Source organism: Loxodonta africana, chromosome 2 (genome assembly GCF_030014295.1).
Source record: "Loxodonta africana isolate mLoxAfr1 chromosome 2, mLoxAfr1.hap2, whole genome shotgun sequence".
Taxonomy (NCBI): domain Eukaryota; kingdom Metazoa; phylum Chordata; class Mammalia; order Proboscidea; family Elephantidae; genus Loxodonta; species Loxodonta africana.
In genome coordinates, this window is record NC_087343.1 from 222,219,167 (window position 1) to 222,290,684 (window position 71,518).

Below are 71,518 nucleotides of genomic sequence, written 5' to 3' on the forward strand. Positions count from 1 at the left end.
CAGCAGTCGGTTTCGGTTTCGGTTTCTTTTCTCCTCCAGGGCTCAGAGAAAGGGAAGTCTAGGTGCGCAGACTGGATTCCGGAGCCCGAGGGCGGGGAGGAGGCAGCGGTGCGGTGAGGGGCGGGCACTGCCGGAAAGGGACGAGAGAGGGCGGTGCAGGGACAGAGGGGCGGTGGGTGCCGGGGGAGGGGACACTGACTGGGGGAGGGGCGCTGCTCGGAGGAGGGGCCGAGAGGGGGCGGTGCGAGAGGAGGGACCGGTGTCCGGAGAGGTGGGCAGTGCCAGGAGACGGGTGGTGGGGGAGGAGGGGACGGTGTCCGAAGGGGTGGACTGTGTCCGGAGAGGGGGACATTGCCACGAGAGGGGACGGTGCCGGGGGAGGGTTAGGTGCTTGGAGGGGGGCGGTGTCCGGCGGGGTGGGCGGGGTCCGGCGGGGTGGGCGGTACCCTGAGCAGGGGGCGGGGTCCTGCGGGGTGGGCGGGGTCCTGCGGGGTGGGCGAGGTCCGGTGGGGTGGGCGGTGCACTGAGCAGGGGGCGGTGTCCGGCCGGATTCGGCGATGTCCGGCGAGATGGGCGGTGTCCGGCGTGGGGGACGGTGCCCGGAGCAGGTGGCGGTGCCCGGCGGGGTGGGCGGTGTCCGGCGGGGAGGGCGGTGCCCGAAGGGGGCGGTGCCCTGAGCAGGGGGCGGTGCCCGGGGTGGGCGGTGCCCGGGGTCCGGGGTGAGCGGTGCCCGGGGTGGGCGGGGTCCGGGGTGGGCGGGGTCCCGAGCCTCGGCAAACCGGGAGGAGGAGGGTCAGGCGGTGTTTAGAAGAGGCCCAGGATCCCGCCCTACTGGCGCTGCGCTCTGCTGTCGCGCTGTTTCGGATGTCGGTCCGTCCGGATACGATTCCTGCCGGTGACCAGCGGGCTCCCGGGAGGCGGCGGGGCCAGCAGCACCTCCTAGGAACGCGCTCAGGCTGTCGCTGTGCGGCCAGAGCAGCGGGCCGTGCGCCCCGCTCGGGCGCCTTGTATCTGTCGCGGACCCCAAGCTGGCCAGGTGCGAGTCCACGCTCTTGTTGCTTTTGCCTGGTGTTGTGCGTGTGACTTATGGACCTGTGCTTCTCAAAGGGTGGTCCCGGACCAGGAACATTGGCATCCCCTGGGAGTTTGTCAGAAATTCAGATTTGGGGCCACCCCAGACCACGGAATCGGAATCTGCATTTGAAGAGGACACCCCAGGAGACTGGTTTTCAATTAAAGTGCAAAGAGGCTGGCGCGTGGCGTGCGTGCCAGTTCCTCTTCTCAGTGGCAGGCCCTGCTCTGCCTGCTTCTCGCCCCAGGGCCCCGCAGAGAGCCCTGCCCCAGGACTCAGATGCTGAAAGCCAAAAGCGGAGGAGCGCGGGGAGCCGAGCCAGGCTGGCCGGAGGCTCCGCCGCGGGCCCTGGCTTTGTGCACCCGGGGTCTAGTACATGGTCACCGGGGAAGGTGGTGGCCTTTGCAAATCACTTTTCCTGACAGCGCCAGCCGTCCCTTGCCATTTGCCTGGTGATGTACTGGGAAATCAATACTTTGTGAAAGTTAATTTTTTCAAATGGTGCAGACGGTACACCTGTCAACTGCCTTCCCAGGACTTCTCCCCTGGGGTTTATGGGAATTGACCCAGCTGGCTCTTCTCTTTCCAGCTACTCTTCAAAATTCTCCCAGTCCTCACTTCCAAATTCTATTCTAGGTTGCCTCATTCCTCCTGTGGCCTGTAAGGAGAAGCCCAAAGACCCCAGCATAATAGCACTAGATTAAAAATGTCATCTCTTGGTTATGGAGTTGTTACCTGTGGTGGAGTCAGGCTGTCACTCATGGCGACCCCATGTACAACTGAACAAAACACTTCCTGGTCCTGCACCATCCCCACCATGATCCTTTTTAAGATGGGACTGTTGTGACCCATCGGTTTTCACTGGCTGATTTTCTGAAGTAGATTGCCAGGCCTTTCTTCCTAGTCTTAGTCTGGAAGCTCTCCTGAAATTTGTTGAGCTTCATAGCCACAGACAAGCCTCCATGTACAGACGGGTGCATTGATTTGGAATGGAACTCAAGTCTCCCACATGGGAGGCAAGAATTCTACCACTGAACCAACAGTGACCTCAATACAGATATTAATCGCTTTAAGAATATGTATTGTATTGCCTTTTTATTAAGTAATTCATACTCATTGCTTGGAAAATACAGAAAAGCATGAAGAAAATAAAATCACCTACAACCCTCCAGTCTAGAGATGATCACTGGTGAGAAGCTCTCTCTCTCTTTATTATTATTGTTTACTGTGGCGAAAATATACATAAGAAAACACACTCCAATCCAGCAGTTTCTACACGGACAGTTCAGTGACACTGATTACATTCTTCAAGTTGTGCAACCATTCTTGCTATCTTTTTCCAAACCATTCCACCACCATTGACACAAACTCCTTCCTCTTTCTCCCTCCCTCCCACTCCTGATAAACCAACTCAAACTCATTGCCATAGAGGTGATTCGGACTCACAGCAACCCCAAAGGACAGAGTAGAACTGCCCCAAGGATATTTCTAAGGAGTGGCTGGTAGATTCAAACCACTGACCTTTTTTGAACAACCAAAGTCAGGGTCGAAGCGACAGCCTTGGGTCACCTCCATCACTCAGCAACACTCACTCTTTCTAGGTATAGCATTGATTAAGAAGTTACACGTGCTAGGTGAAAGGTTGGTGGTTTGGATTCAGCCAGAGGCACCTCAGAAAAAAGGCCTGGCAATCTGCTTCCAAAAGGTCACAGCCATGAAAACTCTGTGGAGCACAGTTTTACTCTGACACACATGAGATTGCCATGAGTCGGCGTCGACTCCAAGGGAATCCTTTTTTTTTTTTTTTTAATGTGCCAGGTGCCTCTTAGAGTCTGGAAATACAAAAGAGGAATATATTATCCTTGCCCTCTGCAGGGTCTCATTATCCGATGGGGGAAAAAGACAAAGAATTACTGTTGTACTCGAGAATGCCATAATTGAGTGCTATGGGGGCCCAAGGTCAGGACCACCCACCTCTTCATGGTGGTCAGGGAAGACTTCCTGGAGGAGGTGACAGCTGAGTACATGGGTCTCCTGCCAGGGTGAACTCAGAGAAGCGTTCTGATGTGTGTAGAGCACAGAGAAGATGGATGCAGCCGGCACCAGAAGAGTCTGGCCCTCAGCGTAAAGCAGCTTCTGGCACCAGCTCTGCTTGCAAGGGACGCGCACAGAAGGATAGCACCCAAGAGCACCATCGCCCTCCAGCGGGCTGTCTCCTCTAAGTGGAGAACTGACGGAGCGTGCACCGCGCCTGCGTCAGCCGGTAGATCCGCTCCTTAAGGAGCCTCCTCTTGGCGGCCGTCTCCGTTTGCTCCTGCAGCAGCCAGGAGTAGCCCTCTTTTTCCTGTAATACGTGCATCATGGACTTCTGCAGGCAGTCGCTATTCTCTTGGAGCAGGAAGAACTGAATTATGAGCGGGATCTGGTTGGCAAGACGCCTGCTGGTTTCCTGGAGGAAGGGGGTTAAGCAGGGTTAGTGGGAAGGGTCTTGGCCCAGAGCCTGGGGTTGCTGGGAGAAGACCTGGCCTTGGGTGTATGTGTGGGCGCCTTGTTAAGACCGGAACTTGACGTCTGTGGACGCCCTGGCAAGTCCCACTCTATTGTGCAGTGTTGTTATGGGTTGAATTGTGTCTCCTCAAAAGATACTTTGAAGTCCTAACCTGCTGGTATCTGTGAATGTAACCTTGTTTGGAAATAGGGTCTTTGAAGATGTTATCAGTTAACATAGGTACCTGGGTGGTGCAAATGCTCTCGACTATGAACCTAAAGTTTGGCATTTTGAACTCACCAGCAGCACTGCGGAAGAAAGGCCTGGCTCTCTGCTTCTGTAAAGATTACAGCTAAGAAAGCTCTGTGGAGCTCAGTTCTACTCTGTGATACACGGGGTCCCCCTGAGTCAGTTTTTATCAGTTACCCTGAGTTCATACTGGAGTAGGGGGGCTCTAATCAAATCTGAGGAGTGTCCTATAAAAGATGAGAAGGGACACAGAAAGAGGAAGGGCAATTGTGTGAAGACACATCTACAGCCAAGGAAGTCCTGGAGCTCCCAGAAGCTGCGAGAAAAGAAAGGATCTTCTCCTAGAGCCTTTGGAGGGCGCAGGGCCTGGCCGACATGTTGATTTGGACTTCTGGTGTCCGGAGCTGTGAGAGGGTACATTTCTGTTCTTATAAACCACCTCACCAACAAACAAACAAACAAACCTTGTTGCTGTCAAGTCTATTACAACTGACAGCGACCCCATATGTTACAGAGTGGAACTGCTTCATAGGGTTTTCATAAGGTTTTTTGTGCAGTAGCCTGGGTGGGTTTGAACTGCCAGCCTTTAGGTGAGTAGCCGAATGCAAAGCGTTTGCATCACCCAGGGGCCTTTATAATCCACCGTGTTGGTGGTATTTAGTTACAGCAGCCCTAGGAGACCAGTACAAGTACCAGACACATGGCGCTTCTGTCTGGGCTGCCACTCTTACTACCCCGGCACCCCCTCTGGCACCAAGAACCCACTGATAGGTTAGCAGACCCCACCCTGCCAACTGCCCTTCACACTTTGGACATCCCAGGGGGGCCCCTGCCACTCTCCCCCTCCCCCGAGTTCTGGGGGCCCCATGATTCCTGTCTGCATTCTGGGAGGCAAATGGGGCCTAGCACCAATGTCTGCCTCATTCCCTTTCTGCAGACTGATGTCTGCTTTCCCTGGCAGCCTGACGCCCACGCCTGGGTAACTCTGCTTCTTGGGAAAGGGCTTTAGGAGTTGAGCATCTTCAAAGCTTAAAGGGTATTTTCCTTTCTCTGTGCTCTAATCCTTTAGCCAGCCGCTAGATCAGAAACCACAAAAATCACAAAATGTACAGAAAGAAATTTTAGCCTCTGTTTTGTGAAACTGGTGAGTTTGAGGTACTTTACAAGTTGAAGGCCTTCTGAACCTCAAGAAAGTGAAATTATAGCCAGTATAGCTATTGTGTGTTAGATTTTGCTGTATTCTGATTTTATTAATTTTGTATTTCCTACATAAACCAATCAATTGCCCTCGAGTCGATTCTGACTCACAGTGACCCTAGAGGACAGGGTAGAACTGCCCCATAGAGTTTCCAAGGAGCGCCTGGTGTATTTGAACTGCCAGCCTTTTGGTTACCGGGGTTTCCACATTTTCTGCATAGCATATAAAATATGAAGAAATTTGGAACTGGAATTAATTTTGAGTTCATGCTCTGCCACGGTAAAAATAAATAAATAAATAAAATCCACAACTGATTTTGGGGAAGTTAGTTAAAAGCTCTCTTGGCTTGTGATTATAATTTCCCCTTCTTTAGAGTTAATAGAGTAGGTGTTATCACAGTACGAAAGGGCTTGATAAAGACTGGTGGTCCTTTCTTTCTTCCCTCAGTTAAGCAACTCTCAACAGGAAGACCCAACCTGCCAAATACCGGCCTGCACTGATTCCGTGCCTCTAAGAGCTCACCGTGAAATACGCATTCAGGTGTACACCGATTTCAGTAATAGAGGAAGTTGAAGGATCCGTTACGCTGGCACCAAAAACATTCAACTGATTCCTCTGAAAAAGCTGTGGATTATTTTCCAGTGGGTTAGACGTCTGTTTTCGGACTTCCTTCAGAATCGCACAGTAAAGCTCATCTTGACAAAAAACCAGCTGCTCCATTCTGAACTGAAGCTGGACCAGATTTTCTGCTGCCTCTACTTGTCTCATTTTTATGTTTTCGATCATCTCCTGATGAGATAAGAAAGGCAAACACATACTTTCCTTCCCCTTCTTAGGCTGAAACAATTTAGAAGTACATCAAATTAAAAATAAGCTAGGGTCAAAAAAGGCCCGAGACTTTAGTGATTTTAAGACAGTCCCCGCCCCACCCTTCACTGCCGTCCTCAGCCCTATTGTGCTCACACCCCTTGCTCCCTGTCCAACCCGCCTCCCTCCCACCCTTTCCTTCTCTCTGCCCTGGCCTCCCCGCCCCCACTGCACGGCCTTCCTCCTCCTTCAGTCATGGTTTAGTCAACGTTTTTACAAACGTGTCCTTCTGTCCTTATTAGCTGCCATAGAGTCAGCCGCCAACTCCTGGTGACCCCACGACAACCAAATGAACGCTGCCTAGTCCTGCACCAGCCCCATGATCGGTTGAGGGTTGAACCATTGTGATCCACAGGGATTTCTCTGGCTAATTTTGGGAAGTAGGTCACCAGGCTTTTCTTCCTAGCCCATCTTAATCTGGAAGCTCTGCTGAAATCTGCTCAGCATCCCAACAACACGCAAGCCTCTATGGATACACAGTGGTGACTACGCCCGGGGTGAATTGGCTGAGAGTCAGTCCTAGGTCTCCCGCGGGGAAGGTGCACTTGAGTCTCTCTAAACCAAGCTGCTTGAATCCACGCTCCAGAATGACTCTGAATCTAATGACACGGTGGGATAATAGTTTGGTACGTTTACTTCCCAGAAATTCTGCTTCTCCTGGGAAAGAAAGGATGGCAAGGGAGAGAAGAGTCACGTCTTTGCTTTTGACTTTCAGACAGACTTCTGTAAATTGAAGGTAGGTTTGTAAAGTGAACGTTTGGCAGACAGAGGGCCTGTGAGTTTCACAAGTGTTGCTTTGTCTTCTCTTTTTGGAGTGTATGTAGCAATAACGGACAATAGATCCTGTTATGGATTGAATCGCGTCCCCCAAGAGATACGTTGAAGTCCTAGCCTGTGGTACCTGTGAACAAGGCCTTGTTTGGAAATAGGGTCTCTGAGGGCGTTCTCAGTTAATACAAGGACATACTGGAGTCGGGTGGGTCCTATTCCAATATGACCAATGTTCTTATAAAAGAAGAAACAGAGGCAGTTAAAGGAAGGGTGGCCATATGAGATGCATCTAGAGGCCAAGGGACACCTGGGGCTACCAGAAGCTGAGAGAAACTGGATGGTTCTTCCCCTAGAGCCTCTGGAGAAAACATGGTCCTGCTGACACCTTGATTTGGGATTCTGGCCTCCAGAGGTGGGAGACCATAAATGTGTGTTGTTACAATTCTCTCAATTGACGATATTCTGTCACAGCAGCCCTGGGAAGCTCATACAGACCCCTCGTGGACTGTAGAATGAGATTTTAACCCACCAGCCTCTGCCTGGGTGGAAGAGAAGTGCTGAGTGGAAAGCTACAGAGCTGTGGTAAGATTTTTAAGCCAAACTTTCAAAAAATTTTGGACTAGGGCTAGTAGATAATGCTGCCCTTTATGTGTGAAGAAGATTCATGGCGACCTCCTGGTGCGTCAGAGTAGAACTCTGCCCCCCAGGGTTTTCAATGGCTGATTTTTTCAGAAGAGGATCACCAGGTCTTTCTTCCAAGGCACCTCTGGGAGGACGTCAATCTTTCAGTTAGCAGCTGAGCGTGTTAACCATTTGCACCACCCAGGGATCCCAACCAGTCATTAGGTACCGTCACATTTTAGGCCATCACTGCCGAGCCTCCATCCTGTGCTGCTGCATAAAGGCGTGTGGAAAAGATGACTAGGACATGCACCCACTTTCATTTCTCGCAGGAAGGGAAGACTAACTCCTGAGGCAGATAGGTGAGGCTCCTGGAGTTGCCAGCCCAGCAAATCTACAAGTAGAGCCCTGGCCTCATATTGCCAAACTCCAGTAAATATCTCACTTCATTCAAAGGTCGGTGCTGTTTAAAACAGTCGGTAGTACCTGTGACTATCAAGCAACCTGTGAACGCTTACCTGGGCTGTTTGATTCAGGTTGGGAAATTCTCTGAAATTGGTTTTGGCCTGAGCAATGAAAGCCTGCTGGACAATTTCTGGCCAAAGAAAGAACAAAACCAAGCAGGAGTCAAAGGGGTTAAAGACACAGGGAGGATGAATCGTGCCACCTCAACCCCATCCCAGGGCAGAGTTCCCCAGATCCAGACCAAGAGAGAAGTGGGGGGAAACAGTACATAATCCTAGGGAGAAAGACTGCCACAATCACTACCCACCCTGAGCTTGTGCTATTGCTGCCTGCCCTTCCCAGGGTCTGCCTCTGCCCTTTCCTCACACAGCTGCTTTGAGGGTTATGTATGATACAGATGAAGCTCAAGTGCCCGCTAGTATCCCCACCCCAAGACCGGAGAACCCATCGCTGCATTCTGTTCCTGTAGGATGTATTTAAAGGACCCTAAAAAAAAAAAAAAAAATGGAAGCTTCTACAATACTCCAGCACAGAGCTACCCAGCCTTCTATGTGCATTCGTGTCACCCGAAGCCCTTCTTACAATGAGGTTCTGATTCAGTAGGTCAGAGTCAGTATTTCTGACCGCCACCCAGGTGAGGCTGATGTTGCAGGTCCACGGACCATATGGAGTCGCCACCTAGCTGTGCTTGATAACTGAATTCCCAGCTGTTCCCCCAAGGCACTGAGGTTTATGGAAGGTAGGGGATGGTCACTTGAAGGGTCCTTACCAGTAACTTTCTGGAGCATGTTCAGGGCTGGGCCTACCAGCTGTTGGGTATACTGTCGCACAATGGCCACAAACGTCTGGTAGCTGATAAATCCAGGAAGCTCTTTGCCCCGGTACTGATTCTCATATTTTGAGACTTCTTCATGAACTATATTTTTCACTAGAACATAAAACAAGCCACCTGGTGAAGTTTAATAATTCCACAGATATTGAAAAGATTAGTTTGTTTGTTGTTTTGCCGTTGAGTAGACCCTGACTCATGGTGACCCCATGTGTGTTACAGTAGAACTGTACTCCATTGGGCTTTTCATGGCTAGTTTTTTGAAAGCAGATGGCCAGCCCTTTCTTCTGAGGTGCCTCTGGGTGGACTTGGAGTTCCAATCTTTCAGTTAGCAGCTGAGCTCACTAACCATTGCGTCACCCAGGGACTGGACTCTATCGAAAAGATAGGAACTTATTTTTTTTAAAGCCTTACTTGTCCATTGTACCTAAGACAATATTTCCAAATAGTTTCCTTTTTAGTGGAAAAAAAAAAAATTGTACTCTGATAATGCCATGTAAGAAAAAATGATTTTTAAGAAGCAAAGTTCTTCTTCTATGGAAATTTATTTCAATCGAGAATTATCACCCCAAGGAAGAAGTTTAGTATTTATAATTGATAGGAGAAAAATTCTAATTAGGTAAAAATAGGAATTCAAAGAGTTTTGCAGCACTTGCAGGCTTCCCGACAAGACATCCACAGAGTACACGTGAAGGACTCCCCCGCCCCAAACCTAGTTTTCATGGAAGTAGGTAAAGCTGCTTTTATCGAGTGCACAACAAACAAACATAGAATAGCTCCGGCACACGTGCACGCGCGCGCACACACAGGCACACGCACGCACGCACGCACGCATCCTACTGACATCCGACCTGGAGCAGAGTGGAAGCTAGAGCGGCGCCGGGGAAGCAGGAGGTGCTCCTGAAACCACCCGCTCACCTCTGTGGTCCTGGCTGGGGACAAAGAGAAAGGGACGAACGTGTTCAGGAGAATTGTCTGGCTGCCCTGGGTACGTCTCGGTGGCTGACCAACGGCACCACCACTTCCTCTACATTTTTGCTTTGTTTTGATCAAACCCGATCATCCCCACAGCCTGGACCTTCCAGAAGGGGTGGTGGTGATTGACTTCGTGTGGATCTCCCTCCGAGGCAGCTGGGCGGCTCTCTGCCTCAGTCTCACCAAATGACAAACATCCCAGGTCCCCTTTTCTACCAGGGAAAACTCAGAAGCAGTTTTCCAGCCACTACTAATTCAGCAGTGGTGCCATGTGGCCAAAGCAAGCTCAACAGTGACCGCCGTGGGCATCATGTGGGCACTGAACACGTGCGGCCAGAGAAGCTTAGTGTGGGTGGGCTTCCAAGACAGACGCCTCTCCAAGGCACCCACGGTCCTGGGCCTGGAGCCCCGGGGATGCTCTGCACATCTCTCAGATGGGAACTGAGTGCCCCTGAGGAGGTCGGGGGCAGTGGCGTTGCCCTGGGCAGGGTTGGTGAGGGCAGGGCTCCACGGTGAGGGGTCTCCATGGCTGGCAAGCCGTTGAGTCCTCAGGGGAGCAGGCCATGGAGGGGTGGGCTTAGCTCCTTGTGCACATTTCATATGTGCCAGAGGTAGCTTCCCGTGTTGGTAAGTGGGACGCCACTTTGAGGGAGCCCTGCCCAGGACTGACCTTTTTGGGTATTGGCTGCCAGTACATGATTCCAGGTTTTAAACTCCATTCTGATTTTGTTATATAATCGTGTCTCATTCTCCTTGACAGCTTCTTCTCCTTCTACTAGTTTTTCGACATCTCGATTGAACACCTTGACTTTCTGCAAACGAGATAAAGGCATCCATCTCTCTGTGTTCACAGGTCCTCAGGCAGCTGTGTGTGGTGATGGTGGCCGGGGCTGCAAGGGGCCCACACCCACCTCTCCTTACAGATGGGGCACCTGAAGGGCGGCTAGGGCCCAAGGTGGCTCCTGGCACCTCCATGGGGTGGGGACTGTGCGGGGCCACCTCAGGACATACTAGGCCACCAGGCACGAATGCGGCCACCCAAAGGCCTTTGGTGATGGAGAAGCCAGGTCGTGTGTCTGAGTGTCACGCGGGAATTCTTACCTCAATCAGAAAGAACATTTTATCTGTTTCCTTGTCTGGGACCTCGGTGCCATAATGACGCAGCTCCTCTGTCGCCCTCTGGTGGCTCTCCTGGATTTGCTGTCCTAATAATGGGAGTGATTTCTGAAGGAAACAATAGCAATGAATTAGACTCTGCAGCCTGATGAAATGAATGGACAGATTTCCTAGGTATGTAGGTAGACACTCGTTTTAAAGCATTTAAGGGGATCCAGAATCTCTATTACGGGATGAAACTCGCTAAGGCCGTACACTTAATGGGGACGTTTGGGGATTTTGCAGCAAACAGATTAACCAGTTGCGCTCAAGCTGACCCAGCCCCCTGGTGACCCCACGTGTGTCAGAGCAGCACTGTGCTCCGCAGGGCTTCAATGGGTGAGGGTTCAGAGGTAGGTCACGAGGCCTTTCTTCCCATGCACCCCTGGGGGGACTCAAACCTCCAACCTTACTTTTAGCAGCCAAGTGCAGCAATTACTTGTTACCTACAGTTAGCCCCTGACTTACAATGGGCTTCTGTTTCAAAGACTCCTTTGTAAGGCGGTTTTGACATAAGTTGAATATGTTGGGTTTTTTTTTTTTTTTCATTTCAAATCACGGCAGTGTTTCAAACAGGAAGTCATGAAAGTGAATATCTGTGAGTGAACATCTGAGAATGATGACATCAGCAAATTACACGCCACCACATTGTACGTAGTACAGACTACTAATGATAGGATGTGTGAAAAAAAGTAGATGGTAGCAAGTGTGGTTTGTCGTGACTCGAACATGCCGCAAGTCAGAAACTACCTGTATTGTATATAATAAGGCAAATTTCTTATGCAATTGGAGTCGTGTGGAATCGGGTGGTGACTAGTTTGGTTTTGGGCTTTTTATTTGATTTGATTTGATTTGGTGCTTTGCTGTTTGAGAACAAGTCCATTGGAACACGATGTAAGATCTCTTTAGCAAAGCATCTCTTGGAAGTGACTGGGTTTTATAAGCTGATAAAGGGTGCTTCAGTGGAAGGTGCGTCTTGGGCGTTGGTGTCAGCCCGGGTATAGTCCTACCCTACCAATGATGCTGTTGATAATAAGGAGACGGAAGGAAAGGTGCATAGGGGCACACTGGAAGGTCTTCTGAGGGCCAAGCCTTATTCCAAACACTCCACATCTCCTTTGATCCCCACACTACACTGTAGAGCAGGTGGTCGGATGGCCTCCTTTTTACAAGAGAGGAAACTAAGGCTCTGAGAGGGCAATTTACTTGCCATCCTCACTTACCTAGCAAGTGGCAGGGTTCAGGTTTTCACTCTGCCCACCACCCCAGAGCCTGTGCAGGTGAACACTGTGGCAGAACAAGCAAAGTCACCTAGGAGATCAGCGGCTCCATTTCCTGCTCAGGGATGAGGTCACTGCCCATGCTGGGCAGGATGAGCTCACTAGAACTTGGGGAGCGAAGACCAAGTGGTTTGAGGATGGATTAGCACACCAAGGCTGTGTGAGATATGGGTAATGTAGGGTCACCTCAAGAAAGTGTTAAGATTTTACAGGCCCTTTTTGGAGGGGATAGTTTGTGTCTCTAGACAGAAATGCATTAAATTTTTTTTGGAAATTTCAAATATCATTATCATAATTAAATCTTGGTATATATATTTAAAAAGTTAATTTAAAATGACATTTTAAACTCAAATTTCAATGTAAAACATTGAAATGTTCAAAACAAGTTATGGAAAAATAAGCTATGAAAATGCAACTTTCATTTTTTCCCTAAAAGAAAACCCATTGTCGTTGAGTAAATTCTAACTCATAGTGACCCTATAGGACAGGGAAGAACTACCCCATAGGATGTCTTAGGCTGTAATCTTTATGGGAGCAGATCACCACATCTTTCTCCTGCAGAGCAGCTGGTGGGTTCAAATTGCCGACCTTTTGGTTAGCAGTTGACCTGTTAACCACAGCACCACCAGGGCTCCTTTTTTCTAAAAGAGAGGTATGTAAATCAGACAGGGATATGCTTTACAGAGGAGTTCCTGGGTGGTGCAAATGGGTAAGCACTTGAGTACTGACTGAAAGGTTGGTGGTTCAAAGCCACCCAGAGACACCTTGTAAGAAAGGCTTGGCGATCTGTTTCCAAAAGGTCACAGCCTTGAAAACCCTATAGAGCACAGTTCTACTCTGCCACATGGGGTCGTCATGAGTCAGAATCGACTCAATGACAATGGGTAAAAAAAAATGGGTAGTAGGTAGGAATTTTCAGAGCCCTCTTCTGCAAAATGAGGGATTCAACTAGAATCAGCGCTACTCAGAGGGTGTTCCGGGATCGCTCACCTGCTGAATCAGAAAGTCTGGGAGTGGGAGCCAGGAATATGGGTCTTAACAGACTCTCCAGGTGACTCTTGTGCGCACTAAAGTTTGAGAGCCACTGGCCCCTTCCAAATCCCTCACGCTGGGAGTGTGGTTCCTGGCTTAAAAGACACCATTGCTTTGGTCCTACAAACACATTAGCAGTCACTGAGAACCAGGACCTTGGTCACCTGCCGGTGTAGAACTCTGCTCTCAGGGTTAAGACAAAATGTTCACACACTGTTCTACCTCTTTGCAGAGGTCCAGGCAGCACTAAAATACTGGATTTCTAACAAGCACTCTCAGTTCTCCCATATTGGAAAATATCATGAGAACTTTGGATGTGGTTGTCCATTTTTGAGGACCAGTAAGAACTGAACACTTATTTCTTACAATTTAGGAGAATGTTTTTTGTACTGGGAAGTGTTAACAACGTATGGAAAAACGCAGATTTTCTACCTCCGTGGCCGTTCCTCTTCCCACGCCTGAGCTGCTGTTAGAGGTTGGCCTCCCCCCTAGTTTCTTCTCCCGGGTTGACTGACCCACCTGTGTTTCTACACTGCGACTGGTTGCGGCCCCACTTCAGGAGCTCTCTTGTGGGCCTCTGGCCACGAGAAACGCGGCTTTTAGAATTTGCTTGTCTGTTGGCTTCCTTGGGTGGCGCAGTGGGTGTCTTGGCTGACACATAGCCGAGGGAGTGACGTGGCAGCTGCCATTTTGGCCAGTACCCCCCCCCCAACACCAAATGGCTCACTTTGATGTGCACCATGAGCTCCGTGGTCAGTCTCTCGGCCAGACAGGGCACCGTGGCCCTTCCTTCCTCCAGGAGGACTCTGAAACAGGACAGAGCACACATGAGCTCCAGAACCCTGTTCCGCCATTTTCCAGTACTGGGCTTTGTAAGTGGACGGGAGGGCTTAGCTTTGTTTTGTATTCTCATCAGCAGCTGATCAGTGCCCGAGAAACCAAAACCCAAAACTCACTGCCATGGAGTCAATTCCGACTCACAGTGACTCTGTAGGACAGAGCAGAACTGCTCCACAGGGTTTCCAAGGCTGTCATCTTTACGGAAGATGACTCTCACTTCTTTCTCCTGCAAGTGACTGGTGACTTTGAACCTCCGACCTTTTAGTCAGCAGCTGAGTGCCTAACCACTGCACCACAAGGGCTCCTGTGCATGAGAAAGCCAGCTGCTAATTACTGAGCTAGCCCATCCCTAGCTAGCACAGGGCTGGGAAGGTTGCATTCCTTGTCTCCTTAATCATCAGAACCAGCCTCTGAGGTAGGTAGTCCTTCTACTGACAGGAAAACAGAAGAAACCTAAGGGAGACTCCTAGAGGTTAAGTACTCACACTTGTCTTTTACTGATTGTAACAAACCTTTCCATGAAGCTCACTAAGTGCCAGGTACCATCCTAAGGACTTTACGCATGTCAACTTATTCCGCCCTTTGTTATGGATTGAACTGTGTCCTCCAAAACGATATGTTGGAGTCCTAACCACTGTGCCTGTGAACGTGGCTTTGTTTGGAAATAGGGTCTTTGAAGGTGTTATCAGGTAACATGAGGTTGCACTGGAGCAGGCTGGGTCCTAATGCCATCTGAGTGGTGTCCTTATGAGAGAGGAGAGACACAGAGACGAAGGACAGCCACCTGAAGATGCACCTGCAAGCTAAGGGATGCCTAGAAGCTGAGAGAGACAGGGCGGATCTTCCCCTAGAGCCTTCTGGGAGAGAACATGGTCCTGCCGACGCCCTGCATTCTGACTACTGGTCTCCAGGAGTGTCACACGATAACGTGCTGTTGTTTAAAGCCTCCTACTTGGTGGTATTTTGTGGCAGCAGCCCTAGGAGACCCAGAAGGCAGGCTTTAATGTGCACCATCTGGAATAGGAGACCCAGGTTTCAGGAAGTTGGGAGATCTCTTTCTTCTAGTCTTGCTTGCACTCGCTAGTTGTTTGTCTTTATTGTCCTTATCTGTAAAATGAGAAGAATCCCACCTGCACTACATATCCCTTAAAATTGTGTGGCACGCCAATGACAAAGCAAGAGAAGACATTTGGGGAGAGCAAAGGGCTCTCTAGGTGTGGAATGATGTGATACGATTTTAATCATCAGCGGCATTAAAGCCCAATAAACACTAACGTGTTTAAATTTCTCTAAATTAGCCAATACATTGAATTAAAAATTAAAGACAAGGGTAGACCATGCTACACCTTATCATTTTTTACAGACGAATTGGTTGTACTCTTGGCCAATTCTAGCTGGGGGGACAGGTTCCCGGGAGTCCAACTCCAGGCTCCTCCTAGAGCCTCACCTGAAATTCGGATGTGTTTGGAAGAAGTTTATTTCCCTCTTAGTGGCCTCTGCCAAGCTCAGCTTGTCGGTGATCTCCTGCTGGCCCCGGCACCTCACAATCATGTAGCCCTTCTTGAGGTGGTACGTGAGGTTCCGCACCACGTTCAGGATACCTGTTTCCGCTCCCTTGTCCACTAGATCTGGTTTGGTCAGGATCCCTGTGAGATGGGTGGAGAAGGACAGTGCACAGTCAGTTCTCCCCTTTCTTCCAGACGCACCTGGAACATGCTGGGCTTTGAACGCTTCTCCAGGACCACCCAGGCCTCCTGCAGCCTTGATTCCCAGTGCCTGGCAGCCCTTCGTTTTATTCCACTGTCACTCCTCTTAGGTGGATTTTATCTATCACCTATTCACCCATTGTCACGGACTGAATTGTGTCCCCAAAATATGTGTCCACTGGGCTAGGCCGTGATTCCCAGTATTGTGTGATTGTCCACCATTTTGTCATCTGATGTGATTTTCCTATGTGTTATAAATCCTACCTTTGTGATGCTAATGAGGCAGGACTCAATCTACAAGATTAAGTTTGTCTTAAGTCAATCTTTTTTGAAATATAAAAGAGAGAAGCGAGCACGGAGACATGGGGACCTCATACCACCCAGGGTCTCTGTGCTGAGAAGCTCCTAGACCAGGGGAAGACTGATGATAAGGACCTTCCTCCAGAGCCAACACAGAGAGAAAGCCTTCCTCGGGAGCTGGCTCCCTGAATTTGGACTTCTAGCCTCCTAGACTGTGAGAGAATAAACTTCTCTTTGTTACAGGCCTCTACTTGTGGTATTTCTGTTACAGCAGCCCTAGATAACTAAGACACCCCTATTCTCTCAGTGTTCACCCACTGTATAATTCAGCAAATGTTTCTTGGGTGTCTCTGTGTGCCAGGACATAGGGTATCATCCTCAAAACAGACTGGGTCTACCCTCCACGTTCTTGAGAACAACTTGTTTCTCACTGTAAGGGGGTCTGTACCCCCTGTTACACACTGTCTTGTGTCCCCTGAAAATGTGTTGAATCCTAATCCCTGTACCTGTAAATATGACCTTTTTTGGAAATAGGGCTTTTCTTTTCTTACATTATAGAGGTCAAACCAGAGTAGGGTGGGCCTTAAACCTCATCCCTTCTGAGTTATACAAAGAGCAGAATAGGCTCAGAGATATACAGAAGAGGACAAATACCACGTGAGAACCCGTCCAGAGGCAAAGGAACACCAAGGATTGCCGGCAACAACTAGATACTGAAGAGCCCTGCTGGTGCAGTGGTTAAAAGCTTGGCTGTTAACCAAAAGCTGGCAGTTCGAATCCACCAGATGCTCTTTGGAAACTCTATGGGGGAGTTCTACCCTGTCCTATAGGGTCACTATGAGTCAGAATTGACTTGAGGGCAAATGGTTTTTGTTTGTTTGTTTACTAGAAGCTGAAATAGACAAGGAAGGTCCTTCCTGTAGAGTCACGCACTGAATTTGGACTTTTAGCCTCCTGAAGTGTGAGAAAATTAGCTTCTTCGCCCACTTGCGGTATTTCTGCCACGTCAGCACTAGGTAACTAAGATACCCCTTTCTAAAGTCTCTGGTCACAGACCCACTCTGTCCCCCTCTGTGGGCACCTCCTCTGATATTCTCTCATCCTTCTTCTCCTGCCCCAGGCCTTTTGACTTGCTCTGGATGAAAACCTTTGACTTCTGAGCCTGTATTTTTGTTTACGTTCTTTGAGTGTAAATTTGCTGTTGCATTTGTTTGTTTATGCTGGAACCTCAATGTAATCTTCTGCTGTCTTTCCTGATTTTTAATTTGTGGCTAAACCCAAATGTCTGATCTACCATCTCCTGAAAATTTCCTGGCACCTCAGTTAAGCAGTTGTCTCTCTTTCTCTGTTTTAATCTTCTTATTACCAAAAGTTGTCACTTAAAAGCATATCTTTTGAAGAACACCAAGGATACAAGGTAATTAGGAGCCCAAGAGACAGAAAGGGCCACATAAACCAGAGACTACATCAGCCTGAGACCAGAAGAACTAGATGGTGCCCAGCTACAACCGATGACTGCCCTGACAGGGAACACAACAGAGAACCCCTGAGGGAGCAGGAGAGCAGTGGGATGCAGACCCCAAATTCTCATAAAAAGACAAGACTTAATGGTCTGACTGAGACTAGAAGGACCCCGGTGGTCATGGTCCCTAGACCTTCTGCTGGCCCAGGACAGGAACCATTACCAAAGCCAACTCTTCAGACAGGGATTGGACTGGTCAATGGAATGGAGAGGGATGCTGGTGAGGAGTGAACTCCTTGGATCAGGTGGACACTTGAGGCTATGTTGGCATTTGCTGTCTGGAGGGAAGATGAGAGGCTAGAGGTGGTTAGAAGCTGGTGGAATGGACACGAAAAGAGAGGGTAGAGGGAGGGAGTGGGTTGTCTCATTAGGGGGAAAGCGATTGGGAGTATGTAGCAAGGTGTATATAAATTTTTGTATGAGAGACTGACTTGATTTGTAAACTTTCACTTAAAGCACAATAAAAATTAAAAAAAAAAAGCATATCTTTATCCTTACTAAAAGGTTTGTCTGAGCATATCTCTTCAGGTCACTAACAGCCGAGACATACGTGAATCCACCTTCGAACCTCCCACAGGGAAAGGAGAGGACCTTCTACTGGGGGGGAAGAAAGGTGGCCGAGAAAGTCTTTCCCCTGGAACCAGTGGTTGATCATGAAAGCTGAGACTGTTGCAATTTATTTGGAGAAAATAAAAACAGGGGTTTGTAATTAGGACTCACCCTAGCTGGGGAGAGAGAGCCTTCTCATAGTCATGTTCATACCCAACCTCTCTAACTGAGTGTCTCAGTTTGTAATAGAGGATTCCAACTGGGAAACGCACGTGCCTTGGTGTGCAGCACCGGCCCATGAGCATCTTCTACTGTTCAGCTTAGTATTAAGTCACAGAGAAGGGCACTGTCAGCAGTTTTTAGATGCTTTAATTTTTCTTTCTTTTTTAATTAATTTGTTCAGGTAGTTAACAAATACTTATTAAGCACACCACTCTGGGTGTTGGAGAGGTGGCCATGAACAAGACTGCCAAGTCTCTGGTCTCATGATCAACCCTCCCTCCAGCGAGAAGAAGCCAGGTAAACTAACCTAGTGATACACAAGAAACAAAAGACAAATATCTGATGCTGATAAGTGCTATGCAGAGAATTAAAATGAGGTGACGTGCTAGCCAATGATGGTGGGCAGGGGTGGATGGAGTACCCGAAGGTTGGTGGACAGAGAGGGCCTGCCTGAGAAGGAGCACTAGGGCTGAGGTCTGAACGAGAGATTGGAGGCAGCCCTGGGAGGATGAGGAAGACCATTCTAGGCCCTTGGGAGGGAGTGAGCTGGCATGCTGAGCCCTGCTGTAGAGTAGTGGGCCGGAGAGACAGCGATGGGAACTGAGGTCACAGAGGAGGACAGGGGCCAGGTCGCCTAGAACTTCATGGTCTGGGTAAAGAATTCTGGGATGCATATGCACAAAAATATTATAAGTTAACATGAGGTCATACTGGAGTCCATTAAAAAAAAATCTGTCACCGTCTAGTCGATTCTGACTCATAGTGACCCTATAGGGCAGAGTAGAACTGCCCCATTGAGTTTCCAAGAAGCACATGGTAGATTTAAACTGCTGACCTTTTGGTTAGCAGCCATAGCTCTTAATCACTAAGCCACAAGGGTTTCCCATACTGGAGTAGGGTGGCCCTAATCCAATCTGAGTAGTATCCTTATAGAAGAGGAGAAGACAAACAGCACAGGCACAGAGGCAAGATGGCCATGTGAAGCTGGAGGCATCTATAAATCAAGAATGCCAAGAATTACCAGTAGACATCATCGGTGGCCAACACCTTGATTTTGGGCTTCTATCCTCCAGAAGTATTAGACAACAAACTTCTGTTCTTGTGAGCCACACAGCTTGTGGTACTTTGTTATGACAGCTTTAGGACACTAATATGACGGGTGAGAGGGAGAAGGGTGAAGAACCTTCAGATTCTGACCACTCACTGAACCCTGACTGTGAACAAAGATGACCCATGTGTGGTGTGTGCCTACGCCCAGAAGCCCACAGCTGCTTCTCCACAGAACGATTCAGTACCACTACCACAGTGCCCTACTCTGGGGCATTCTAAATACATGAGGAGTGTCTCCCTCCCTTCCTGTCTTCTGGAAGCCTGGTGCTCTCTTCTCACCTATGGTCCTGTCTCCATCAGGGTCCACTTCCTTAGCCATGTTGAGTGCCTCCGTGGTCGCGATGTCCACGTTACAGGGCACCACCACCAAGTTGATTGTCTGCTGTCTTTCGATGTATTTTGTGATGAGCGACTTGATCTGATGCAAGAGAATCACACACAGAAAGATCACACTATGGTCATCTGGGAACTCAGCTGGAAATGTATAATGGCTAAAGACCAACATTGTCCCAGAGGGTAGCCCACAGCTTTCACGCCCCTGTGCTTTTGCTTGGCTTATTCCCTTCCTCTGGCACTTCAGCCCCCACTTGCCCTGCTCCGCTCTCTGCTGACCCATGTATCTTTCAAAGCCCATCTCTGGTATTTCTTCTTTCCTGAAGACTCTTGGATTCCTGCGGCCAGGTGTGACCTCTCCTTCTTCCCTAGATCTCCCCGTGATGTCTCACAGTCTTTTGTCTCTATGCATTTATTTATTCTAGATGTTTCATTGTACACCATTTACCCTTTTCTGTCTGGCTTATTTCACTTGGCATAATATTTTCAAGGTTCAGATAGGTTGCAGCGTGCATCAGAGCTCTGTTAGTATTTATGGCTGAATGGTATTCCATTGTAGGAATATGCCAGAGCCCCTGGGTGGTGCAAAGGGTTAAGTGCTGGGCTTCTAATTGAAAGGTTGGGGTTTGAGTCTACCCAGAGGTGCCTTATGAGAAAAGTCTTGCGATCAGCTTCCAAAAACTCAACCATAGGAAGCCTATGGGGCACACTTGTACTCTGACACACATGGGGTTGCCGTGAGTCACAGATGACTCGATGGCCACTGTTTTTTTTTTTTTTTAATTTTTATGGACGTACCATATTTTGTTCATCCACTCATCTGTTGATGGACACTGGGCTGTTTCCACCTTTTGGCTCTTGTGAAAAGTGCTGCTATGAACATTGGTGTACAAGTATCTGCTTTCGGATTTTTTGGGTATATACCAAGAAGTGGAATTGCTGGCTCATATGGTAATTCTATGTTTAACTTTTTGAGGAACTGCCAAACTGTTTCCATAGCGGCTGCACCATTTTACGTTCCCACCAGCACCGCACGAGGGTTCTAATTTCTCCACATCCTTGCCAACACTTGTTTTCTTTCTTTTTAATAATAGCCATCCTAGTAGGTATAAAATTGTATCTCATTGTGGTTTTTGATTTTTATTTCCCTAATGACTAACCATGTTGAGCATCGTTTCATGTGCTGACTTGTGTTCTAAAACATATGCATTGTGTTGGGAATAGACTGGAACAGGGTGCTGCAGTGAAGGGCAGGGGCAGACAAGGCAAGCAGGAGGCCAGTACAGTTATCCAGGTAACAGATGATGGTGGCTTGGGTTGGATGCTGGTGGTAGATGGGGTCAGAAGTGGGTGGAAGCAGGGTGCATTTGAAAGTAGAGCTGGAGGGTTTTCAGATGGATCGAAGCGTTGTATGAGAGAAAAAAAAGGCAGCAAGTGTGACCCCAGAGGGTTTGGCCTGGTGAACAGTGAGGCTGGAGGTACCATTTTCTGAGACGGGAAGACAGTAGAAGGGCAGACGTGGGTGGAAAGATCAGGTGCTAGGTTTGGACGCATTGAGTTTACTATCCCTATTAGTCATTTAGGAGGCCCTGGGAGGTGCAAACAGTTCATGCACTTGCCTGCTGTCATGATTGAATTGTGTTCCTCCCAAAATGTGTGTCAACTTGGCTAGGCCATGATTCCCAGAATTGTGTGATTGTCTATCATTTTGTCATCTGATGTGATTTTCCTGTGTGTTGTAAATCCTACCTCTATGATGTTAATGAGGCAGGACTCAATCTACAAGAATAGGTTGTGTTTTAAGTCAATCTCTTTCTGAGATATGAAAGAGAGAAGCAAACAAAGAGACATGGGAACCTTGTACCACCAAGAAACAAAAGCCAGGAGAATAGTGCGTCTTTGGACCCAGGGTCCCTGCACCGAGAAGCTCTTTTACCAGGGGAAGATTGATGACAAGGACTTTCCCCCAGAGCTAACAGAGAGAAAAAGCCTTTCCCTGGAGCTGGCACCTTGAATTTGGACTTCTTGCCTCCTACACTGTGAGAAAATAAATTTCTCTTTGTTAAAGCCATCCATTTGTGGCATTACTGTTATAGCAGCACTAGATAATTAAGACACCTGCTGACTAAAAGGTTGGAGGTTCGAGTCTACCCAGAGGCACTTTGAAAGAAAGGCCTGGCAATATATTTCTAAACAATCAGCCATTGAAACCCCTATGGAGGACAGTGCTACACTGACACACAAGCTGGAGGTGACTCTATGACAACTGGTTTAATGGCTATTAGGCATTCAAAGGTGGGGGAGGGGAAGGTGAGCCTGCAGCTGGAGATATGAGCCTGAAGTTCAGGGGAGAGGCCTGAGCTGGAAATAGAGATTTGGGAGTTGTTGGGGGTGATATTTAAAGCTATGAGCCTGAATGAGATACCAATGGAGAGATCTCTGAGTCTTTGCAACATCTGGAGGCCAGAAAAGTGGAGAAGAATCGACTAAGAGGGAGTAACAGAGAGGAGAGAGAGAAAGGGCCAGCATGGATTTTCCTGGAAGCCAATGAAGATGGTTCTCAAGGAGGGAGTGATATATTGTATTTGGAAATGGACGTGTTGGGTGGGTGAACACGTGCATGTGTGTGTTAATGGGAAAGTGGAGTGTGAAATAAAAGATAAATGCAGACTTTGATAGGGAGACGCCATATTCAGAAAGAAGAGGGGGAAAGGGGAAAGGGGCCGTTGTAGTAGTCGGGGAGCAGGTCTATGGTAATAGAGAGAACTCTCAGATCATAAGGTCTGCGAGCCTCTCAAAGAATTAGGGAGAAAGTGTTTTCTTCTATAGAAGCTAAGGGGAAACAGGGAGAGAGAAAAAAAAAAAAACCCAGGTGTGGGGAAGAGGGATGAATAGGCAACCTTCATCAGACAGGAAATCAGAATGCTTTGTGCTGAGGTCAGCCTTTCTCTGGGAAGAGACCTTAAGGACGGGCACTGTGTTGGCTCAGGCTGAAGGTGGGCCAAGGTTCACAGACTTGGGGCATGGAGAGGAGCTTAACCAAAGTCTAGTGAACAAGGATTTGTTTCTCATTGATCAGTGGGACAAGCAGCTCAGTGGCTCATTTATGAGGCTAGAAATGGGAACTGGAGCATCTCTGTCGGGCCCTGTCACAGGTAAACGAGGGGGCATCTCTGAGTCTTATCTAACTCATATGTTTGGGACCGGTGGTTCTTTGCAGCAAGGCGTTTTCCTGAACACAAAGGGTGGGTGGACTTCTTTAACCATTGCATTTTTCCTACATCACAGGGCTCAGGTAAAATTCAGCATTAAAAGGGGCAACACAACGAAGCTGGGAGGACAGAAAGTTCTTAAAGGAGAACAATTTGGCAGACAGCAGGGCAGGCTCCCTCCCCTCTTTGTGGACTTTGGTCTGTGTTCACGTGCACATTTCTCAGACAGGGGAGTGGTTCCAGGAAGATGGAGCACATGCACCAGCAATCCAACTGGGACAAGGAGCTGGTGTGGCCTCTGGGAAGACTCAAAGACAGTGAAGAGTTGGAGAAAAGACTCATTTGCAAATATACAAGGGCAGGCAGGACTTGTGAAAGACGCCCAAGGTGAGGAAGCTTTGCCTCTTTGATTGACAATTCCTGAAACAGGTTGGGATTCAAGGATAAGGTAAAGGGTCAAATTTCCAGGAAACTGAGAGGAAGATATTCCTTCTCACATGGAAATAAGACAATGGCCAAAGAACTGGGAGATTTCTAGCAGCTATTTCCTTGTGCTTAGAGATGTGCTCTGGAGTTTATCAGCCAGGTTTCGGAAGGGGCAGGACAGTGAGGGTGCTAGGGAGCTGAGGGGCCCTGGATGCCTGCAGCTGAAGAAGAATGGGACAGAGGAGAGGAAACTCAGAAAGAGGGTGGGATGGGGTGGAGAGATGGGGAGGTATTTGGAATGGATTTCCAGGGCTGGTCTTGGCTCTGAATGCCCTTTCCCTTCCCCTTGTCTCCACTCCCCAGCCTCTAGCAGCCACAAACCATGCCGTTTTCCCCTTTCCCCCATCAAGTCCTATCTGTACCTATCCTCTCCTGCAGTTTGCTCTAGGAAACATACTTTTCTTTCCCCTTTTGAAGGCAGCCCTTAAGTTGGGGAGGGACAGGTAGAAAGGGGAGCATATAATTTGGTCAAAAGCAATAAAGTAAAAAAATAAAATAAATAAAAACCGATCAAGAAGTCAGTTGAGAAGACTACTTGGTCAAAAATGTATAAACCCTTTGCCGTGGAGTTGATTCCAACTCATGCAACCCCATAGGACAGAGTAGAATTGCCCCGTAGAGTTTCTAAGGCTGTAATCTTTACCGAAGCAGACTGCCACATCTTTCTGCTGTGGAGTGGCTGGGTGGGTTCAAATGCTGACCTTTTTTTGGTTTGCAGTCAAGTGCTTAACCACTGTGTCACCACGGCTCCTCCAAAAATGAATAGTCGCCAAAAAAAACAGTTGTCTTTGAGTCTACTCTGACTCATGGTGACCCCATAGCTGTCGGTCCCACCAGGTCCACTTCACTATCTTACATGACCTTATGAGGCCAAGTCAGAAACTGAGTATGAGGTCCCTGCCCTCAGCAGTCCTGATCTAGACCCCCTCTTGTCACTTGGAGCAAAGGCTGAGGCAGGCACCCAGAAGTCCTTGGGACTGTAGGCAGAAACCGCTGAAGTACCCCCCTGCAACTTCAGCTTGGCCTGTTTCCAAGTTCCAGGAAGGCTCACCTGTAGTCCGATGTCCTGGGGCTGATTTCCCATGGCCACCCTGGCGATGCCAGGAAGATCAATGAGGGTCAGGTCTGGAACCTCCGGGGAGGTGATCTCCAGATGAATGAGCTCGTGACTAATGCTCACACCATGACCAGCGATGGCATTCTGGGCTATGGAGGCCAAGAGGGGAGAAACCCAGAGTCAGAGTTAATGAGCATCGGAGAGGAACCAGTTGATACTTAAGTGGTTGCTATTTTCAGGGCACATTTCATAGAAGACTGCACAATCATCTTACCCAAAAAACCAAACCCGTTGCTGTTGGGTTGATTTCGACTCATAGTGATCCTATAGGACAGATTAGAACTACCCCACAGAGTTTCCAAGGAGCAACTGGTGGATTTGAACTGTTGACTTTTTGGTTAGTAGCCAAACTCTTAACCACTGTGCTACCAGGTCTCCAGAGTTATCTTGGAGGCCTCCAACTTGCTTCTAATGGACAGTGTCCTGGAAGTGATAATGTGTGACTAAGTCATAAAAGACATCATGGTTTCCTCCTTGCTTTCTCCTGGATGGTTCCCTCTTGGGGAAGCTACTTGCCACATCACAAGGACTTTCAAGTTGCTGTATGGAGAATCATAAACTAAGTATATTTGGGGGCAGGATGTCTCTATTTTGGAAGAGATCTTCTGCGTGGGCCAGGAGGAGCCATTGAGGCTAGCAGTAGACAGTACATAAAACAATGTGTGGTCTACTGTTGATGGACATTTGGGTAGTTTCCAGTTTGGCTCTATTGCAATAGTGCTGCTCTGGACATTCTAAAACCTGTCTTGGTGAAAATTTGGTTGGGTGTTCAGGTAGTCCCCAGGGTATGAATGTCCCACTTACATACAACTCGGTAAAAAATAAAAAATAAATTAAAAAAACCCCATAGAGTCTATTATATGAAATATTTGAGGTACATACTGGTTCATAATAACAAATGGGCAGTACTTCGTGATGCACATCAAAACATTGTTATTTTTACTTAAGTTAAAGATGTTTTAGTGTATCTGGAGGTGTTTATTTAATGTTTTTTATGCATAGAAAGGTACACTATATACTATATACTAAGACAAACATTTGACTAACTGACCTTAAATACCAACTGTATCTACCTGTTCCCACTTATGTACAAATTCGACTTAAAGATAGACTTAGGAATGGAACTTTTTCATAATACAGACATTTGACTAACTGACCTTAAATACCAACTGTATCTACCTGTTCCCACTTATGTACAAATTCGACTTAAAGATAGACTTAGGAATGGAACTTTTTCATAATACAGGGATTGTCCGTATACCTAAGAGTAAAGGGGCTGGATTACAGAGTATGTACATTTTCTGCTTTTGTAAATATTGCCAAGCAGCTTTCCAAAGTGGCTGCACCCACTCACACCCGTACCAGCACTGGATGGGAGTTCTGACCTGCTATTTTAAAGATGTCTAGGCTCTGGTTTGTTCGTTATTCACTTGTATACAGAACCTTTTCTGAGCCCACACTCAGGGTGTGCTTTTTAGGGGAGACACCTAATTCATTAGTACTCTACTAGTTATCAGGCCATTCCCAGTCATCCCCACCCCCCACATCACTAACGTCTTCTAAGTTGTTTTTGCAGACTCTCTGGGGAGCCCCAGAAGAGTCCAGATCTAACCGGCTTGGAGTAGCCAGACACGCGCAGAACAGACCACAATGGCCAACGAATGACCCTGCGCTGCCACATGTGCTCAATAATGCAAGAGAGCTTATGTCAAGGAACCAAAAGACTCACACCAGGGCACCAAAATCACCAGATACATGTCATTGGCAGTAGTTGAGCCCATTTCAAAAGGGAAGGGTCCACCGGCCATTTCCATGTCAAGTCTTAGCCTTGCTTATAATGAATAATCCATAGAAACCATGAATAGTTAAAACTTTCTGATCCTGCCCACCACCTTCCTCCACCCTCAAGTGAATACGTATAAGTATAAATTAGAAATTGCTTGTGCGGGTTGGGGAACTCAATCTGAGGTCGATACCCCTGAGTTCCCGCTTACTAGCCTGTGAAATAAACTCTTTCTTCCTCTCAAAGACTGTGTCTGAGAGTTTGGCTTCTTGCACACTGGGCACGGACTCATTGGTCCAGTTTCATGCTGGTGCTATGTTAGGGGCTCAGGTCACAGGGTGCATGCTGCCCACCTGGCCTGTTCCCACTAAGCTCACAGTTAGAAAGGGTCAGACAGACATCCACAAACCTGCAGGATGTGTTGGTGGGACCAGAATAGGGACAGAATAGCTGTCGTGGGCACTGCCAGGGTGCAGATCTTTGAAAAACTGAAGCTTGCAAATGGGCCACTTAAGGGCCTCAATCCACTTGTGTTTGTGAGGGGTGAGAACTAGAACTGAGGGCAGGACATCTCTATTTTGGAAAGAATCCTGTGGGCAAGCCATTTGAGGCTTGCAGACATGGGGTTCTCAGGGTAGCACCAAGCCCAGGAAGTCATCCAATGGCCTTGTGCTGTGATAGGGAGTTTGCTAATTAATAATGCAAAAAACTTGTCTCCACTAAACTCAGAATTCGTAGCTGTGGAGATTCTTTTATTTTAAGGACATGTATATATATTTTTCTCCCTCTGGCTGAAACCAGTCCCAGGTAGCACAAATGGTTTGCGCTCAACTACTAACGAAAAGGTTGGTGGTTCGAACCCATCCAGCAGTGCTGTGGAAGAAAAGCACAGTGATCTGCTTCTGTAAAGATTATGGCCAAGAAAACCCTGTGGAGAAGTTCTACTCTGTCATACCAGGTTGCCATGAGCTGGAATTAACTGTATGGCAACGTTGTTTATGTATTTTTTTGGCAGAAACCAGAGAGGGCAATAAGAGTGGAGGGACAGGGGCCTGGTAGGAGGGATGAACAACCGACCACCAAGGGGCACTGTGGAGGTGGCATGGCCCCAGACTCCAGGAGCAATTGATCTTTTTTTTATTATTATTTTACAGTTTCCTACTACTAATCTTAAGCCTTGGTAAGCTTTGCTCAGCAGCCAGGTGTTAGCTGTGCTTCCAGCATTTACGGGTGGGAGGTGCCCATGCTGGGTGGGGGGAGCTGCCTGGTGATGTGGCCAGAAGACAGGAAGACAAGCAATGTCCAGGATGGCTGGGCCTGGCCCAGGGTTAAGGTCAGATCCTATCCAGGGAGGCTTCCTGGAGGGGGGAGGGCATTAAACCAAGACCCCCAAGGATGAGTAGGAATCAGGCAGGTGAAGAGGAGAGGAAATTGTGCAAACAAGAGACCAGCAAGTGGAAAAGCCTAGAAGGAAGAAAGGGCACTTTCCTTTGTGAAGCTGAGATCAGTCCAGCAGGTTGGAGCCTGGAGCCGGGAAGGGGAGGGGGCACAGAACGAGGATGAGGCCCTGGCGATGGGGGGCCAGACTTCTCCCTGCAGGTGGGGGCAGTGTGTGAGGGTTTCAGCTGGGAGATAATTCTGCGAGGGTTGAAATGGGCAAGGACCTGGGGGGAGAGCGGCGGTGACCCAGACCGGCCAGTGCCATGTGGGGCAAAAAACCAAAAGGCAAACCAGTTGCCATCGAGTCGACTCCAACTCACGGCGACCCCGTCTGTGTCAGAGTAGAACTACGCTCCACAGGGCTTTCAACGGCTGATTGGTTGGCGGGAGATCACTAGGCCTTTCTTCTGAGACACTTCTGGGGGGACTTGAACCCCCAAACTTTCAGTTAGCAGCTAAGTGCATAAACTGTTTGCACCACCCCGGAATTTGCCATGTGGGGAGTCAGGGTATTTTGGAGGTTGAGCGACAACCCCCCTCCATCATGGGGTGATGGATGCAATGAGGAGCAGTAGAAAGAGCTGGGGAACAGGGAGGGAAGCCAGCCACAGGATGGAGCCAGCAGAAACCCACGTGGCCCTACCTTTGTGTATAACCTGTTCCACCTCCTCCGGGCTGTGCAGGTGGAGTTCCTTGTCTCGATAACTGAGTTTTCCCCTCCACTCATACTCACACGGCTGCCTTTTCAATTTCAGCACCAGAGGACACCTGGTGGTAATACCTAAGAGAAATTTTCCAAAACACTGTTAAGTTTTCTGTTAAAAAAGTAGCACTGGTGTCTCTTACTCTTCCCTCCCAGGGACTTCCCCAGTGTCCCCACAGGCTGTGTCTTACTTCCTGGCACTTTCTAGGGCCTCATGGTAAGCGCAGGAGGATCTGGGTTGGGTATGTGAGCACAAGGCTCAGGGACCGGCTGCTGTTCTAGGGAAGCCTTTGCTGCTGCTGTTAGTGCTGTATGCAGGGCGTGGTCAGTGGGCGCCACCCTGCTGGTCACCAGCAGTGGTCCCCACCATGCTTTCTGTAGCGATATGTGTGGATGTTGGGGCCCCGGTGCACCTCAGAGCCCTCAAGTCCCGTGGAGCTCCAGCCCCTTAGATGTTTGTTTAGGGCCTGCATTGTCCAGGTGGGCTGCTCGGGGAAGGGGAGCAAATAAAACATGCAACAGTGAGACCTGCTCAAGTGCATCCCACTCCCCTGCACCCTGTCCTCTGGATCAGAGAGCCTGGGAGAGAAGCTGGAAATCTCAAAGGAAGGAGTCAAAGGGTATTCTAAAGGTGCAGTGTATGGAGGCGCCTGGCAGGGAGGTAGGAACTCTCTGACCAAGCTGGTGCTCCTGAGATCCTGGGGACCCTCAGATCACTGCTCTTTGTGAAGCCCACGTCCCTGGGTGCCGCAAATTCAGCACGTTGACCGTTTGCACTACCAAGGGACTCCACGCTCTTATAAAGACCACTGGAAAGAAACACCAAGGTCACTGCTGGGACCTTGACTGACACAGGGGGTGATGGTTGTTAGATGTGAATGTGAAAGAGAAAATGCAAGGCAAAGCAGGACACCCAGATCCTTCCTGACTACCCATACACTCCCGAGCTTAAGCTGCCCAGGACATGGAGGATCTGCCTCCTGGGCTCCCTAACGGTGGCCTGCCTCTCAACCTGGTTGGTCCCCAAAGGATGGTTTGATGCCACGTGCTATCGAGCAGAGTTGCTTACCGCTGCCCCTGGGCAGGGCGACGCCCGACAGAGCCTCCAGTACCGAGCTCTTCCCGGAGCTCTGGTCCCCAATGACAGCGATGGCGGGCAGTGCCACGTCCTGTTCCACGCCCAGGGCCCGCAGGGAGTCGATGAGGTCGATGCAGGGGCGCACCTTCTCCTCGTACTGGCTGTGCAGGATGCTCTTGGTCCACTGCAGAAGGCAGACAGACCTCACTGCCCTGGTTTCAGATTGGGTTTTATCCTAGAGGTTCCCACCCTTGTGGGGAACTGGTGGCAGAATTTGTGCATCTGTGAATGTTGGGTGGCACAAACATTAACTACTTGACTACTAACCAAAAGGGTGGCACTTCGAATGCACCCAGAGAAACGTCAGAAGAAAGGCCTAGTGATCTGCTTCTAAAAGGCCACAGCCTTGACCCTGTGGAGTGCAGTTCTACTCTGACACACATGAGGTCACCATGAGTTGGAATCTACTCGACAGCAACTGTTTTGGGTTTTTGTTTTTTTATTTGTCCATGTTGGGCTGCAGACCAGGGCTGGGGGGAAGTGGATCAAGATGTTCCTCAAGGGTGGGACTGTGTTGTGTTCATATTGGGGTGTCCTCAGGAGAGGGGAGTATTTGGCTGGGGTGGAGAAGGAACTGCCTCCCAGAGGAAAGGTTGAAGGTGAATCTTTGCTTCTGGGGAGGGAACTGGGAGAAGACAAGGCAACAAGAGGTGGCAGCTCCCAGCCAGAGGATGGCAAAGCGATGGGCCCTGGGCCTGCAGAACGGGGAGGATGAAGGGTGGAGGGTACATCGGCTGTGGCGACAGAAGCTGTAGCAGCTGATAGAAAAGCTTCCAGGAAGGATTCCCAGCATATGTGTTGGGAAGATGGTGTGTTGTACGGCCTTGCAATTCTTACCCAGGCTCCCTAATCAGAAGCCTTGGGTTCTAGAACATTCCCTGATAATGCAGGCTGGGAACTGAGCCTCCCTCTGTCCTGGTTTCTTGTTCTTCCTTATCAGGGAAGCCCCTTCCCTCTTTCAGGTGTAATGAGTACTTGTTTGTTCTGCTATAATGTAAATCATATGGCACCTGGTCAACCCCACTACTATACCTATTCCTGGTGGGGAAGGAACGGGGTCCCTCCGGGCAAAATGAGTGGGGTGTGTACAGAATACCAGCCCTGTGTTGGCTGTGGGGAGTGACCCACTGGCCATTGGGGACCAGCTCCCACTACTGAAGCTAAGCTTGCTCTGTCTTTTCTCTATGTGGGCAAAGTGTTGTTCTCCCCATTGTCCATGTGTAAGTCGTGTCTTTCCTGGCAATCCCGGACCTTGGATCAACAACATGGAACAGAAGTCCCTAGTCCCAGATATCAGATGTCCAGTGCCGCTGCAGAGCCTGTGTGTGTACCTGGTACTTGTTGGAAGTGACCAGAAGAGCTAGGGGACAGAGCTGTGCATTGAGATTGGGCTGATTTGCTGGTTTTATCACCTGGGTGGGCTGACCCCACAACCATTCCCTGGCATTTATCTATCTGGCTGGTGGCTAGAACATTCCCTTCCTCAATGCCTTACCTCAATGACTTACCTTTGCCCACGGCTGGCTCCTGTTCTCTCCTGGTGGTGGCTGTCTCATATTCTCTCCTGGTGGTGGCTGTCTCATATTCTCTCCTGGTGGTGGCTGGCTCCTGTTCTCTCCTGGTGGCAGCTGGCTCCTGTTCTCTCCTGGTGGCGGCTGTCTCCTATTCTCTGCTAGTGGTGGCTGGCTCCTGTTCTCTCCTGGTGGCGGCTGGCTCCTGTTCTCTCCTGGTGGCGGCTGTCTCCTATTTTCTCCTAGTGGCGGCTGGCTCCTGTTCTCTCCTGGTGGCATGCTGGTGGTCTGTTCGTTCAGCATCAGTGAAGTGAAGTGCATGGTGACATCTCCTGCCTGCTGGTTTGGGGGAGACATGATTTGTTTTTGTGCTGGGCGGAATGATGGCGGTGGCCGTTGACGGGAACTCATTTCTTTTTCAGGATGGTATTGGGAAGAAAGTGGATTTTGATTCTGCTGTGGACAAGGCTTGTGGACTTTAGGCATTAGCTATTGCCAGTCAAGTCTGGTGAGTGTTTTCCTGTTGCTTAGTGCTTCCAATCTCCTTGCAGAGCTCTGCAAAGACAAAAAATGGGTGAGAGGTCCAAAGGTCACCAAGAAGTCCTACCACACACAAGCTCCATGTTTGTCAGCCCCTCCTCGCCTCAACCCAATGCAAACCAATACCTGCCCATAAAACAGAGGAAACCATTGGCCCAGCACAGGCCCCCACATCTGCAGGAGGACTCTTGGCAGCAAATAGTCACAGAACACAAGCGAGGGTCTCTACAGGGCCCAGGGCTTGGGGATAAGGGGCGACTAGATTTCACATTACCGTGGAGGAGTTTCAATGGCCCTCTGTCACTTCTGATGAAATAGAAACCATTCTGTTTCATTCATGGCTTCACCCTTTCTCTGGTTCAGTTCTGGGCAGAAGAACTGGTAGGGGTGCGGAGATGAGAGGTAGCACCTCTTGGACCTGCTTGAAGCAAACCTAGCCCTGCCGTCACTATATCAGAACCAGAAGTGGGGTTTGTGTTTCACGTATTCCCCCTAAAAATAACTCAGACCACAGCCCATCTGCAAATCCAGCCTCTTGCTGGACTTGCCACCCATTTCTAATCCAGGGATCACATGAATCATGAGAATTCACTTACTTAGTTTCATATCACATGCTTTGCAATATGGGATTCAAGTGTCTCTTAAGTCCGTAAGATGGTACAGAAAATATCCTTAATCAAGAGACACAAGCAGGATGCCACAATTATCTTCTTGTTCTTAGTTGCCATTGAGTTATCTCTGACTTATAGTGACTTTGTATAAATGGTGAAAAACATGGCTCCAAGAATTGACAGAATATCAATTGAGATGCTTCGATAAATGGATGCAATGCTGGAGGTGCTTATTAATCTATATCAAGGAGTTTGGAAGACAGCTACCTGGTCAACTGACTGGCAGAAATCTATATCTGTGCTCCTTCCAAAGAAAGCCAATCAAATGGAATGCAGAAATTATTGAACAATATCACTAATATTACATCCTAGCAAAATACTGCTGTACAACAGAAAGAAGATAATTAAAAACAAAAAACTACTGCAGCCATATATCAACAGGAGACTGCCACAAGTCCAAGCGGGATTGATACTGTAGCCACAACAATGGACTTGAGGGTACCAATGATCATGAAGACGGCACAAGACCAGGCAGCGTTCCATTCTGTTATACATAAGGTCACCAGGCGTCAGTTGACTTGATGGCAACTAACAACAACGTTATTGATTAAAGTCCATAGTTCATATTAGGGTTCACACTTTGCATTGTAGAGTCCTCTGAGTTTTGACACCACTAGAGTAGTCTATGGAATAGTTTCACTGTCCTAAAAATGCCCTGTGCTCCACCTAGTCATCTCTCCCCCTCCCCTTAACCTTCTACCTATTTTTTTAAAAAAACAAAATTCATGACTAGAAGGCCTCTGTTATTCAGCAGTCACTGCACTGTGGGTTCCTCCCCAGGGTTCTGCCCCCACCTGGAAGCTTCTGGAAGCCCAGAATAAATATAAAGGACAGGAGATTGAGGCTTTGACTTGGAAGGAAAAGGAAGGAAAGAGGGACTAAAAACAAAGAAGACAGCCAGCAAGAGAGGAGGAGAGGAGAGAAGAGGCAGGAGCCAGGGCACAGCCTACAGCGAAGAAGGAGCAGGAAAAGAAAAGGCAAGGACCAGACAAGGGGCAAGAACCAAAGAGGCTACAACCAAGAACAGAGGCCAAGGTAACGAGGAAGGGCAGTAAGGCCCTCTTAAAAGGGAAATGGGACCAAGGGGAAACAATAAAGCCAGCTGAGCAAAAGACTTTGCTTTTTAAGTATGACTGTGTGCTGCTGGGCTGAAAGAACTGGAGCTGCTTTTGACTCTCCAAGGCAGCCACTTAACCAGTGAGCTGCCAAGTATTGCCAAGGGCATCCAGGCTAGGAGCCTGTAATATAAGAAATAATCAGTCTAGTTTTGGATAAATCAGAAGTCAGCAGTAGAATAGGTGGAAGACCTGTCTTCCAGAGGAAAACATTCTGGGACAGTTCCTCTCTGGGGTGGCCTCTGGTATTTCTACAAGACCAACAACCTTTCTCTTGTCCATATTGACAATTCCTTATAGCCACACCCCTCAGTTCTGGTCTTTCTGCCTTACTAATGACCACTTCTATGCTCCTAACTTGATATGAACCTACTGCCCCATCCGAGGAAGGTGAGGAAAAAAAACCCCACTCTGCCACAGAAGGAACACCAAAAAACAAAAACCAAACCCGCTGCCGTCGAGTCGATTCCGACTCATAGCGACCCTACAGGACTGAGTAGAACTGCCCCATAGAGTTTCCAAGGAATGCCTGGAGGATTCAAACTGCCGACCTTTTGGTTAGCAGCCGTAGCACTTAACCACTGCACCACCAGGGTTTCCAGAAGAAACACAGATATTGGTGTATCCTTCCTCAGCTGAGTATCTTGCTGTGTCTTTAGAGTCATGATTCTAAAATTAAGAATGTTGCGCTGAATCTGTGTAAACCCTAGATAGACCCGTGGTGACAGTCTGCCTTCTTTAATATTAACTAGGAATTTATTTTTTCCTCCAAGCAGAATATAACAAAAGCAACCTGGTTAACAGATTTGGTCCTGGTTTCACATTTAAACCTTCACTCCGTTCTCTGCTTAACCCTGGGGTTCTATGTTTAATGGAGGGGAGGAGGCAAACGTCTGATTTTTCCATTGTAAAAATGCTACAAAACTCTATTAGCATGGCCATAAGTGCCCTGAGGCACCCCACTCTGCCAGTAAGCCTCTGCCTGAAGGCACTCAGGTCTAGTTCCCTAAGTCAGCAAACCTAGATCCACCAAGTGCCCAGAGGCACCCTACTCTGCCAGCAAGCCTCCTGCCCCAAGGCAATCAGCTTTTTCTCTCTCCTGCCTGGGAAGCCCACTGTGCTGTTTCCTGTCTCTGCTACTACCACTTTTCACCATCTCCAGTGTTACAGCTCTCTGTCTCCTGATTCCAAGAGCTTTTCAATGCAGGGATCCCGAATGCAAAGCACGCCCTCTGTTCTTGGCTCTTCTATCTTGGTGGCGGTGAGATCTTCTCCTTCTGCCTGTGGGACCGCTCATTTTAAGCCTAGCGGGATGGCAAAACTGACCAAGCCTCTTGTTGGGCCACAGTTACCTTATTTGCACAGTCGCATCCAATCACTTGGATGGGAGTTACAAGACCATGATGAGAAAGGCCATATAAACGTGATCCATGGCACCGCAGGCCACCCCCTGACTTTTCTAGCCATAGTTCTTTTATACTTAGAGGACAACTTCCCCCTCCCAATCATTTTGTGAGTCCAAAACAGTCATCAACAATTAGTCCCTCAGTAGGGCAAAGAGTCCTCAGGGTGAGGTTACTCAGGTACCAGACATTCAGGCCTGCTGCAGGTGTCCATCTGATCTGGTCAGGTTCTCCAAAAGTCATCTTGGCTTCACCCTTCCTGGCGTCTGATAAAATTTCACTGAGAGAAGATTATTCCCTTGATCTGAGCCTCATGAGGTATCAGCATAGCAGAACCTTTAAGGAGTTTTAGGCTCAGCCACTGTACTGGAGTCTAGCAGTGCCTCCCCCTCAGTCCACTCTTTCACACTTACAGCTTTTACAATTACGGGTTTTACAATCACAATTAATCTGTTAACGATCAACACTCCAACTGAATCATGTAATCCTATCAGCATCTTCCCCCACCCTCTCTTCCCTAGACCCATCAGGAAAAGAGGAATCTATTCAGTAGGGATCCTCCCTTGTCCCCCTCATGTTTAGTGTGAGCACACTCACAAAAGTGTGTGAGCCAGCCACTTCATGCCTTTATTTCCCCTGAATTTAGATAGCCAATGTTTAAATTGCCCATTCCTATCAAACTAGTACTGAGGAGACAGCATCTTCTCCTTGGTCTTGAAGAATCTTCTGTTCCATTTGGAACTTTGAGCGTCCACATCCATAAGCAAAGTCCAGTCCAGAGCAAGCCATCAAATTGCAGCAGTCCACACCAGCTCATGGTGTCAAACATCTTTCTCTTCATTCAGCTGGGTTCTGGTCAGCTCATCCCCAGCCATCCAAGCTAGGTCACAATGGGTAACCACTTCTCTCTCTCTCATCCCTAGCCGCTGTGGCTGGGTCAACGTGTTCCAGTGGAACATGTCCAAATTAAGCCTGTTTCTTCATTGTTTCACTCCCCCCGCTTCCACTCATGAATGGACCCAGGCGGTCACCATAAGCAAGCATACCAAACTGTCTACTCACTGGTACCCTTTAACTTCCAGTCCTGGAAGGGGGTTCTAATAGGCACTGACTTTTCCTGCCTCAATGCACCCAAAGGCAAACCACCTGCGTGCTTGAAATTCAAAAAGAGAAAGTATTTTTTTCTGGAGGTCCTTCCTTTAAATGCAAATCTCCTGTTCTCTCAGTGGATCTGGGTAGGTCTGCGTGTCTTTTCAAATGCAAATCTGGGCAGAGCCCAGGTTTTCAACCTAAGCACCCACCCTATACACAGGGCTACTGACTTGGAAAAAAAAAGCCTGTGTTTCTTTGGGCAAATCCTAGTTCTCCTTTTAACATATCCAAGCAAGTATTGGCTGAAGGTGGAGTTACACACTCTCTGTAATCTATAATACCCAATATTCATTTCTTATCATACATTGAGGCCTGCTTTACAACACTAGGGAGGAGAAACATTCAATATTCATAGTACATTCAAATAAACACATAATACTAAACACAGAATACTTTTTACAACATTCCAGTTTCATCTTCTCCACCCCTTGACTATCTTTCCATTCATATTCATATGGCCTTGGGCCTCTGGCTCGGTGGAACCAGAAGACCTTGTCTCCCTATCAATCATCTTGCTTATCTGGCCTGGCTTTTGCCAGAGCCACTCCAGATGTAGCTTTTCTCCCCTCAGCTGCATCATAACTTTCCTTTCAGCCATTACAGGTAACAACAACCAAAGTAACCACCTACGAATCAAAAGTTTCACTTCCCACACCCCTTCCTTTTTTCTCTTACAAAATCCCATGCTTCTGAGTTTGGAGCCATTGCCACAAATCTCACTCCTGACACCAACTGTAAAATTGGCATGGCAGGGGTATTGTCTGACCACCTTTAACTTCACAAGAGGGAATAAGAATCAAGATCAACTGCCCAAGACTGATTCCTATGGGGTGGAGATGAGATATGCCTCCTCTCTCCACCATCTTTACCAATTCTAACACTAACCATCCTTCCCACGGCACTCTCTACTTCTCTGCTGAGCTAGAAAATTCATTGCAAGGACCACACAAAACTCGACAGACAATACTCACAGTTATGGGGTTTCCTTAGGGAATTGCTGTTAGGTGCTGTCAACTTGGTTCCAGCTCATAGTGACCCTGTGTACAACAGAACAAAACATTGCCCGGTCCTGATTCATCCTCACAATCGTTGCTGTGTTTGAGCTTAGTGTTGCAGCCACTGTGTTAATTCATCTTGTTGAGGGTCTTCCTCTTTTTTGCTGACCGTCTACCTTACCAAGCATGTTGTCCTTCTCCAGGGACTGGTCCCTCCTGATAACATGTCCAAAATGTGTGAGATGAAGTCTCGCCGTCCTTGCTTCCAAGGAGCATTCTGGCCGTACTTCTTCCAAGACAGATTTGTTCATTTTTCTGGCAGTCCACGGTATATTAAATATTCTTTGCCAACACCATAATTCAAATGTGTCAATTCTTCTTCAGTCTTCTTTGATATTGTCAATTAGGGAAGTAAGAGGTTACAATTCAGGTTCAGGAACACTCAGGATGAAGTTCTTCCATCAGGACAACCTCTTCTCTGTCATGCCCACAGGCACTCAGCTTTCTCTGTGGGCTGGGAAGCCACCACACTCTCTCCTGCCGGTCTCTCCTGCTGCCGTTTCTCTGCCACCCCTTCTCGCCATCTTCAGTGTTACAGCTCTCTCTCTCTTTCAGCCTTCTGGTTCCAGGAGATTCTTAGCACAGGGATCCTGGGTCCAAAGGATGTGTTCTATTCTTGGCTCTCCTTCCCACCTCTGGGATGGTTCATTTTAAGCCTGGTGGGATGGCAAAACTGCCCAATCCTCTTGGTGGGCCACAATTACCTTATTTGCACAGTCGCACCCAAGCATTTGGGTGGGAGTTACAAGATCATGGTGAGAAAGGCCACACCTTTCTTAAAAGTGTTCCATCTCACTGTACCCATAGAATTTGCCAGAACTGGGAATATGTCATAGTGACTGTGTGGTCTTGGGTTTCTACTTATTGCTCATGGCATAACCCTGTAGAAGCCACCACAGCCTCTCTGAGGTATTTTTCCTGCCAGGCAGCCTTCTCCCAGGAGGCTCAGAGAGGCACTGCTTTAATTGCCTAGGAGTGCCATAACCAAACACCACAAAGTGGGTGGCTTTAAAGAACAGAAATGTATTGTCTCACAGCTTTGGAGTCTGGGAGTACAAAATCAGGGTCTGGGCATCCTTCTGAGGCTCTGAGGGAGGAAGTATTCCATGCCTCCCTGCTAGCTTGTGTGTGTGCAGGCAATCCTTGGTGTTCCTTTGTGGTTTGTAGATAAATCTTCACACGGAGTCTTCATCCTGTGTGTGACCTGTTTTCCTGTCAGTTTTCCTCTTTTATAAGACACCAGTTATAATAGAATTATAGAACCCTACTTCAGTATGCCTTTGTTAACTGGTAACATCGTCAAAGAAAAACCCAGTTTCCAAGGAAGGTCATGTTTGCAGGTGCCAGGGATTAGGACTTCAACATATCTTTTTGGGGGACACAATTCAACCCATGACCACTGCCATGATGAAAGTAAACATAACTCCTCAAAAAGGTGAAAGTAGCTGTGAGGGGTGGGGGCAGCAACCCATGGAAGCAGTGCCCCCAGACTAAGCGATGTGTGTCTTCCACACTGCTCTGTCTACCAGTGCTGCTTTGCATACAACCAGAGAACTTTACTGGGTTCCTAGGTGTGTCCTGGCACGGGGGACTTTTTGCTCCACCCTCTTCTCCCCTCACTTTGGCATCAGCCTCATTTGTACAGTACAGAGTAACATCTGCTGAAGGGTCAGGGAAAGAATTTGACCTTATCCTTTTCTTTTGAAAACCACTATAGTAAAAATTCTAAACGTGACGAGAAAGAACTGTTTCAAAATGTGTCATCAATAAAATGATGTCACCTTTCTGCTTGGCCCCAAGGGTGCAGGCGGTTTAGGGTGCTGGAGGTGGCTCCTGCTGGTTGGGATCTGGCCATGGTTGGGGGTATTTACGCATCGACAATTAGAAAGCACTAGAAGTCAGGGCTCCCCACCTGCACCGGGGGAGCCAGTTTAACAGCATAGCACTGAGACGGGTCACTGAACCACAGAAACCACAAGGGAAGAGGCATTCGAAGCCCCTCAGAGACCAGAATTTAGGCTGCGAAGCTCCCCACCCCACCCCCCTGACTCCATGCACCCTACAGTCGCTGCTAAGCAAATGTAGCCCCAAGCCATCCCAGCATGGGAACCAGCCTTTGGCCAAATTCTGAGGCAGTTGTTCCCTTCTAGATTCCACCCCTCTGCCTGTGGGGCTGGCTGTGGACCAGCACCAACACAGGCCTTTTCCTGTCTCACACGGGTCAGATTCAAAACTTATCTTTATTGCTCCTGCCTCTGACACTAGCCAAGTTTACAAGGCAAATGCCATGTCACTTAGGAAATGCAAAAAAGGACATTTCTGTTGGCATTTAAGGCTTTGAGTAGCATTCCCCCCTCCCCTGCTCCGTCCGGCTCTTACTGGCTCAGGTTCCCAGCAGAGTCCAGGCACATCCGCTCTTTCTCTTCCTTGGCTTTGTTTTTATGTGGTATGTGAACTGCTCCTCCTCCCATGCCTCCCCCTTCACAAGCACGAAGAGAAATGAAACTAGATGGGCGGCCACAGAAACGAAACTGAGTTATCAACATGCTCCCTGGGGTGACTCAGATGAGGGTGGTACGGGGCGCTCAGTCTAGAGCAGCATCAGAAGTACCCAGAGTGCTTGTGTAAACATGGGGGTGGGGGCCGCTAGGCTGCCCAGGTGCTGAAGCCTGGTCTGGGCCGGGGCCCAGAAATCAGCAGTTGTAAAGAGTTTCCAGGTAAGACTGTTGGGGACCACACTGGAAAGCTTTGACTTCCATCAGTGCTGGCTGTCCGACAGAACCCTAAAGGAGGATGGAAGTGTTCTCTATCTGCACGTCCAATATGGTAGCCAACAGCCACACGCGGCTGCAGAGCATTTGAAATGTAGCCAGCGCAATGCAGGAACTGAATTTCTAATTCGATTCAATTTTAATTAATTTAAATAGCCACATGTGGCTCTTGTGTGGGATCATGCAAACACATCGCTGACACAGAACAGGGGAATTTTCCTCAGGTATGTGACTTGAACGTTCTCAGATGTTCCTCTAGGATCCCACCTAAGCCACACCAGGCAAATGTTACCTTTCCCGGTGTTAAGTGCTGAATCCCCAAAGGAGGAAAGTCCACAGCTTCCCTCGGTAACCCATTCCTGGAACCCACAACTTCATCCTCAGGAGGAATTGGACTTTTCTCCCAATTTGATATTTCTCCCTCCTGCTATAATGTACCATAGCTACAATGCAGTGGTGGCACGGTGGTAGAATTTTTGCCTCCCATGTGGGAGACCTGGGTTCAATTCCCGGCTCATGTATGTACCTCATGCACAGCCGACCACCTGTCTGTCAGTGTAGGCTAGTGTGTTACTATGATGCTGAACAGGTTTCAGCTGGGCTCCAAGACTGAGATGGACTAGGAAGAAGGCCTGGTGATCTGCTCTCCTAAACCGGCCAGTGAAAACAGTTTGATCCCCAGCCACGCGTCGGGATGCTTCAGGACCATTGTGCACAGGGTCACTGTGGGTGAGGGCTGACTGAAGGGCAACTAAGGACACAACAGTGCAAGTTCCTGGGGTGTGGCAGAAGGAAGGCATGGCCTGGGACAAATGCCAAGATCTGAACTTGGTCCCGAGAGTAGCCTCTGTGTCTATGGCACAATTTGTGGTTTTTTCTGGTCTCCAGTTATGCTACCTGCAGAAATGAAGGCATTCCGTCAAGGGATCCCTAAAGTCCTTCTGTGCTCGGTGACTCAGGTGGAGGTGAGGACTGGCTTGGAAGCCCCCAGGAGCCCTCATGACCCTGGAGCCACAGCTGCAGGCACTCTGGGCGTGGCCAGGGCAGGAGGGGCTGGCTCTCAGCTGTTTCTGCTCCTACCTATTCTCTCAACACAAAAATGGAGATGTTAAATAAGTAAAAAAAAAATAATAATAAACATTCCTGAGCACCTCTTTGCTCATTCATTTTTCTTATTGCCCTTGCAGGCAAATTCCCCTTTGCAGAAGGATTATAGAGGCTTACAAAAAAATTTTTTTCTTGTTTAATCTATTGACTCAATTGTTAAGCGCTGGGCTGATAACCGAAGGGTCCCCAGTAGGAATCCACCAGCCCCTCCGTGGGAGAAGGATGTGGCAGTCTGCACCTGTAAAGATTTACAGCCTTGGAAACCCATGGGGCAGTTCTAGTCTGTCCTCTAGGGTCAATATGAGTTGGAATTCACTCAGGGCAACTGGACTGGTTTTGGTTTCTGGATCTTAAACCCAGAGAGCCCGGAGGGAGGAGCTGAAGGAGGGAGGGGAGGAGTCATGATGCGGCCTGTAGTGTGAGGGGTGTTTGGTTCCACCACTGGGTTCCCTCACATCAGGCCAGGACACGCCTACTGCTCCCTAAGAGGCTCAGTGATGAAGCCGACAGAGGGACACCGGCCTAGGGGGCATCGGGGGTGCAGGGGCTCAGGCCAACTCCGGGGCGGGGAAGACAGGTGGGGTGGGGGACTCCCTCTCCTCCAGCAAAGCAGTTCCGTGAGCCCATCCTCTCGGTGGCCTGTCAGGGATGGACCTGGGCTCCTCCCACTCAGACCAGCTTGGCCTCCCATGGGGCTGATGGTGGCCAGCTGAGGACCAAGCTCCCGGGGCAGGACCCCAGTCCCCCATCGGCGTCAAAGGGCCGGGCTCCCGGGCTCCCGGGCTCAGTGTCGTGCGCAGGATTCTTTGCTTGGCTCCGCATTGGGGTCAACCGCCGAGCATTGGGGTCAACCGCGGAGCTCTCGTAAAGATGCAAAAGGCAAAAATAGGCGCAACGCCTCAGCCCTGCCCTGTCCCCGCGGATTGGCCAGAGCATCTGCCCGTGCCCAAAGCCCGGATAGTGGAGATGGATCCGGGCCGCAGTGCACAAGTCCTGGGACAGACCGCTCATTCCGAGTTGACTGGTCACCCTAAAGGTCAGAGTGTCACAGTTGATTGACTCCCCTTTTCTCAGTCAAGCACAAGCTCTCTTATGGTTATGGATTTTGTGGTGCCAACCGGCTTCCTGTCCAAGGAATCTTGGAACAGAACTCTTATTCCTGTGCCCCTCAAATTCTCACCGGAGGCCCCATTGCCGGAGGCCTCCTTCGGAGGGCAGAGGGGGTGTGCCCCTAGGCCCCCATTCCACCTGGCCTCTCTCTAGGTGTGGGGAGTGATGGTGAAGCTCACCTGCTCTGACTCCTCTTGGACCTGATTCGGAGACAGAGATGGGCTGCTCCGTGGGAAGCTCCTCAGGGCTGGCCACTGGGGAGGCAGTGCTGGGGGTGGCTGAGGTCTGAGCACAGAGGGGGTTTCCGAATAACTGGGCCACTCACTGGCAGCTGCCTGTCTAAGCCCTGCTCTCCTTCACAGCCTTTTCAGTGATAAAACGGCTACCTGCTCTCCATCTGTCTCTTCCTGTGGCTCCTCCTTGGCTGGTTCAGAACCCAGAAAGGGGTAGCTAATTATCACCTCCTAACTCCCACAGACCCTGGTGAACATGCTTGGCTGCTAACTAAAAAGCTGACAGTTTGAGTTCACCCAGAGGTGCCTTGGAAGAAAGGCCTGGCAAACTACTTCTGAAAAATCAGCCATTGAAAACTCTGTGGAGCACATTTCTACTCTGACACACATGGGGTTGCCATGTTACTGGTTGCCAGTGACTGGTTTTAGTAACTCCTGCAGAGTGGGTCAAAGGTGCATCCCTGTAAGAAAACACCTAGAACTTCCCCTCTTAGGCACGAAGACAAAGAGCTGTGGACAAGGGCAGGAAATCCTAGTAGGAAGGTCCTCAGCAAACTGACCTAGGAGGCAGCCCAGAATGTAATGGCAGTCAGCTTAAGGAACATTTGCCTCAAAGAACTCAGAGCCTCCTGAAGCCCTGAATAGGTCTGGGACAAGTGGGGCCCTGCTGTGTGGACTACATGGTCCCACTGGCTGGGGTCCAGGAGGGGGCAGCGGGGCAGCTGAAGTACAGTCAGAGGTGTCAAGTGGCCGCCACCTACAGCCCCTTCACTGCTTGGTCATCCTTCCACTGTGAGCTCTCAAAGTGGAAGGTAGAAGGCTGGATCCAAGACCAGACTTCATGGCTGCACTCAGGAATATGTTTGATAGACCTGCTAAAAGAGCAGACCCTGAACCAGTGAACCGTGGCCTGGAATTTCAGAAATAATTAGATATACCATGCAATCTGCTCCTTTTGTCACCATTTCATTTAATGGCATAAAATTTAAGCTTAGGTAGAAAAAATAAACCTGGAGAAATAATATAGAGCCAAGGCCACAAGTGAGGAAGATGTTGGTAAGTTCTTTATTTTCAGACGGACAGTTCCAAGCTTGCCAGGCAATTGGCAGGAAGGTAGCACCATGAGAACAAATATTTGAGGCTCAGAAGACAGGCTTGGTGATCTTCTTCCGGAAGATCACAGCCTTGAAAACTCTGTGGAGCACAGTTCTACTCCGCACACGTCGGGTCTGCATGAGTCAGAATCCACCCAATGGCAACCAGCAACAATATAACGTGCAGAGGACCCTCCTCCTAAGTGCCAGGGGAACATTCACCCCCAGGGTGGGCCCATCAAGTGGTGGGGGTGGGGGACAGTAGAGGGCCACGGGCCATGGTTGTCAGAGGAGCTTCCCTTCCCAGAAGCAGGTTCTGGAAACATGTCTGGCCAGGAGTGCCCAGGAGGCCCAGCCTGCTATAATGAATTAAGATCAACAGTGCCGTGTGTGATGGTTAACTGTATGTGTCAACTTGTGTAGGCTACGGTGCCCAGTTGTTTGGTCAAACACTAGACTCAGTTATGAAGTAGTTAAAAACTCAAAACCAAACCAGTTGCCACCAAGTCGATTCTGACTCATGGTGACCCCATCTATTACAGGATAGAACCGTGCTCCATAGAGTTTTCAATGGCTGATTTTTCAGAAGTGGATCACCAGGTCTTTCTTCCAAGGCTCTTCTGGGTGGACTCAAACCTCCAACCTTTTGGTTTGTAGCTGAGCACATAACTATTTGTGCTGGAAGAGATCTAGGGACTCACTTGACCTTCAGTAAACAAGATTGCCCCCTGTGATGGTTAAGATTGTGTGTCAACTTGGCTGGGCCATGATTCCCAGTGTTTTGGCAGTCGTATAATATTGTGATCACTTCCCTGTTGAGACTTGATATGTGATCACCCCCATGATGGAATCTGCTGTGAGCAGCCGATCAGCTGAAAGGATGTTTCCTTTCGTGTGTGGCCTGCATCGAATATAAGTGGACATGCTGGCAAGGCTCAGGGGCTTTTTGCTTGCACTGGATCCTGCAGTTCACTCCCATTTGTCAGATGTCTGCTTCCTGGGACTTGAGCTAGCAGTTTACCTGTGGTCTTGCCTGCTGATCTTGGGATTTGTCGATCTTCGGAGCCTGTGAGCAAGAGCCCTGCTCTCCGACCTGCCAATCTTGGGTTTGTCACCCCCGTGGCAACATGAATCAGGAGAAGCCTCTATTCTGAGTCATGGACTTCAGATGTTCCAGCCTTTACAACCACGTGAGCCATGTCCTTGATATACATCTCTCTTTCTATATATGTATTTATACATTTTGCTGGTTTTGGTTCTCTAGAGAGCCTAGCCTAAGATGCCCTCTAAAATGTGGGTGAGCCATACAATCCAGCAATCCCACTCCTTGGAATATATCCTAGAGAAATAAGAGCCTTTACACGAACAGATATATGCACACCCATGTTTATTGCAGCACTGTTTACAATAGGAAAAAGCTGGAAGCAACCAAGGTGCCCATCAACAGATAAATGGATAAATAAATTATTGTATATTTACACAGTGGAATACTATGCATCGATAAAGGACAGCGATGAATCTGTGAAACATTTCATGACATGGAGGAAACTGGAAGGCATTATGCTGAGTGAGATTAGTCAGTTGCAAAAGGACAAATATTGTATAAGACCACTATTATAAGAACTTGACAAATAGTTTAAACTGAGAAGAAAACATTCTTTTGTGGTTACAAGAGGGAGGGAAGGTGGGAGAGGGGCATTCACTAATTAGATAGTAGCTAAGAACTACTTTAGGTGAAGGGAAAGACAACACACAATACAGGGGAGGTCAGCACAAAAGCAAAGAAGTTTCCTGAATAAACTGAATGATTCGAAGGCCAGCGTAGCAGGGGCAGGGGTTTGGGGACCATGGTTTCAGGGGACATCTAAGTCAATTGGCATAATAAAATCTATTAAGAAAACATTCTGCATCCCACTTTGAAGAGTGGCATCTGGGGTCTTAAAGACTAGCAAGCGGCCATCTAAGATGCATCAATGAGTCTCAGCCCACCTGGATCAAAGGAGAATGAAGAACACTAAGGACACAAGGTAATTACGAGGCCAAGAGACAGAAAGGGCCACATGAACCAGAGACTACATCATCCTGAGACCAGAAGAACTAGATGGTGCGTGGCTACAACTGATGACTGACCTGACAGGGGACACAACAGAGAACCCCTGAGGGAGCAGGAGAGCAGGGGGATACAGACCCCAAATTCTCATAAAAAGACCAGACTTAATGGTCTGACTGAGACTAGAGGTACCCCAGTGGTCATGGCCCCCAGACCTTCTGTTGGCCCAGGACAGGAACCATTCCGAAAGGCAACTCTTCAGACATGGATTGGACTGGACAATGGGTTGGAGAGGGATGCTGGTGAGGAGTGAGCTTCTTGGATCAGGTGGACACTTGGGACTATGTTAGCATTTCCTGCCTGGAGGGGAGATGAGAGGGTAGAAGGGGTTAGAAGCTGGCAAAATGGACACGAAAAGAGAGAGTGGAGGGAGGGAGCAGGCTGTCTCATTACGGGGAGAGTAATTGGGAGTATGTAGCAAGGTTTATATAAGTTTTTGTGTGAGAGACTGACTTGATTTGTAAACTTTCCCTTAAAGCACGATAAAAATTACAAAAAAAGAAAAATGTGGGTGAGCCTTATCCAATCACTTGAAGGTGTCTTCTGCCTCCAGACTATAGACAGACATGTTGCCAGAACCCCCCCGCCCCCACACTCTTCACATCACCTGACCTATAGATTTTGGAGTACTAGACTGCAGGAGTCTCCAGGCTGTCACCGGAGTCACAAATTTTGAACCTGTCAGCTCCCCCACAATCACATGAACCAAATCCTTAATCTCTCTCTCTCTGTACATATAATTTGTTGTGGTGGTGGAGTCAGCTCTAAGTCATGGTGACCCTGGGTATAACAGAATGAAACATTGCTCTTTCCTGCCCCATCTTCATGATCGCTGGTATGTTTGAGTCCAATCTTGTGGCTATTTTATATATATTACTGGTTCTGTTGCGCTACAGAACCCTAAGACTCTATGATAATAGAATAAATCAGACACAGTGTCATGGATTGAACTGTGCCCCCCCCCCCCGCGCCCCAAATATCTGTCAGCTTAGCTAGGGCATGATTCCCAGTGTTGTGTGATTGTCCACCATTTTGTCATCTGATGTGATTTTCCTAGCTCTACGAGGTTAATGAGATGGGATTAGTGGCAGTTATGTAGACTCAATCTACAATTTAAGCCAATTTCTTTTGAGATATAAAAAGAGAAGTGAGCAGAGAGACAGGGGGACCTCATACCACCAAGAAATAAGAAGCAGGAGAATAACGTGTCCTTGGAACCTGGGTCCCTGTGCTGAGAAACTTCTGGACCAGGGAAAGACTGAGTACAAGGACCTTTCTCTAGAGCAAACAGAGAGAGAAAGCCTTCCTCTGGAGCTGGCACCCTGGATTTGGACTTGTAACCTACTAGGCTATGAGAGAATAAATTTCACTTTGTTAAAGCCATCCACCTGTGTTATTTATGTTATAGCAGCACTAGATAACTAAGACACACAGGAAAAACTCCTCTTTCTTAAACACAGAAATGTCAACTAGCCTGCCATGACAAAGCCCTTCCTTTGCAGCTGGCACCAAGGAGTTTAGAACTGGAGAAGGGCTGAGTCATGACCCCAGCTGGTGGTCTGCAGACTACTCTGCTCTACCCAGGGCTCCCTGTGGGGTGGCTGAGGGCCAAGGGGCCACAGCTCCAATGGGCTGACAGCAGCCAGGGGTATCTGGCATTCATGGTTTGTGGTGTTACTGTTCACAAATATTCCCCCGCTCCCCTGTAGGAGAACCATCATGCCTGCTTCCTGCCTCACAGGTTTTTTTTTTTATTATTATTATTAACTTTTATTGAGCTTCAAGTGAACGTTTACAAATCAAGTCAAACTGTCACATGTAAGTTTATCTACACCTTACTCTGTACTCCCACTTGCTCTCCCCCTAATGAGTCAGCCCTTCCAGTCTCTCCTTTCGTGACAATTTTGCCAGCTTCCAACTCTCTCTATCCTCCCATCCCCCCTCCAGACAGGAGATGCCAACACAGTCTCAAGTGTCCACCTGATACAAATAGCTCACTCTTCATCAGCATCTCTCTCCTACTCACCGTCCAGTCCCTTTCATGTCTGATGAGTTGTCTTCGGGAATGGTTCCTGTCCTGGGCCAGCAGAAGGTCTGGGGACCATGACCGCCGGGATTCCTCTAGTCTCAGTCAGACCATTAAGTATGGTCTTTTTGCTGCCTCACAGGTTTTTTTAGTCTCTGGGGGAGGAGCAGACATCCTTGTGGCTGAGCTGACCTGGGTTGGGTAGCAGGTGGGGCTGATGCCACTTTCAGGCAGAAGCTTCAGGAGGATTTCTGCTCTCAATTTGGCTTCCATCTGACAGGGGATGATGCTTCTTCAGCCTGGCCTCACCATCTGGGGCTCAGCCACAGCTGACCTGTGGCCCATAAGTGTTTTGTTAGGTGCTATCGAGTCTCTTCTGACTCATAGTGACCCCATGTACAACAGAACAAATACTGCCCAGTCCTGTGCCATCCTCACAATCGCTACCATGTTTGAGCCCATTGCTGCAGCCACTGTGTCAATCCATCTCATTGAGGGTCTTCCTCTTTTCCCCTGACCCACTACTTAACCAAGCATGATATCCTTCTCCAGTGACTGATCCCTCCTGGTAACATGTCCAAAGTACACGAGACAAAGTCTCACGATCTTTACTTCTAAGGAACTTTCTGGCTGTACTTCTTCCAAGACAGATTTATTCATTCTTCTGGTAGTCCATGGTATATTCAATATTCTTCACAAACACCATAATTCAAAAAAGACATCAATTCTTCTTTGGTCTTCCTTATTCATTGTTCAGCTTTTGCATGCATATCAGGCGACTGAAAATACCATGGCTTGGGTCAGGTGCATCTTAGTCCTCGAGGTGACATCTTTGCTTTTTAACATGTTAAAGAGGTCTTTTGCAGCAGATTTGCCTAATGCAGTGTGTCATTTGATTTCTTGACTGCTGCTTCCATGGGCGATGATTGTGGATCCAAGTAAAATGAAATCCTTGGCAATTTCAACCTTTTCTCCATTTATCATGATGTTGCTTATTGGTCCAGTTGTGAGGATTTTTGCAGCATAAATAATATCCCCCCAAATCAACACTGTTGTACACCACTGAGATTGTGCCAGGTACTACCATGTTTTAAAAGGAGCTCTGTTGGTGCAATGGTCAAGAGCTTGGCTGCTAACCAAAAGGTTGGTAGTTCAAATCCACCAGCCACTCCTTGGAACCCCTATGGGGCAGTTCTACTCTGTCCTATAGGGTTGCTATGAATTGGAATTGACTCGACAGCAACAGATCTGGTTTTGGTTTGTTTGATAACAATGTTTGAAAGTCATTTATCTAGTCCAACTCCTCCACTGTACAGAGGAGAAACTGGAGACTCAGGGAGGCAGTATTAACTTGGCATCACAGTCTCAGAGCTCTTCCAGGGTAGGACAGCCTCTTGGGCAGCCAGGCTTGGGAAGGAAGCTAGAATGGCTGATGCTTAGAAGCTATCCTGTACCCCAGTGACATTATCAAACACATTCTCTGACACGTGGTTGCATGGTGGTGGGGTATCTTGAATAGCTGATGTAATGATGTGTCTCAATGATGTCTCCTGGAAAGTCTGAGATGAATAGTCACCATCCTCAGGGTGGACCCCCAATGGCCACAACTGTCAACGAAGGACATCCTGCTAAGCCCACTCCCATCTTGCTCATTCTTTTATGACTGTCAGAAGCTATGGTGTGCTTGCAGTAAAGGAACAAAAGTTATCTTTCTGCAGAGCTGCCTGGACTTTCGTCTGACCACAATGTGACTCCACCTTGGGCGAGCAGCCGTTGCTTCCACTGGCTCTCTCCCTTCCACATTAAATCACTTCATTTCCTCTAACAAGCCCCATTCCTTTCAGAATGTAGCATATTCATATCTTCACTATATAAACTGTTATTAGCTGCTGTTGAGTTGACCCCTGACTCATGGAGGCCCCATGCACCACGGAATAAAATCCTATCTGGTCCTGCGTCATCCCCATGATTGGTTGTGGATCTGACCATTGTGATCCCTAGGGTTTTCACTGGCTGATTTTCACGAGTAGATCTCCAGGCCTTTCTTCCTAGTTCATCTTAAACTGGAAGCTTCTCCGAAACCTACTCAGCATCACGGCAACACGAAAGCCTCCACTGACAGACGGGTGGTGGCTGTGTATGGTGTGCACTGGCAGGGAATTGTACCCAGGTCTCCTGCATCGAAGGTAAGAATTCTACCATGAACGACCTATGCCTCCTCCACTGTATAAATACTGGCATATAAATATTGTGCTAAGATTGTATAATTAGACAATATTGGTTGGTTTAAGACAAGCCCAAAATCCTTGTAAAATATTGACTGTAGGGTTTAAAGTGATAAGATTCGTGGGCCAATCCATGTGACATTTATACAAAACACATTTATTAAGGAAGTGCAATGTTAGCTTGGTTCTCGTGGTATACAGCCTTCTATCTGTATCTCTGCAGGCCAGCCAGAATATCTGTTCTTCTTATTATCAGAGTGGTTGATCTGCATAAAGGAAAGAAAATACCTTTATTTATTCACTAATCTAATTTGACAAATATTTAATGAGTCAGCTGTGAACACAGTCATAGAAACAAAATCACTCCCTACAGTGGGATTTGCTTCAACCTACACTGGTGTTTGATTTCCTCCCGAAGTGTTTCTTAATAATACTTGAACCATACTTAGGACAGTTACGGTAATGCTGCCGGATAGAACTTTCCGCAACTATAGAAATATTCTATAGTCTGAGCTGTCCAATACAGAAGACACAAGCTACCTTTACGATGAAATCCTTGAAACGTGACTATACCAGCTGAGTTTTAAATTCTATTTAATTTTAACTACTTTAAATGTAAATACACCTACCCCTCACTTACGGATGATCTCATTATCCCACATTTCGCATTCACGACAATAGTAAAAATCCAACTATTTTGCACATTAACGATGTACATCTGGCAGTAACCCTTTCTTGACCAGTGGGACACAGAGTGCCCACCTACCTTTTCCACCTCAGGTTTATTGGAAAGCGACTGGCCCACTGACAATACATGCTGCCGGCAAGAAGGGACCTGTATAACTGCTCGAAATGGAATAAATGGGCATGTCCCACAAATTCCCGTTTTTACAGGGTACTGTATGTGGTGGTGTATCCTGGAGGTGTGATGGTGCAAAACTTTTGTCTCTTTTGGCTTTTGTACGGCGAGATAAGCACTCTAAGTGTATTTCTGGGTTCCTGTGTTATTTGGAAGTTGCATTTCTCACGGTGATTTCCATGTTCACAGGAATACTTCATTTTCAGGTGCCAGCATGAGGTTGTAGCATACCTCACATACCACCAATCCTACCCCCTAGATCCAGAGAGACATTGTTGTTGTTGTTGTTGGGTTCTGTCGAGTCGGTTCTGGCTCACAGCAACCCTATGCACAACAGAACAAAACACTGCCCGGTCCTGAGCCATCCTTACAATCATTGTTATGCTTGAGCTCATTGTTGCAGCCACTGTGTCAATCTACCTCGTTGAGGATCTTCCTCTTTTCTGCTGACCCTGTACTCTGCCAAGCATGATGTCCTTCTCCAGGAACTGATCCCTCCTGGCAACATGGCTAAAGTATGTAAGATGTAGTCTCATCATCCTTACCTCTAAGGAGCATTCTGGGTGCACTTTTTCCAAAACAGATTTGTTCGTTCTTTTGGCAAGCCCATGGTATATTCAATATTCTTTGCCAACACCACAATTCAAAGGCGTCAACTCTTCTTCGGTCTTCTTTATTCACTGTCCAGCTTTCACATGCATATGATGTGATTGAAAATCTCATGGCTTGGGTCAGGCACAGCTTAGTCTTCAGGGTGACATCTTTGCTCTTCAACACTTTGAAGAGGTCCTTTACAGCAGATTTACCAATGCAATGTGTCTTTTGATTTCTTGACTGCTGCATCCATGGCTGTTGATTGTGGATCCAAGTAAAATGAAATCCTTGACAACTTCAATCTTTTCTCCGTTTAGCATGATGTTGCTCATTGGTCCAGTTGTGAGGATTTTTGTTTTCTTTATGTTGAGGTGCAATGCATACTGAAGGCTGTGGTCTTTGATCTTCATTAGTAAGTGCTTCAAGTCCTCTTCACTTTCAGCAAGCAAGGTTGTGTCATCTGCATAATGCAGTTTGTTAATAAGTCTTCCTCCAATCCTGATACCCCGTTCTTCTTCATACAGTCTAGCTTTTCTTATTATTTGCTCACCATACAGATTGAATAGGTATGGTGAAGGAATACAACCCTGACGCACACCTTTCCTGACTTTAAACCAATCAGTATCCCCTTGTTCTGTCCGAACAACTGCGTCTTGATCTATGTAAAGGTTCCTCATGAGCACAATTAAGTGTTCTGGAATTCCCATTCTTCGCAGTGTTATCCATAGTTTGTTGTGGTCCACACAGTCGAATGCCTTTGCATGGTCAATAAAACACAGGTAAACATCCTTCTGGTATTCTCTGCTTTCAGCCAGGATCCATCTGACATCAGCAATGATATTCCCGGTTCCACGTCCTCTTACATGTCCCATATAATATTTTGTGACCTGGTGTGGTCATCCTCCATTTCCATATAATGCCGATTTTTGCATAATGCCCTGGTCTTTGGAACCTGTGTTGATAAGTAAGGAACCAGGTGTAGCTACAGTTGCCTAATGTCCGCCATATTGGACAGCACAACTCTAATGTCTGGTTTTTATTTTTCTAGGCGGAAGGACTATTTTTTTTTTTCCCCAGAGCTCTCCTATAGTCTCTTGCTCAGCAAATGTGTGTTCATATTGAGGCAGGCTTTAGTCCTCTACATTTGTTTATTTCCATTATTTTATTTAAACATTAGGCTAAGGTGCAGAGGATCCAGCACCTCAAGCTAATGCTTAAATAATAAGCATTTTGAACTTTGGAATTCTAGTTATATATCCCTTCTATTTTCATTGTGTATGTGTGTGTGTTTTTTTCAATAATATTTTATTTAGTTTTTGGTGAAAGTTTACACAGCAAGTTAGGTACCCATTTGACAATTTCCACACAAATTGTTCAGTGACATTAGTTACATTTATCACAATGTGTGAGTATTCTCTTTGTGTCCTGTTTGTTCCCTTTCCAGTACTCTAGTTTCCATACCCCCTTATCATCTTTGATTTTAAGAAATCGTTGACCTTTTGGTCTCATACTCATGGTTTTTAAGTAGGGCACCAATCATACAGGTAAGATCCTTTCTTTTGTGTGCCACTCTGCTATTTCGCTAAAAGGTGACTTAGAGGTAGGCTTGGTTCTAGATAAAGAGTGTCTCAGGGCAATAGTCTCAGGGGGTCCTCTGTTCTCTACCATTCCAATTTATCTGTTTTTCTTTTTTGTTGTTGTTAATAAGAATTGGATTTCTGCTTCTTATTTTTCTCCCATTGTATTCAGGACCAACTATTGCAGCCCCAGTCAGAATGGTCAGTGGTGGTAGCCAAGCACCATCTAGTTCTTTTGGTCTCAGAGTAGATGATGTTGTGGCTTTTGTGGACTTATTTCTTCTCTGTGCTTTTGGTTACCGTCTTATTGTTTTGTTCCTGGTGAGTTGAGAGCTATAGTTGTGTCTTAGATGGCTGCTTGCAAGATTTTTGTGTGTGTGTGTGCTTTAGGTGAAAGTTTACAGCTCAAGTTAACTTCTCATACAAAAATTTATACACATATTGTTTTGTGATGTTAGTTGCCATCCCCACAATGTGACAACACACTCCCCCTTTCCACTCTGGCTTCCCTGTATCCATTTGACCAGTTCCTGTCCCTTCCTGCCTTCTCATCCTGCTTTTGAACAGGAGCTGCCCAATCTATATCTGATCGAACTAAGAAACACATCCCTCACACATATTATTTCTTATTTTATAATCCTGTCTAATCTTCGTCTGAAGAGTGGTCTTTGGGAATGGTTTCAGTTCTGGGTTAACAGTGTGTCCAGGGGCCATAGTTTCAGGGGTTCCTCCAGTCTCTGTCAGACCATTAGGTGTGGTCTTTTTACATGATTTGAATTCTGTTCTACATTTTTCTCCTGCTCTGTCCAGGACTCTCTGTTGTGTTCCCTGTCAGGGCGGTCATTGGTAGTAGGCGGGCACCATCTAGCTCTTCTGGTCTCAAGCTGGTGGAGCTCACAAGCTTTTAAGGCCCCAGATGGTACTCACTTCACTAGGATGTAGATCATGATTTCTGTGAACTATGTTATGCCAATTGACTGAATTGTCCCATAAGATTATGGTCCTAAGCCTTCAAACCCAGAAAACCAACTTTGGAAGGTGTCTGGTTATGTCTGAGGAATATCCATATTTGTGTCTTAAATGAATATATGTGCCTGCACCCATTTACTTGTATTTACACATACATTTTTTTTTTATAGATACTTCCAAAAAAAATTTTTTTTTTTTTTTTTTTTTTTATAGATACTTCAGAAACCCTGATGGCGTAGTGGTTAAGAGCTACAGCTGCTAGCCAAAAGGTTGGCAGTTCAAATCCACCAGGCGCTCCTTGGAAACTCTGTGGGATAGTTCTACTCTGTCCTATACAGTTGCTATGAGTTGGAATTGACTTGATAGCAACGGGTTTGGGTTTTGGTTTATAGACACTTTTGTCTGTTCTCACCTATGTACACACCTGTACCTACCTATATACTGCTTTGCCTATACCAAACCATATGTGCTTAAATGCTCATTTTTACTTTGGTTGTGCTATGCCCATTACACCCACAATCAGTGCCACTTTTTCCGTCATCAAAAATAATTAGTCTCTAGTGTTTTTTTTTTTTTTTTTAGTGTATAAAGCATACATTCCCCATTCCTCCCCCGCCCCATAACCACCAATGAACAGTGGTCCTTCTATATTTATCTATTCTTGTCTTCTTATAAAAGAGGGTTCATACAATATTTGTCCTTATATGCTTGACTTATTTCATTTAGCATTATGCACTCCAGGTCCATCCATGTTATAAAATGTTTCACTGACTCATCGTTGTTCTTTATGGTTGTGTAGAATTCCATTATATGTATGTGCCACAGCTTGCCTATCTATTCATCTGTCGATGGACACTTCAGTTGTTTCCATTTATTTGCAATTGTGAATAAATCAGCAATGAACATAGGCATGCATATATCTATTCGTGTCATCATTTTTAGGTCTCTATGTTTTTTTATGGTATATACAAGGAACCCTGGCAGTGCAATGGTTAAGCGTTCAGCTGCTGAGAGGTTGGTGGTTTCAACCACCAGGTGCTCCACGGAGAAAGATGTGGCAGTCTGCTCCCATAAAGATTACAGCCTTGGAAACCCTATGGGGCAGTTCTACTCTGTGCTATACAGTCACTATGAGCTGGGATTGACTTGACGGCAATGGGTTTGGTTTTGGTGTTTAGGGTATATACCTAGGAATGAGATTACTGGATCATAGGGTAGTTCTATTTCTAGTTTTTTGAGAAAGTGCCATACTGTTTTCCATAGTGGTTGTATCAGCTTACAGTACTACCAGCAACGGATAAGTGTTCCAATTTCCCCACATCCTCACCAACATTTTTTTTTTTAATCAGTGCCATTTTAGCCAGGGTAAGATGGTATCTCACTGTAGTTTTGATTTGCATCTCTCTATTTTTAATGCCTAATGATCATAAACATCTTTTTATATGTTTCTTGGCTGTTTGGATGTCCTCTTTCAGGTGAAGGTTCTGTTCACGGCCTTTGCCCATTTTATGATTGGGTTGCTTGTCTTTTTGTGGTTGAGTTGTTTCAGTTTTCTATAGATATTAGAGATTAGACCTTTATCAGATAAATCATTTCTGAAGCTTTTTTCCCAGTCTGTAGGTTGTCTATTTATTCTTTTATTAAAGTCTTTTAATGAGCATAAGTTTTTAATTTTTATGAGGTCTGACTTATCTATATTGCCTTCTTCAATTCATGTATTCGTTGTAATATTTGTTATCCTATTTTTACAGAAGATTAGGTCCCATAGTTTTCTTCCTCTGTTGCCTTTCAGGAATTTTATGATTTTAGATTTAACATTTAGATCTTTGTTCCATTTTGAGCTAGTTTTTGCATATAGTGTGAGGTATGGGTCTTGTTTCATTTTTCTGCAGGTGGATATCCAGTATTGCTAGCACCATTTATTAAAGAGACCATTTTTGCCCCATCAAATGGACTCTGACCCCTTGTTGAAAATCAGTTGTCCATAGATGGCTGCTTTTATTCTGAGTTCTCAATTCTTTTCCACTGGTCTATGTGTCTATCAGAGTCCTGGCGGTGCAGTGGTTAAGAGCTACTACAGCTGCTAACCAAAAGGTTGGCAGTTCGAACTCACCAGCCACTCCTTGAAAACTCTGTGGGGCAGTTCTACTTTGTCCTATAGGGTCACTATGAGTCGGAATCGACTCAACGGCAACAGGTTTTTTTTTTTTTTTTTTTACGTGTCTATCACTGAACAAATACCAGGCTGTTTTGATTACAGTGGCTATATAGTATGTTTTCATATCGGGGAATGTGAGACCTCCTACTTTGTTCTTTTTCTTCAATGTTGCTTTGGCTATTTGAGACTTCTTTCCTTTCCATATGAAGTTGGTCAATAGTTTCCATTTCAGTAAAGAATGTTGTTGGGATTTGTATCAGGATTTCATTGAATCTGTAGACTGCTTTAGGTAGAATTGACATTTTCACTATATTAAGCCTTCTAATCCATGAGCATGGGATGTCTTTCCATTTTTGTAGGTCTCTTTTAGTCTCCTGTAGTAGGGTTTTATAATTTTCATTGCATAAATCTTTTAAGTCCCAGGTTAGGTGAGTTCCTGCGTATTTTATTGATTGGGGGCTATTGTAAATAATATTTTCTTTCTTTCTTTTTTTGGAGTAGTCTTTGTTAATGTAGAGGAACCCAACTCATTTTTGTATGTTGATCTTGTACCCTGCAATGCTGCTGAATTCTATTAGTTCCAGCAGTTTTCTTGTGGGATCTTTAGAGCCTTCTATGTATAGGATCACGCCATCTGCAAATAGTGCTAGTTTTACTTCTTCCTTTCTGATTTGGATACCTTTTAATTCTCTTGTCTTATTGCTTTAGCTAGGACTTCCAGTACAATATTGAATAAGAGTGGTGGCAATGGGCATCCTTGTCTCTTTCCTATTCTGAAAGGGAAGGCTCTCAGCATTTCTCTTTGAATATAATGTTTGCTGTTGGTTTTGCACATATGCCCTGAATTATGTTGAGAAATTTCCCTTCTATTCCTATTTTGCTGAGAGTTTTTATCAGGAAAGGGTGTTGAATTTTATCAAATGCCTTTTCTGCATCAGTTGATATGATCATATGATTCTTTTCCTTTGTTTTATTTACGTGGTGGATTACACTGATCGACTTCCCAATGTTGAAACACCTTTGCAATTCTGGTATGAACTACACTTGATCATGGTGTATGATGTTTTTTGATATGTTGCCATCAGGGTTCCCTGCTGAAGTCTATTGGATAGAACTTTGTTGAAAATTTTTGCATCTACGTTCATAAGGGATATTGGTCTGTAATTTTATTTATCTTTGTTATGTCTTTTTCTGGTTTAGGTATCATGGTTATGCTGGCTTCATAGAAAGAGTTCAGGAGTGTTCCTTCCTCTTCTATGTTTTTGAAGAGATTGAGTAGAATTGGTGTCAACTCTTCTCTGAATGTTTGGTAGGATTCTCCAGTGTAGCTATCTGGTCCTGGGCTTTTTGTTGTTGTTGTTGGCAGTTTTTTGATATACCTTCTATCTCTTCTTTCGTAATGGGTCCGTTTAAATTATCTACCCTGTTTGTGCTAGTTTCGGTAAGTAGTGTGTTTCTAGGAATTTGTCTGTTTTATCTAGGTTTTTAAATTTGTTGGAGTATAATTTTTCATTGTAATCAATTATGATCTTTTTTTTAATCTCTTTTGGGTCAGTTGTAATGTCGCCAACTTCATTTCTTAATTTGGTTGTCTCTTCTTGTTTTTGTCTTTTGTCAGTCTAGCCAGTGGTTTGTCTATTGTATTGATTCTTTCAAAGAACCAACTTCTGGTTTTGTTAATTCTTTCAACTGTTTTTTCTATTTTCAGTTTTGTTTATTTCCACGTTTAGCTTTATTATTTTTTTCTGGTAGTTTTTGACTTCATTTTCTATTTGTTCAAACTGTTGGTTTAAGTTAATGATTTTGGATCTTTTTTTCTTTTTTAACGTAGGCAGTTATTACCATAAATCTCCCTCTGAGTACTGCTTTTGCTATGTCCCAAAGGTGTGGATATGTGGTGTTTTCATTTTCGTTTGATTCTAGGAATTTTTAAATTTCAATTTTGATTTCCTCTATGATCCAATCGTTTTTTGTAGTAGTGTATTATTTAGTTTCCATATATTCTTTTTTCCTTATTTATCCTGCTGTTGATTTCTAGCTTCATACAGTTATGGTCAGAGAAGATGCTTTGTATAATTTCAATCTTTTAAATTAGTTGAGTCTTGTTTTGTGTCCTAGAGTATGGTCTATTCTCAGAAATGATCCATGTGCACTGGAGAAGAATGTGTGTTGTTCTGATGTGTGGTTCTATGTATGTCTATTAGGTCCAACTGGCTTATGGTTTTATTTAAGTTCTCAGTGTCCTTAGGGATTTTCTTTTTAGATGTTCTGTCTATAATTCAAAGTGGTGTGTTGAAGTCCCCTATTATTATTGTGATGTTGTCCAGTTCTCCTTTCATATGAGTCAGTATTTGTTCCATGTATTCTGATGTGTTGCTGATAGGTGCATATATAATTGTTATGTCTTCTTGCTGAACTGACCCTTATATTGTTATTTTAACATCCTTATTTATCTCTTATAATAGATTTTGATTTAAAGTCTATTTTATCTGATATGAGTATGGCCACCCCTGCTCTTTTTTGTTCACTGGTTGCATGGAATATTTTTCTCCATCCTTTTATTTTCAGTCTGTTTGTATCCTTATGTTTAAGGTATGTTTCCTGTAGACTGCAAAAGGGTGGATCTTTTTTTAATCCATTCTGCCACTCCCTGTCTTGTGCATGGGGTATTTAGACCATTTACATTTAAGGTTATTGCTAAAAACGGTGTGTCTACCTCACTCATTTTGCCATTTGTTTTTGAGTATTTCATATCTCTGTTTTTATATTCTGATTTTCCCTTTTTGTTTTGTATTTGGGTGCTTGCTTGTGATGAGCCTTTTTGTTATCTTCCTTCTTGTCTTCTGAATGTTTCTTCTTGGTGATTTCTTAGTGGTTTCTGCATATGTGACATTACGTAACTTACAACAACATTTAACATATGAACAAAGATTAGCATATAACTAACTATAACATAATAAATCTATTCCTGAGGTACTCTTCCCTCTCCCATGTCTGTTGGTGTTAATATCAATCAATGTACATTAATATATCATCAATATCAAATAAGCCGTATTAGTCAATAAGTTTACTCTGTATTTATTTCTTAATGCTCTTGCCTTTCTGTTTGGAGTGCTCCCTTGAGTAATACTTGCACAACTGGATTGGTAGTGGAAAATTCTCAGAGGTTCTGTTCGTTTGGGAATGTCTTGATTTCCCCCCTCATTTTTGAATGACAACTTTGCTGGGTAAAGAATTCTTGGTTGGCAATTGTTTTGGTTCAGTATTTTATATATGTTGTTCCATTGTCTTCTGGCCTCTGGAGTTTCTGGTGAGAAATTTGCACTGGTTTTTATGAAAGACCCCTAGTATGTTACACTGTGTTTTTCTCCTGCCACTTTCAGAATTTTCTCCTTGTCTTTGGTTTTCAATAATTTTACTAGGATGTGTCACAGAGTTGATCTTTTTGTGTTTCTTCTCATTGAGGTTTGTGTAGTTTCCTGTATTTGCAGGCGTGGCTCTCTGCTTCGTGCCTGGGAAATTCTGATTATCTCTTGAAAATTGTTTCTATGCCTTTATTGTTGTCATGGTGCTCTGGGATTCCAATAATTCTAATGTTAGATTTCTTTATTGAATCCCACATTTCCTTCTGGGTTTGTTTGCTTTTCTTTGTTCTTTTCTCTTTTTTCTCTTGAGACTTGATAGATTCAGTTATCTTATACTTTTGTATTTTTTCTTTTGTTGTTTGTACTTTTGGGGCCATATATAAGAATCCATTGTCTAATCCAATGTCATGAGATTTATACCTATAGGTTTTTCTAAGGGTTTTATAATTCTAGCTCTTACATTTAGGTGTCTGGTCCATTTTGAGTTAATTTTTGTATATAGTTTGAGGTACGGGCCCAATTTCATTCCTTTGCAGGTGGATATCCAATTGTCCCAAGATGGTTTGTTGAAAAGACTATTCATTCCCCCATTGAATGGTCTTGGCACTCTTATTAAAATCAATTGACTGAAAATATGAGGGTTTATTTCTGAATTCTCAATTCTATTTTACTTATCTATATGACTATTTTTATGCGAGTAGCACATTACCTTGATTACTGTGACTTTGTAGTAAGTTCTGATACCGGAAAGTGTGAGTCTTTTAATTTTGTTCTTCTTTTTAAGATTGTTTTGGCTCTTCTGGATCCTTTGATTTTCCATACACATTTTAGCACCAGCTTGTCAAGTTCTGTTAAGAAGCCAACTGGAATTTTGATAGGGATTGTATTGAATATGTAGATCAATTTGGGGAGTACTGCCACCTTAACAATATTAAATCTTCTGATCCATAAACATGGGATGTCTTTTCATTTATTTAGGTCTTCTTAATTTCTTTCCGCAGTGTTTTATAGTTTCCAGAGTATTAGGTTTTACACTTCTTTTGTTAGCTTATTCCGAAGTATTGTTATTCCTAACAATACAGAATTGTTTTCTTAATTTCATTTTTGGATTGTATTGCAAGTGTATGAAAATAAAATTGGTTTTTGTATGTGGATTTTGTATTCCGCAACCTTGCTGAAGTTGTTTATTAGTTATGATATTTTTTAGTGGGTTCTTTTGAATTTTCTATACACAAGATCATGTTATCTGCAAAAAGAGATAGTTTTACTTCTTTCTTTTCAATCTGGATGCTCTTTATTTCCTTTCCTTGCCTAATTCCCCTGGCTAGAACCTCCAGTACAATGTTGAATACATGGTAAGAAAGGTCATCTTTGTCTTGTCCCTGACCTTACAGGGGAAGTAGTCAGTCTTTTACCACAAAGTGTGATGATCATTGCGATTTTTTCATAGATACTCTTTATGAGGTTGATAAAGTTCCCTCATATTCCTCATTTGTTGAGTGATTTTATCATGAATTGGTGTTGAATTTTGCCAAATACTTTTTCTGTCTACTGAGATGATCATGCAGTTTTTGTCCTTGAGTCTATCCATGTGGTGTATTACATTAATCAACTTTCAGATGTTAAACCAGCTTTGTATTCCTGGGAATTCTCACTTGATTATACATTCCTTCTTAAAACCACAGTTCTGATCATTTACTCATTGTTGAGACTTTGGGGAATCAAAGAATTGGATAAAATGTGGTCTCTGCCTTTAAAAGGCTACAATCCAGGCACAATAAGACAAGTAAACCTAATGCAAAGGACCATATGCCCCATCAGGAAGGTACAAAGCGTCATGGGAGTTCACAGGCTGGGGAAGGAGGAGCCAGTAAGGCTCTACAAAAGAGGCAGCATCGAGCTTCGAAAAGCCTACTCTAGATGCAGGGATACACGCACAAAGATCCTGACATGGACGAGCTCTGTAGCGTGTGGACACGAACAAAGACTGCAGGGATTTTACTGGAATGTGACAGGGAAATATGAAGAAATGACTTGAGCAAAGGAACATGAGTCTGATTATTTCCAAGAGGCTGAAGTGAAATGAGACAAAGTTCAAGAAAGGAAACAAAATGGGAAGCACAGGACGTCAGCTGCGTACAATGTGTGCTGGGTGGTCAAGTGTCCACCACTCAGCAACACTCACTCATTCCAGGTATAGCATTGATTAAGAGGTTATATGTGCCAGGTGAAAGGCTGACATTTCGAACCCACCCAGAGGCACCTCAGAAGAAAAGCCTGGCAATCTGCTTCCAATAGGTCACAGCCATGAAAACCCTGTGGAGCACAGTTCTACGCTGACACACATGAGATTGCCATGAGTCGGAGCTGACTCCATGGCAACTGTTTTTTGTTTCGTTTTGTTTTATGCACCAGGTGCCTGCAAGAGTTTGGAAATATGAAAGAATATGATATTGTCCTTGTCCCCTCCAGGGTCTCATTATCTGATGGGGGAAAACGACAAATGAACAAAGAATTATTGTTGTATTCGAGAATGCCATAATTGAGTGCTATGGGGGCCCAAGGTCAGGACCACCCACCTCTTCATGGTGGTCAGGGAAGACTTCCTGGAGGAGGTGACAGCTGAGTACATGGGTCTCCTGCCAGGGTGAAGTCAGAGAAGCGTTCTGATGTGTGTAGAGCACAGAGAAGATGGATGCAGCCGGCACCAGAAGAGTCTGGCCCTCAGCGTAAAGCAGCTTCTGGCACCAGCTCTGCTTGCAAGGGACGCGCACAGAAGGATAGCACCCAAGAGCACCATCGCCCTGCAGCCGGCTGTCTCCTCTAAGTGGAGAACTGACGGAGCGTGCACCGCGCCTGCGTCAGCCGGTAGATCCGCTCCTTAAGGAACCTCCTCTTGGCGGCCGTCTCCGTTTGCTCCTGCAGCAGCCAGGCGTAGCCCTCTTTTTCCTGTAATACGTGCATCATGGACCTCTGCAGGCAGTCGCCATACTCTTGGAGCAGGAAGAACTGAATTATGAGCGGGATCTGGTTGGCAAGACGCCTGCTGGTTTCCTGGAGGAAGGGGGTTAAGTCGGGTTAGCGGGAGGGGTCTGGCCCAGAGCCTGGGGTTGCTGAGAGAAGACCTGGCCTTGGGTGTATGTGTGGGCGCCTTGCTAAGACCTGAACTTGACGTCTGTGGACGCCCTGGCAAGTCCCACTGTATTGTGCAGTGTTGTTATGGTGTTACCAGGGGGAAACCCCAGGTTCTTACTCGGCTTGACTCCTATTGGCCAATAAATGAGCGACTGAGGTGGGAGAACAGGAAAGTCACCTTTATTTCGTTGTACAAGGAAATGGAATCAGTCAGTGCTACCGCTGCCAAGACTGCTCACAAAGGCCGGACAGGTAAGTTACTTTTCAAGGGGTTTACAAGTAGAGAGTTGCACAAATCACATCGGCAACGTTCTTAACCATAATATGCAGGCTCAATGGGGTTTACGTTTAACCTTTGAGCAAAAGCAGGATTCAAAGGCAAAGCCGAGGGGCGGGGCAGCCCAGCAAAGGAAAGGATTTTTCAGTACAACCTGTAGGGGAGGAAGCCAGGTAAAGAGTACAGCCCTGTGGAGGTTCTGTCTCCTCCCATTTCTTTTTGGACATTGGTCATTCAAGACCACTGTTCATTTTGAACTGTAGCCCAGCTCGGAATTTTTGTCATATTTTCGAAGAGAGGCAAACATTGGACCTAGGCCTTTCATTGTGGCTACTGACCTCTTGTTGGTTTATGACTATTTACTAAATATTCAAAGAAAAAGAGTGGCTTCTATGCCCTGTTTATGTGAATGTCTCCTTAGAAGATTCTCTCTCTCTCTCTTTTTTTTTAGATTGTCTTAGTTATTCTCTCTATACCTAAGGGCCCAGTTGATGTATCTTCATGAGTCTCCGTGAGTCTAGCTCCAGCTGGGTCACATTTTTTATGCTCAAAACCAAAACCAAGCCCATTGCCGTTGAGTCAAATTCCAACTCATGGCAACCCTATAGGGCAGAGTAGAACTGCCCCACAGGGTTTTCAAGGAGTGCTTGGTGGATACGAACTGCCAACCTTTTGGTCCACTCAAGGACTGGGAATAATGGCTCCAATATTGTCTCTTAAATTATTCTTTTGATCAGAGATTGGAGATATTAATACCTGAACTTACTCAGGCCCTTAGATGGTGGCTATGGCAGGCTCTGTAAACTCACGGTGCTGCTTTTCCACCGGATGCCCTCTGGTTCTTCACCAAGATCTTAAGAGTGATGTCAGTTGTATTGCTGAAGTGAGCAGACTCAGTGTACGTCAGCATTTTAGCCGGAGACCTTCTTTGGCCCTTTTAGGTGTGTAGGACAGCAGAAGATGAGTTTTATTACGTCTAATACCATCAGGATGCAGACAGAACATGACTATCCCTTGCAGTAGTGATCTAGCCCATGTACTTATTCCTGATGGTAACCAACCAAATAAATCTGGTGTTCGAAAGGGTGTTACAGTGTGTAGCCCAGTAGCTTGCTGTCTAATTCTATGTATATCCTGTTCTACTTCTCCTGTGTTATTTATTCAGATGTAACAAGAGATATTTGTTACAGCATAGACTCTACTTTTTTGAGCTAATAAAAAAAATCTTAAGGCTATTTTGTTGTCTCATGTCACCCTGGCTAATGAGGTCAGATATTACTGTTGTGTCGTTATCTCTTTTAGCAACTTCGTCTGTTATTTGTCCCATAATGATTGATAAATTTCTTAAAGATTTCTCCAATTCACCTATACCATAACTAGGAATTAAAGCGACCAACCATACCCTGAGTGTTGCACCAGTGTGTTTCTTTTTGACTCTCATTTTATAGCGTGTAACAGTTTAACATTACCTTTTCGTTATTTCCTATATCATTACTATGAATATCTAAAGGTGATCTAAAAATTTTCAAAACATGTTGCCCTTGCATTCACCAGGAATCTAAACAAGAGATTGCCCATGTCAACACACTGTCGGTTGGAAAGGGATCATTTAAAACCAGTATAGTTGGATCTACCACACTCAAAGTTTGTCTAGAGGCAACAGAAATATAGAAAAATTCACATGTGACAACCAGATTTTCATTAGAGAGTACGTGATTAACAAGATGATATAGGATGGACCTCTCCTGTTGGAGATCTTCAGTTAATCTGTTTAAAACACACTAAGTGTTCTTCTCGAGGGCAAGCTGTCCTGCTTGGTCTACCTATTAACAGTCATGGGTCACTGTCTCAGAAGCACAAGTGTCACAAAACTGATTTTGTGAGAGGAAAACTTCTAGGAATTACAATATCTAAACCCATTAGTTAAATAATTTAGGAGAAAGAAAAATGGTTTCTTATATCTGGAAAGTAGGACCTTAAAACATCAGCAGTATTCCCTCATAAAACCCATAGCTTCCTTTCGTTTACTCAGTATTATGTAGTTAATCTCTGTTCCATGTGATTCTGGATCAGCCACAATCTGTGAACCTGTCAGCTTCTGCATAGGAGTTCTGAAAATTTTATTCAGTCTAGTCATAGTCCCTTTCACAACCCCAGTATAGTCTATCTTTTTGTTGAGATGTTTCGGTCAAACGTTTTCAGCAAATCAGCGAAGTGAAAACCTTTGTGCAGATGAGAATACTTAATATGGCCGTGATTAACTTATAAAAATAATACTCTTATAGTGAAAGACCTGATAGAAATGAATTACAAGCCTAACCTAAAGGCCAAATAAAATCAATTAAAAAAAAAAAACCCTTCAGATAAAAATATTTCTAAATATAACCATTAACCATATTTTTAAAGAGCTTCAGATATAATAATAATAATCTGGAGACATAATACCAGGATATACCAAGTCAGGATATACCAAGAAGATACCAAGATTATCAAATCTAAGTACCTGAAGGAAACCCTGGTGGGGTACTGGTTAGGTGCTACGGCTGCTAATCAAAGTGTTGGTAGTTCGAATCCTCCAGGCACTCCTTGGAAACTCTATGGGGCAGTTCTACTCTGTTCTATAGGGTCGCTATGAGTTGGAATCGGCTTGATGGCAGTGGGTTTTGGGAAATACCTAAATAGTAAAAACAAAACAAAAGCTTCCTAGGTAAATGATGTGAGTTCCCCAATCAAACCATGGGCTGTGATATAGTTGCAACTGAGTTAGCAATTAAAAAATAATAATAAAATTATGACATAATATTATGCATTTGCTGTCTAATATTAGGCAAAAACACGAGAGGAAATACTGACACATAAATCTTAACCCAAAGAGAATCAGGTGTTTTTTCTTGATTTTGACAACCCCTTCCATGTAATTTATTAAATAAAGCTTTTTTAGCACTTTTCCTTTATAAAAAAATTTTTTTTGTGGCTTTCCATGAAGTTTCAGAGTTGTCAGGAGTTTATTATAGGTCACCATGAAACAATACTTAAGTTATTTAAGCAAAGATCTTAAAGCAAAAACCCTAGCTATTTTTTCTAAAAGCCATGCTGCTTGGTTTTCGGCTCAGGAATCTTATTCTAAAGAGAACCCAAACCTCTCCCTTTGAGGCAGATTACACAAAGAATAAATTAATCCTTCTACTCAGAAATCAAAGAAAATTTTGTTATTTTAACAGCAAGAAACTCAATTCTTTGTTTTATATTTTATTTAATGTTAAAGCTCCTAGAAATCTCATAAATTAAATCATTAAATTTTAGTCAGACAGATAAAAGTTTTTGACCATATTAAATATATTAATTTTTAATAAACCCCTTAAATGTTGTCTGTTACACATCTCTTATAGTGCATCCCTTTAAATGGTGGAAATGAACCCACTCAGTAAAAAAATCAGTAGCAGACCCAAATATACACACATATATATATATTCTTTCTCTTGTGGGGTTAAAAGCAAAAGTATATAAGCTTAAATTATGACAAATATCTATTAACTCAATTTAACATCAATAAGTTACCTAAAAGGTCTTAGAAATTATTTTAAGTCTGTATACCATAAAACGTAACTGTTGTTGAAAGAAAGTCTGTTTAAACATTCTAAGTTTTCATTCAAATTTTACTATTTCCCATATTTTCCCTATCTAATTTTAGCACTTATAGATTTTATCAACCGCCTTTGGAAATCACAAAGTCCCTGCTCAACTGACCAATTCATTGATATGCATATAACCTTAAAGTGTCTGGCTGGGGTTGGAAACATTTTCCCACGCCATTTCGGGTGTCTCATTGTGACTTCTGTATGACCTTGGAGACTGAGAAGACAAAATTAGGCCATTCTGGTTCATTTACAAATGTTTAAATTGATGGAGGCATTTTGAAAGGCTATCTACCCAGTAAATACCAAAGCCCTTCAGCGATTTTTTTCTAGGCTTGCCTCCTTTTTCATACTCTGGAAACCTTTTCCTTTTTCTTTAAATAAAACATTTCATGTAATGTCTAGGTTAAGTTACTTAGAAAGGCTGTGATTTTATGATTGATTTAAATATATAGCTACTAAAAATCTAAATCATAAGATAGACACAAGACACAGTTTTTCTTGGATGAGGAAAGAACTGAGGTTTTAAGGCAGTGTTACAAAAAACAGCAACTCTCAGCCATAGCCTCCAACCTGATACAAGGCAGAAACTTAGACACAACACTCTAGATCAGAAGCAAACTCTCAGAACAAATCAAGACGGAAAGACCACATAAACTAACCAAACAACACCACACAAAACAAGGATATAGGGATTCTAGTTTCTTCAAGTGTGTGTAGCAATTTTTGGTAAGACCCACTCAATTCAATGGAAATAACAGGTTTTAGATAAAACTTATTAACTTGCCGGAGAATCAGATGGAGGAATACCGTGGTGATTCTTTATTGTGAAACTCTATCACAAAACAGGTGTGGAACTACGACTTCTTCCTGCAAATTTGGCAAAACAGAACATTATTTTCCAGGTTTTCTCTGAGCCACAAAAAGAAACCTAACGAGGAACATCGTGGGGTGTGGACAGTGTTGCACTTAGACCAACGTGTATCTTTGTTGCATGAGCGTTTGCTGGGCAGCAGGCAGCCTAATGCTCTAGCCTGTCTTGCGACCACCCTATCCCGTCAAGGGAGTCTTTAATGCTTGTGATGAGCGCCAGTGACCACCCTAATGGCTTTTATTGGTTGATCTGTACCCGAATTTTTACGGCTTATAGTGGCTCAGAGCTCTTTGAAAATAAATTTACCTCTTTAATGTTTCAACACCCAAATCTGGACCTAAACTGCAGTTCACCAAGAGTTACTAGATATCACTCTTAAGCAAAAATCTAAGAAAGATTCTCCTTTATCAAACAACCTGTTTTTCACACAAATGTGCTACATAAAACTAAAGACAACATGAGAAAAAGAACAAAAAGAATAAGCAAAGGCTTCTTTTCCAAGAGCATCCACCCTGTCAGTGTTGAAGGGATGTGGAGTGCAAATGCTTGGGTCCGGAAGATAGGACCTCTCTTTTTGTCCGCTTCTGCAGTCCGGGTCTTCTTGAGGTTGACGGGGTTCATGGTTTTAGAATTCCTGCAGCAACTAACTCTTGTAGGGTGAAAACACCACAAAGTTTAGTAAAACAAAAACAAAGGTTTTATTTGGCATATATTTAAAGAAGCAAAAGTAGGAAAGGGACAAGCATGCCGCCTGAGCCGCGTCTGTCCTAGTCTCTGTTCCCAGTTCTTAAGGAGGCATTTTAGAGGGCTGCATCTCGGGATGCCTTGAACCTTCTCCATTCTCTAGATACACACACTTACACGCTCCCACAACCTAATCTAGTGCACCAATGTAACAGGTACGTGACCCTTTTATGCCCTCAGCAGTCAACTGCTCCCACTTCTTGGGACTCTCCTAAGGCCTTACCTGGGAATTACCCTGTTTCTTCCCATATTACCTCAGATTCCTAATGCCCTCCATGGTCAATTTATCCCACTTCTTGGGACTCTTCTAAGGCCTTACCTAGGCACTTACCAAACAACCCAGTTGCATTTCATGTCTCTCACAGAGACATCATTTGGGTCCCTTTGGGGCAGGGGGACTGGCTTTCAGAGCTGCTCCGAGGTCTCTAGGAGAAATCTGGTGGCACCAGACATTGGGGCTGTTCTGTTTTCCGATCTACCTCAGGAACTGAGCAGGTGGCTCCTGGCTGGTTTGCCAGAAATGTTAACTGGATGGAAACCCCAGGTTCTTAAATGGTATGAATTGTATTGGCCAATAAGCAAGAGATTGAGGCGGGAGAACAAGAAAGCCACCTTTATTTCGTTGTACAAGGAAATGGAGTCAGTTGGAGCTACTGCTGCCAAGGCTGCTTGCCAAGCGTGGGCAGGTAAGTTACTTCTAAAGAGGCTTACAAGTAGAGAATTCATACAAGTTATATCAGCAACATTTTTAATCATATCACACAGGCGCAATGGGGTTTAGATATAACCTCCAAGCAAAATCAGGATTCAAATGCAAAGCTGAGGTGGGAGAAGCCCAGCAAAGGAAATGATTTTGCAATACCACACTGTAGGGGAGGAACCCAGGTAAAGAATACAGCACTGTGGGTGTTCTGTTTCAATGGCTTGAATTGTGTCCCCTCAAAAGATAATGTTGAAGTCCTAACCTGCTGGTATCTGTGAATGTAACCTTGTTTGGACATAGGATCTTTTGAAGACGTTATCAGTTAACATAGGTACCTGGGTGGTGCAAATGCATTGCTCTCGACTATGAACCTGAAGTTTGGCAGTTTGAACTCACCCAGCAGCACTGTTGAAGAAAGGCCTGGCTCTCTGCTTCTGTAAAGATTACAGCTAAGAAAACTCTGTGGAGCTCAGTTCTACTCTGTGATACACGGGGTCCCCATGAGTCAGTTTTTATCAGTTACCATGAGTTCATACCTGAAGTTTGGCAGTTTGAACTCACCCAGCAGCACTGTTGAAGAAAGGCCTGGCTCTCTGCTTCTGTAAAGATTACAGCTAAGAAAACTCTGTGGAGCTCAGTTCTACTCTGTGATACACGGGGTCCCCATGAGTCAGTTTTTATCAGTTACCATGAGTTCATACTGGAGTAGGGGGGCTCTAATCAAATCTGAGGAGTGCTCTATAAAAGATGAGAAGGGACACAGAAAGAGGAAGGGCAACTGTGTGAAGACACATCTACAGCCAAGGAAGTCCTGGAGCTCCCAGAAGCTGAGAGAGAAAAGAAAGAACCTTCCCCTAGAGCCTTTGGAGGGCACGGAGCCTGGCCCACATGTTGATTTTGGACTTCTGGTCTCCAAAGCTGTGAGACAGCACATTTCTGTTCTCATAAACCACCCCACCAGAAAACAAAGAAACAAACCTTGTTGCTGTCGAGTCTATTACGACTGACGGTGATCCCATATGTTACAGAGTGGAACTGCTCTATACGGTTTTCATGGCTGTAATCTTTATGGAAGCAGATTGCCAGGCCTTTTTTCTGCAGTACCCCTCGGTGGGTTTGAACTGCCAGCCTTTCGGTTAGTAGCTGAGTGCAAAGCATTTGCGTCACCCAGGGACCTTTATAAGCCACTGGATTTATGGCATTTTGTTACAGCAGCCCTTGGAGACCGATACAAGTATCAGACACCTGGTGCTTCTGCCTGGGTTGCCCTCTCTTTACTACCCCGGCACCCCCTCTGGTGCCAAGAACCCACTGGTAGGTTAGCAGACCCCACCCCGCCAACTGCCCTTCACACTTTGGGCATCCCAGGGGGCTCCCCGCCACTCGTCCCCCACATCCCCCAAGTCCTGGGGACCCCATAATTCCTGTCTCCCTTCTGGGAGGCAAATGGGGCAGAGCTCCAATGTCTGCCTCATTCTCTTTCTGCAAACTGATGTCCGCTTTCCCTGGTAGCCGGACGACCACACCTGGGTAACTCTGTTTCTTGGGAAAGGGCTTTAAGAGTTGAGCATCTTTGAAGCTTAAAGGCTCTATTTTCCTTTCTCTGTGCCCTAATCCGTTAGCTGCTAGAGCAGAAACACAAAACTCACAAAATGTAGGGTAAGAAATTTTAGCCCTTTGTCATGGATTGAATTGTGTCCCCCCAAAATATCTGTCACCTTGATCACCATGTTTCCCAGTACTGTGTGATTGTTCACCATTTTGTCATCTGATGTGATTTTTCTATGAGTTGTAAAATCCTACCTCTACAATGTTAATGAAGCAGGATTAGAGGCGGTTATGTTAATGAGGCAGGACCAATCTACGAGAATAAGATGTGTCTTAAGTCAATCTGTTTTGAGATATAAAAGGGAAAAGCAAGCTGAGGGATGGGGGTGGGGGGAAACTCATATCACCAAGAAACAAGAGCCAGGAGAATAGCGCATCCTTTGCACCCAGGGTCCCTGAGCTGAGAAGCTCCTTGACTGGGGAAGAGTGATGACAAGGACTTTCCCCCAGAGCTGATAAAGAGAGAAAGCCTTCCCCTAGGGCTACCCATCCCATTGCCATCGAGTCGATTCCAACTCCTAGTGACCCTATGGGACAGAGTAGAACTGCCCCACAGAGTTTCCAAGGAGAGCCTCGTGAATTTGAACTGCCAACCTTTTGGTTAGCAGCTATAGCTCTTAACAACTATGCCACCAGGGTTTCCGCCCTCCCCTGGAGCTGGCACCTTGAATTTGGACCTCTAGCCTCCTTGACTGTGAGAAAATAAATTTCTCCTTGTTAAAGCCATCCACTTGTGGTATTTCTGTTTTTGCAGCACTAGGTAACTACGACACTCCTGTTTTGTGTAACTGGTGAGTTTGAGGTACTTTACGAGCCTTCTGAACATTAAGGAAAGTGAAATTGTAGCCAGTATAGTTACTGTATGTTGGATTATGCTGTATTCTGATTTTATTAATTTTATATTTATGCATAAAACCAACCAAACCAAATCCATTGCCATCAAGTAGATTCCAACTTATAATGACTCTGTAGGACAGAGTAGAGTTACCCCAGAGGGTTTCTAAGGATTGGATGGTGGATTTGAACTGCTGACCTTTTGGTTAACAGCTGTAGCTCTTAAGCACTGGATCACCAGGGCTCCATTTCATGCATAACATATAAAATATAAAATATTTTGGAATTGGAATTACTTTTGAGTTCCTGCTCTGTCACATTGAAAAAACAAAAGCCACAACTAATTTTGTGCAAGTTAGTTAAAAGTTACCTTATCTTGAGATTATAAACACCCCTTCATAGAGTTACTATAAAATTATAAATGAGATAATATAGGAAGTGTTATAACAGCACAAAAGGGCTTAATATGGAGTAGTGGTCCTTCCTTTCTTCTCTCAGTGAAGCAGCCCTCAGTAGGAAGATCCCAGTATTCACTTGCCAAATATTGGCATGCACTAATTCTGTGCCTCTAGGAGCTCATCATGAAGTGTGCGTTCAAGT

The 71,518-nt window shown here is 45.8% G+C and overlaps 1 protein-coding gene across 2 annotated transcripts; it reads right to left on the bottom strand.

The window, feature by feature from the left end:
• Positions 1-2,011: 2,011 nt before the first annotated feature.
• Positions 2,012-39,422, bottom strand: LOC100654728 (interferon-induced GTP-binding protein Mx2). Of its 2 annotated transcripts, XM_064279484.1 has the most exons (15): positions 39,290-39,380; positions 36,827-36,892; positions 30,972-31,529; positions 29,395-29,587; positions 28,266-28,403; positions 24,334-24,488; positions 19,531-19,669; positions 15,290-15,488; positions 13,730-13,808; positions 10,637-10,759; positions 10,206-10,347; positions 8,501-8,659; positions 7,785-7,861; positions 5,530-5,796; positions 2,012-3,521 (listed from the first exon to the last, which is right to left on the bottom strand). In XM_064279484.1, exons 3-15 carry the CDS (start codon positions 31,458-31,460, stop codon positions 3,291-3,293), a joined length of 2,391 nt encoding a protein of 796 aa, XP_064135554.1. In that variant the 5' UTR covers positions 31,461-31,529; positions 36,827-36,892; positions 39,290-39,380; the 3' UTR covers positions 2,012-3,290. The 2 variants fall into 2 exon arrangements, with proteins under 2 accessions (XP_064135554.1, XP_023414878.2); XM_023559110.2 differs by lacking the exon at positions 36,827-36,892 and having other exon boundaries at positions 39,290-39,422.
• Positions 39,423-71,518: the final 32,096 nt, after the last annotated feature.

What these genes read in the sequence shown, in the direction of transcription:
- LOC100654728 (XM_023559110.2), bottom strand. Translation starts at nt 31,460, where the DNA reads ATGCCTAAAGTCCACAAGCCTTGTCCACAGCAGAATCAAAATCCACTT. An exon ending in CAAACACATCCGAATTTCAG is followed by an intron (nt 13,809 to 15,289) that starts GTGAGGCTCTAG and finishes GTCCTGTTTCAG; the next exon opens with AGTCCTCCTGGAGGAAGGAA. An exon ending in AGCTCATGGTGCACATCAAA is followed by an intron (nt 10,760 to 13,729) that starts GTGAGCCATTTG and finishes TGTTTCCTTCAG; the next exon opens with AAATCACTCCCATTATTAGG.